Source organism: Bidens hawaiensis, unplaced genomic scaffold (assembly GCF_021521415.1).
Source record: "Bidens hawaiensis isolate Kalapana, Puna unplaced genomic scaffold, B.hawaiensis_p1.1 tig00026411_1, whole genome shotgun sequence".
Lineage (NCBI taxonomy): Eukaryota > Viridiplantae > Streptophyta > Magnoliopsida > Asterales > Asteraceae > Bidens > Bidens hawaiensis.
In genome coordinates this window covers 145,609-217,697 of record NW_027494249.1, presented here as the reverse complement: position 1 = coordinate 217,697, position 72,089 = coordinate 145,609, and the positions used below count along the sequence as shown (strand labels likewise).

Genomic DNA, 72,089 nt, shown 5'->3' with positions numbered 1-72,089 from the left:
GTAAGCGGGAATATACCCCTTACCTCGGCAACCAAGTAACTATAAGACATGTGCGAGTACAGTGTTAAGGCAAAACCCTTCACATACTTAGCACCTGCAGGGAATTGAAGCCAAGAATACCTCGGCAACCAAGTAACCATAAGACGGGTGCGGGTACGGTGTCAAGGCAAAACCCTTCACATACTTAGCACCCGCAGGGAATTGAAGCCAGGAATACCTTGGAAGTAAAGTAACTATAAGACGAGTGCGGGTACAGTGTCAAGGCGAAACCCTTCACATACCTAGCACTCCGCAGGGAATTGAAACCAAGAAGGATCTTCTGGGCCATGCTTGCGGAAACGGGAATAACATCCCCGCATAGCGGGAACGTCGAGAACTAGATTGTTTGAAGCTCCAAGATGGAATTGGTTGTTTAAACATAATTGATCACTATGTTCAAAACTACAAAAACCTCATGGAGAATCTATGTGACAACTGCCCTATCCGACCCGAACCAGGTACCCGTTTTCGAATCCGATTCTTTTTATGATTTAAAATTTAATTATTTTTCTTTTTACAACTTAACATCTAAAATATATATTTTTACTTACTAATAATAATATTCTCTTTCTTGTCGCCATCTCGCCCTTTTCTCTTTCTTGTCGCCGTCCCGCCTCTTTCTCTTTCTTGTCGCCGTCCCGCCCTTTTTCTCTCTTGTCGCCGTCCCGCCCCTCTGCTTAACCCTTGCGCCTTGAACCCTTTTTTTTCTCTTAACTCTTTGCTTGTCCTTTGGTTCTTCCCGCCTAAGGATGTCTGCGCAGCTCCACGCGCCAGACTCCTTACAAGGAAGCCTGCGTGAAAACCAGTTGTTCCTGCGATACGCGAGGCGAACTGTTCTCGCAGCGCGCTAAGGATTTGTAGTTCTTCTCGCGGCGCGCTAAGAATGGTAGTTCTTCCCGCGGCGCGCTAAGGATTGTTCTCTGTCTGCCTTCGCCCTCGCGCGTGCGCTCGAATCTTCTCGCGCTAGACCTTAAGTTTTTTCTTCTGTTTTATCCAGCCTGTTTGCTTTGTGATATCTTATCTTCTGTGCTGTTGACCTAACCTGCCTTATGTCTGAAAAGCCACTTTCGGCGCAGCATGCGCACCAACCCTACTGGTTGGCAGAAAAAGTGACTGACATTATCTTTTGAGATCTGCTTTTCCAGAACCTTTACCTGACACCTCCTTTGCTTTATTCTGTTCCTGTCAGCCTTTTTCCCTTGTCCCCTGCAGCTACCATATCTTTTGATATCTTTTACTTTTCTGATCTTTTGCTTTTTGATATCTTTTGCTTGATTCTGTAGAAGTTCTTTTTCCTCTTTTTAAGGGATTGTGTTCCCTAGGGTTTTACTATAAATAATACTATTTTCTTGTTATTTAACACTACACACACAAACACTTAAACTCTCTCTGCTCTCTTCTCCTTGCCCTCTGCCGTTGTTCCTCAGCCGCCTCCTCTCTTTGCCTCCGTTTTCTCCTCTGTCCTCCCTGCATTTCCGGTAATATATATATATATAATAATTTGTTTAAGATACATATTACTAATGGTTACATATATTCAAGACTTAAAACCAATCGATAAACCAATAAACTCTTATTTATAGGTTAACTTGTGCTTGTTTAAAAGTTGGTTCTTGCTTTAGCTTTCAACGCACCGTTTACATGTGAGTAATCTCATACCTAATCCCTTTTTATTTTTAACGTTTTGGGATGTTCATGTGTTCGTACAAACTTGAGTCTTAAACTTGTTTATGAACTTTAGTCGCGCAGTATCCCATGTGTAGGGACGTTTACTTGGCTGTTTATTTGTATGTGTGAATCATTAACCGCTTTGTTCGGCCTATTCCGAAGTTTTCATGGATCCATTAGATGAACACGGGAGACCTATCGTTTACGGTTTTCTTTTGTTTACACGTGCACAGATGATTTCTTGTTTTTGTGCTCAATTGGGAGCACGGATTGAACTATGAGCTATGATCTATTTAGGCTTGATCACAATCTGATTACACCCTTGTTAAACACCAGATTTACACATGTTGCGCGCAGATTATTATTATCTATTTATATCTATTAAACTTGATCTCTCACCGACACGCAAGTGTTGACGTTTTATTTTAACACATGTTCAGGTTTGCTGTAGCTGTTTCTGGAAGCTTGAGGACACATAGGATGTTTTCTTTTCTTTTGGACCTAGTTTAAAATGTAACAAGACAAGTTTATGTTATTTGAATATTTTAAGTTATGATATGATTTATGTTACTTTATGTCATGTTCTGCGCGTGCGCAATGAAATGTATTTATTAAATATTGACACCCAAATAGTGTCGCGAGTAATGAAACAATACGTGGCGCCCCGATGTATAATCCGCCATCGGTCGGGGTGTTACAGATTGGTATCAGAGCTCCGTGACTTTAGGATAAGTGGTTAGACGTAACGACCTAGAATACCTAAGAGTCCCTTCTCGCGCATGAGAAATATCTCATGTTTGCGCGCTAATTGTTAATTTACTCGATATTTATAAAATATGCTTGCGCTTACGCAGCACATGATTTCATGTTTTATTCGCGATCTTTCGATGTTATTGTTAAATTTCAATTTATTTCTTTACTTGCATATTCGTTTGTTGTGGGGATTGAAAATCCGAGAAGTCATGGTGGTACATGAATAGTTGATTTTCAATTACCATTAACTTTATGTTTTAAATTGAAGATTTGAAAAGTCATGGTGATACATGAATTGTCAATCTCCAATATTCATTTGCTCGATATTTTAAATTGAAGATTTGAAAAGTCATGGTGATACATGAATTGTCAACCTTCAATGCTCGTGTACTCGATATTTTAAATTGAGAACTCGGAAAGTCATGGTGATGCATGAATTGTCGATTTCCAATTCGAATTCTTTACCTGTATTAAGTTTGCATTTAAATTCATATTTTACTTCAAAATTTGATAGCATTTAACTCCGCGAAACAAGCTTTACGACGATATACTTTGCGATAAAACGATTTCCTATACCAAGATGTTAACAAAAATTAAAACTTTCATAGAATGCCTCCGCTATCCCGCCGTCATCAGAGGAGAGAAGCCGCTCGCAGACGTAGGCAGCAACGTTCCCAGGAAATGGCCGCCGCAATAGCCCAAGCCTTAAACCAAAACAATACCAACCCCTCCGGATACAATATTAAATCCTTCAATGCGGGTAACCCTCCGAAATTCACCGGACTTGAAGGAGCCACCGTAATGCTCCAGTGGCTCGAGAAAATTGAAAACACTTTCCTCCATACCCAATGCCCTCCAGACAAACAAACCTTATATGCCTCTAGTGTCCTGGAATCAAGGGCGCTTACTTGGTGGAACGGAGTAGCTCATGCGCGTGGCGCAGAGGCTGCTTCTAGCATGCTTTGGGAGGAATTCAAGGAAATCTTGACGCGAGAGTTCTGCCCTCCCAACGAAGTAAAGCGCCTGGAGGAAGAGTTTTGGAACCTGAAACAGTACAGTGGCGAAGCGCGCGAGTACGCGACGCGCTTCCATGAATTAAGCTTGCTTGTCCCACACCTAGTTACCCCTTCCCGCCGAGCCATCGAGAAGTTCCTTGGGGGTCTCCCCATGGAATTTCAAGACTCTGTATGGGCCAGAAACCCAGTAACCCTCTCTGAGGCCATCGAGTTGGCCGCTGTGCTCAGCGACAACCATGTCAGAGCAGGAACCCTGTTCCTGCGGGGATCTGAGAAGACCAAACCCACCAAGACTGTCCCAGAACCAACAGAAACCAAACCAGAACCCTCAAACCGTAACAACCTCAAGCGCAGGCGCAAAGCCTATGCGCTTACCAGCCCGCCCATTGTCCAGCAACCCACCTACCAACCCCTAGTACACGCTCCTAACCCACTATCAACCTACCCCACACCCCCTGTAGTCCATAACTATGCCTTAACCAATCCCGCACTCCCTGCCCCGCCAACTAAGAAACCCTACACAGGAAACCAACCGTTTTGCCCAATCTGTAGACTTCATCACCCAACTCACACCCCGTGTCGACAATGTAACCGATGTGGCCGCGTTGGCCACTCTGCTGAGTACTGTAGAGTCCCTTCCGCCAACCCAACTGCGCAAACACCACCAGCCTACCTGCAGAACCCACAACCAACATACCCTAATCCACGACCTAGGTCGTGCTATAACTGCGGTGATCCCAGTCATTTCCGGAACGCGTGCCCGAGACTGCAAGTTCAGATTACGCAAGCGAATAATGACGTGGTTAATGGTACATTTTTACTTAACGGACATTATGCATCTATACTTTTTGATACTGGCGCCGATAGAAGTTTTATTTCTAGCGCATTTGAGCAGAAACTTGCGCGACCGCGCATAAACTTAAGCGAAAACTTTTCAGTTGAATTGGCTAATGGTGAAACTATTTTAATAAACTCCGTAATCAAAGATTGCACGCTTAACCTTAACGAAAACGATTTTCTAATCGACCTCATTCCTATGCCGCTTGGAAGCTTTGATGTTATTATCGGTATGGACTGGCTCTCGCAAAACCGCGCTGAAGTTATTTGCGCCAAGAAGTTGATTCGCATCCCTCGAGAAAATGGTGATCTTCATATCTACGGCGAGAAACCGTCTAACGGTCTTAAACTTATGTGTTGCGCTGAAACCCGAAGACTCTTGCGGAAGAAATGTATCGCATTCTTAGCTCATGTGGTCAAACCCGATGAAGGAAAGAAGAAACTTTGTGAAATCCCTATCGTGCGTGACTTTCCTGAAGTCTTTCCCGATGATCTTTCTGGTTTACCTCCCGTTCGGGAAGTCGAGTTTCGTATTGATCTTGTCCCTGGTGCTTCCCCCGTAGCCAAATCTCCTTATCGTCTTGCACCCGCTGAAATGCAAGAATTAGCAAGTCAACTCCAAGAATTGACCGCTAAAGGATTCATTCGCCCTAGCTCTTCGCCCTGGGGTGCTCCGGTGTTGTTCGTTAAAAAGAAAGATGGTACGTTTCGCATGTGTATTGATTACCGCGAGCTGAACAAGCTCACCATTAAGAACCGGTATCCCTTACCGCGTATTGACGACCTCTTTGATCAACTCCAAGGTGCCTCTTGTTTTTCCAAGATCGATCTCCGTTCTGGCTATCACCAGTTGCGTATCCGCGAAGAGGATATTCCTAAAACTGCCTTTCGAACTCGCTATGGCCATTTTGAATTCTTGGTCATGTCCTTCGGTTTAACCAACGTACCCGCTGTTTTCATGGATCTAATGAATCGGGTGTGTAGGCCTTTCTTGGATAAATTCGTGATTGTGTTTATCGATGACGTTCTGATTTATTCCAAAACCAAGGCCGAGCATGAGCAACATCTTCAGTTGGTGTTGCAAAAGCTTCGAACCGAGCAACTCTTTGCCAAACTCTCCAAGTGTGAATTTTGGTCGGATGAAGTACAGTTTCTTGGCCATGTTGTTAACAAGATGGGTATCCATGTCGACCCATCCAAGATTGAAGCAATCAAGAACTGGATTACGCCATCCACTCCTACCGAAATCCGTTCCTTTTTGGGTTTAGCTGGCTACTACCGGCGATTTATTTCGAACTTCTCAAAGATCGCTTTGCCTTTAACAGCTTTAACGCACAAAGGCAAACCGTATATTTGGGGCACGAAGCAAGAAGAAGCCTTCCAAACGCTCAAGCGATTGTTGTGCGAAGCTCCTGTTCTAGCGCTACCTGAGGGTAATGACGATTTTGTCGTGTATTGCGATGCATCCAACCAAGGTCTTGGTTGTGTACTTATGCAACGAGGCAAGGTTATCGCTTACGCGTCAAGGCAACTTAAAATTCATGAAAAGAATTATACGACTCACGACCTCGAACTTGGTGCAGTTGTATTTGCCTTAAAAATCTGGAGACACTACCTCTATGGGACTAAGTGTATCATTTACACAGACCATAAAAGCCTTCAGCATATTTTTGATCAAAAGGAACTTAACATGAGACAACGCCGATGGAATGAACTCATCAGCGATTACGATTGTGAGATCCGATATCACCCTGGAAAGGCTAATGTGGTAGCTGATGCGCTCAGCCGCAAACCCATCACACCCAAAGATATCACAAGTGGAACTCAACGCTCCTGACTTGCGAGGAGGTTACAGACCTACCCGCATCACACCCAAAGATCAAGCAGAAAAGTCGGGAATTTCTGCACGTGACATTAGGACTTCCGCGGGAAGAATCCCCATGGAAAACCTTAAAACTAAACCCTTTTCAAAACCCTTTGCTTAAGTCCAAAAGTTCACCTCACTTATTAACAATTCATGAGAAGAACATTGGACTGGGGGGACTTGAAGAGGTAGGTCCCAGCAGAGCCCAGTTGGACCCGCAAGACTCACCTCAAAGAGGGAAGCCTGCGTAGTTGAACCCGCAAGACTCACCTTCAACAGGGACGTCTGCGCAAAGGCTAAACTCGCAGAACTCACCTTGAAGAGGGACGTCTGCGCAGAAACCAACTGGATCCGCAGGACCCACCATGCTCAGAGACGTGACGTCCTTACGCGCAGTACGCAAGCTGTTCCCGCAGGAAAAGCCTCCCAATGGTGAAGTACCCCGCCTGTTCCCGCAGCTACGGATACAAGCCATCAGGGAAGGCTACCCGCGCAGCAAGGCTACACGCACAAGGCACTTAACTCTTAAATAATTCAGTAATGTCACCTGAAGGAGTGAGCAAGCCGGGAACACTCCCGCACAAATCCAGGAAAACTCCCGCCCAAATGAGCCAGTCCGTACGATACCGAAGGATCTTTTGTACTGTACCTGACGAGGTATGGACAAAAGATCTGACCAAGGATACGACAGCTCACTGACAACAGTATGACGAGCAGCACGCTCTTATACTGTATGTCACTATTAGCCGCTGCCTACTCACCAACCTGTCGGGGGACGTGAATAGCCTGCAGTTGGTGGAACAGGAATAGTACACAGCCGGCCTGGTCACTATCAGCCGCTGCCTACCTACCAACCACCAGCATGGCATGTGCGTAGCCCACAGTTGGCAGAACAGGAACACTATTCAGCCGGCTGTACATGCTTGGAAACCTACCTTCGGCTATAAATACTACAACATCTTGGAATGGTATTATCTTATCTCATATCTCATATCTTGATATATTACCTGATATCTGCTCTAGTCATTCTCTTAATATACACTTATATTCAAGAGCAATCTAGTCTGATTCTCACGCCGGAGGGTGGTCACAAGGAGGTACCCCCCCCTTCTCAGTGACGAGCTCACGGTGTCTGTTTTGCAGGTTATCAGAAGAACCATCTTCGCCGGATCTAACCCCTCGTGGGAAACATCTATTTAACCCCCAGATTGTCCATAATCTGCCCGGGGTCGATTAGTGTTTCTTCATATAGTATTGAGAATAGTTATTAGTTACCCTAATTTAATACTCATAATAATAACACTTGTATTGTTTTGTTATTTAAGAAACCTAAAGTAATTTAATAACTTGTGGTATTTGTTGGTAACACCGCAAATACTAACGTAGTATAGTAAAAACAAAAAATAAAATAGAAAATATATAAAATAAAATAGACGTTAGTAGCCTGTCACCTACTACTGACAGATACAATAACTTGGAGAAAACGTTCATCACCGACGACACCCAATTCAAGTATGGATATGATCATATTTTGTGGAAATTGTGTATACGGAAGATCCATCGGCGACCATTGCTAATTTAAAGATGCGATTTATAATAAAGTTCATACTGAGAGCTTTTAGTCGATAATACTGGTATGTTACTTTCATTTTAAGTCATTTGAATCCTCTAATTTACGCAGCACATATAAAAAAAATTAAAGTATACTAACGACAACATGAGTAAACGAACAAAAGATAACATATATCTTTAATCATCTCCGTATATGATATTCCTTATATTTCAAAAAATAACATTTACTAAAACCACATAATTACCGAATTAGATTATAGCATGGTTATATTGACTCAACTTATTAATATGATCGGGTTTACTATTCAAAAGGAGGTTGTGGCACAGCTTGTTGTCCATTTATTTACCATTATACTGTATTCGTTTGAATAGTTATTTTTAAATCATATTAGTATTAATTAAACAACTTAATACATAATAATTCTTACATTTATTGCGTATAACTCAATGATATTTTTCTACGAAATATATGAATATAACAATAAGTTCTACCATAAATTTTCATTTTGTACCACGTTCATTTATGAGATAGCTTATGTATTATAGTTTTTTTTGAATTTTAATTCTTTATTAAAGTTGGTTTTGTTTGTACCACGTTCATTTATGAGATAGCTTATGTATTATCATTTTTTTTACTTCTTTATCAAACTTGGTTTTGATGGTTATGACTTACGAGAATATAATGCTTCCAAGTTCCAACACATTTGTAAACTTTGACATGTTTTAAATTAGTGAACCCGGATTAAAGATGATGAGAATATATAAAAACTGAGTTTAAATAAAATATCCAAGATATTTTAAATCGTGTGGCCACGGTTTCGGTACTACGTATAACCAATAATAAAGAAGTCTATTTTACCCTCTTTTTTTTCTTCAAATGGAAATGCTCCTAGAGTCCTGGAAACCAAGTGTGTGCAAATTTGGACTTGGAAACGACTTGTTATAAACGTTTTATTATTATATTAATATTATTATACCAATATGTGTACCATGTTAGATTTAAAAATAACTCATTCTCTGGATTGAATTTTTTAAGGTATGTGAAGTGGTATCGTTTGGGAAGTGCGGGAACATCGTCCCGTCCTACCTGGTACCGTCAAAAAAATCACCAATTTGGTGAGTGTTTGCCTATGTCATTCTCGATGCTAATGGTCATATGACGACCGTTTGAAATGGTCAAATTTAAATAAATAAATAAATAAACATTTTAGTTTTACATTATAAATATTTAACCCTTCCTAGCATTTTTTAAATCACTAATTCATCTTAAACCCCATTCATCCAAATTTATTCTTTATCAAATCTCACAACCCCAAAGAAATTGTCTCCCAGAGTGGGCCATCGTCGCGGAACTATGAAGACAAGTTTGCTTTGTCGAACGCTTGGATGTACCCAATTGACAACGTTAGATTGCAAGCCCAATTTTATCCATCCGGGTGAAGCGTTGTATGTTCAGTCTGGAGGTACCGGAGATTGTGTAGTCCGTCAACTCAACTCAAAGTGGCGGGATCTTAAAAGAAAATGGCCGATTCCACCGATTCCACCTACGGGCGCTTAGTGAGATGCTTGGACAAGATGTGTATGCACAAGCGCATCGTGATTACCGAATCTTTGTCAATCACAAAGTGTTTTAAACCTCGAGGCGTGGGATGTTTTAACATCCCTGGTTTGTGTGGGAAGTTGCTCCGGCTCCTGATCCTGCTAAACATAACTTTGATTCCAGCGTATCCAAAGTCGAGGATTAATTTCATGTTTTATTTATTTAGTATTGTAATATTAAATTCATGTTTTTTAGATTATAAATAATTTAGTTAATTAAATTAAATGAAAAGGTGGTTGAAAAATGGAGTGAGATGGTTGTGGGTAGGCATGTAAACGAACCGAACGAACACGAACAACGGCATGTTCGTGTTCGTTCATTTAACTTCAAGTTAACATGAACACAAACACTTAATCGAACACGTATTTTGTATACATGTTCATTTATTTAAAAAATAAACATCTTCGTGCTTGTTTATGTTCGTTTGTTTAACATCTAAACGAACAGTTCACCAACATAAAGGAACATAAATAAATATAATTGAACAAAGATAAACAAACATAAATTAACATATATAAACAAATGTAAATGAACAAAAACAAACTTAAATGAACAAATATAAAATTATTAAGTAGATGGCTTATCCAGATAATATTTAATTATTTTCTATTAATATGTAAACGTACATAAATAAACATAACTAAACGAACGAAACATGTGCTCATGTTCATTTGTTTATTAAATAAACGAATATAAATGAACTTCTCATAAAATGTTCACGAACATGTCACTAAACGTTCAGTTCATTTACATGCCTAGTTATGAGAGAATTCCATGGGTTGTGGGATGGATTGGAATGGTTGTTGAATTTTGTGATTTTACGCTCAAGTAAATGAGAAAGAGTATGAAAAGATTTGTGTGGGATTTGGGAAGGTAGTGGGATGGCTCTCACCACCCTAATAAATAAATATAGCTCTATTAGTAAAAGTAGACCATATCAAGCACAATCTCATCCATAGTCATGTTATAAGTAGGGTACGTGAACGGTTAAATATACGTAAATTATAACTCTATTTAAGTTGATAGAGAAGTTGCTTTAAAAAAGATTTTCGGCTCCAAAGACCATTCATAGACTTAAGAAAATAAAAGAAGCATGGTGTGCTTTAATAAAAGTATAATAGTAGCAAATTAATATCATAGAGAGACCACAAAAAAATGGAACATGTACGAGCCACTAAAAGTAAAGAATAAACCAAGTCTTTAAGATAAAGCTAAGTCAAAAAACTATACCCTCAACCTAAAAGTTATTAAACATACATCTTCACGAGGTCATATCCTCGACCACATATTTCAATGTTTAATAGAGATGCAATTCTAGCAAAACCTTTCTAAGCATGCACCCCAAGTTAGTTGCGGTCTATCGCTACTCCGTTTCTCCTCCGCATGTCATCAGAGCTCTAACCGACGCTGTCATGTGTCTGCTCTTCACATGCCCAAACAATGTCAGTCTACATTCCCTTATCTTATTCGATATATTGTTTTATTTTCAACAAACCTAAAATTTTCGGTCGTGGATGAACATGGATTACAATGTGATATTTGGAACAAATATTGTTTGTTTCAGTCTCATACCATGTTGTATAAGTGCAAACTCGACCAATACTCGCCAGGTACCGAGTATACATGTTACTTTCTTATCCACTACATGTTAGGATTTTCGAATACATTTAAGAAAGAGGACTAATTTGCTATCATGTGCAAAACACGTGACTTCATTTAACAACCAAAATCAAAGGTGTTCGGGTCAAAAGGCAGACGTGTAATATTTGAAAACATTAAATATAAATCTCGTTGCAGAAAATATGATACCAAAATCAGTACACCAAACACAAATGACATATGATACAAACAAAACACGAATGACAAAATTTCTCTCTTTCTTGTACACCAAAATCTGTTGCAGAAAAATAAAAGCCATGGGAGGGGAGTTGGACCACTGCATAAAAAACCTAGCTGACACGTGTATCTATATTTTAAGAGCTACCTATAATTTATTAAATATGATACCTATAAAAGGACACACAATCAACACCTCAATTTTGAAAAGTGACATATAGTTAAAATCAAATTAGAGCATTCACATCCCGTTCTTCATCCTTATCTCTATAATTACACTAAAAAACACTACATTTCTCTTTACTGTTAAATTAAATAATACTTTTATCATTACAGTTTTCTCTCTCCTCTACTCACAACCAATCCAACAAATATTAAAAAATAAATAGGGCAAACAATTTTCCCCAAATGTTTCCCCAAATTTACAAAAAAACACTACATATTTCTTTCCACCCTATAATTTACACTCACATTCATTCAAAACCTCACCCTATAATTTACCAATCCCCCTCACATAATTATGGGGGATGGGATGGGAATGCTCTTAGTTACATTGTGTGAATAGTTTTACTTCATATATATTATGCAGGGTAAAGTTAAAATACAAAGGACAATAAAAATGAGAAGAGTAAGAAGGAATTTAGTCCATTGATCTTAGATTTGAATGACTGAGATTAATTTAATAAATAAAAATTGATGGAAATGACACGAAGATAATAACCCACATTTGTTGACTTTCTCTCTCCACATGCAAGTCACATGTCAATTCCCCAATCATTTTAAAATTTCCATAACTTTTTCATACGACATTATTTTTTAAAAAAAAATTCACCATAATAATAAGCGTTTTTTATCTTTAATATGAGTATCATATTGTTATATAAAAATAAAAAAAAAATTAATGGATTTTTAATTGTGTTTTTTGTTGTTCATTGTGTAATATGTTGTTTCCATTGTGTTATATATATTCACCATTGTGTCTTACGTTTAGGTCATTGTGTTATACGTATGCACCATTGTGTCTTACGTTTTAGATCATTGTGTAACATATATTAATCATTGTGTTTTATGTATTAGATAATTTGTTGTTATTTTATCGTTATTTTTTACATATTATTATTACACAACGGTGTTATTAGTATTTAAAAAACATAATGATGAGTTGAAAGACACAATGACGAAAAAACACAATGACAAAAAAAGACACAATGATAAGCGAAAAGACACAATGGCGAAAAAAGACACAATGATAAACGAAAAGACACAATGGTGTGCGAAAAGACACAATGATAAGCGAAAAGACAAAATGGTGTGAAAAAGACACAATGATAAGCGAAAAGTCACAATGGTGTGCGAATAGACACAATGATAAGCGAAAAGACAAAATGGTGTGAAAAAAAACACAATGACGAATAAAGACACAATGATAAACGAAAAGACACAATGGTATGCGAAAAGACACAATGATAAGCGAAAAGACAAAATAGTGTGAAAAAGACACAATGACGAATAAAGACACAATGATAAACGAAAAGACACAATGGTGTGCGAAAAGACACAATGACGAAAAAAGACACAATGGTGTGCGAAAAGACACAATGATAAGCGAAAAGACACAATGGTGTGCGAAAAGACACAATGATGAAAAAAGACACAATGATAAGCGAAAAGACACAATAATGTGCGAAAAGACACAATGGTGTGCGAAAAGACACAATGATAAGCGAAAAGACACAACGGTGTGCGAAAAGACACAATGACGTAATTTTTGTTTTAAATTTTATATAACAAAATCATACTCGTATTAAAGATAAAAAAACGCTTGTTATTATGTTGATTTTTTAAAAAAAAATATCATACGAAAAAGTTATAGACGTTCTAAAATGATGGGGGTATTAACATGTGCCTTGCATGTGAAGAGAGAAAATGTGTACAATTACCTCTATACCCTTTTCCTTTTGGTCCACACTTGACACATGTCAATTATTTATGGCTTCTCACACTTCTCATTTTTGTAACCTTTTGTAGAATAACTTGGCCCACATTATGCAGTATATTATTTTATACACATACTAGTTTTAGAGCTCGTGTAACACACGGAATGATCCAAATTATCAAATTAGATAACATATGTGGAAAAATGTATTACATCTATATTATATGCAAATAATTGACTTTATTTATATCATCAAATGATTTTTTTTAATGAACTTAATAAAAAAATGCACGTGCAAAAACGTACCCGAGAACGCTCCTTCTATTGAAAGTTTCATTCTCAATATCATATATGTATAATTGAAAGAATTTTGGTTATGAACTAATTTCGGGAAGAATACTTCTCATACAATAGTAGTTACTTTTATTGATATATTTATCAATTTACCACCCGTATAAGGGAAAGAGAAAGTTAAATTGTAATGACGGATGTTCTTCAAGAACTAAGTTTTTATTAGCTACACCATGAAAAAGATTTTGATATGTTTCAAGGGGCTTATATACTTTGCCATAATGATAAAATAAAAAAATAACATGTTAACCCTTTTAATTTTGTGACTATTTTGCTTCACCTGAGCATAGTTTTGCATGGCATGCTTCTCATACAACGTTCTGATCACCATTAAAGAAAAAGTTAACGCTGACACAGAGGTTTCAAATATGATAAAAGTTTGAATCATTGATAGGCCTGGGGTTGGCATGTCGGAAGTGTTCGCTATTTTTCTTAAAGTTTAATAGTAGAGGGAAAAATAGTCAAATTGCCAAATCCTGAACATTTTGATTATTTCCAAAAATTCCTGTTTAGTGAAAACATAAGCGACATTTTTCAGACGAACAAATGAACGCACTAACGAACAAATGATGACCACGGCAAGTAAATAAAAACTTGAATGGGAAACTCAACCCCTTAATCATCCCACGAGACCATAATATCTCTGTTTAGTGAAAACAAAGGCCCACGAGTCGTTGTGAGCCCCGTTCAGTGAAAACAGAAGCGACACTTTTCAAACGAACAAATGAATGCCCTAACGAACAAATGAAGCGACACTTTACAAACGAACAAATGAAGAGACATGACATTTACTTATGAACCAAGGATCTCTCTTGTCCACGGACGATGTGGGACGATGTTGTATTTGTCAAGGGTGTTACACACGAGTCGTTGCGAGCCCCGTTCAGTGAAAACAGAAACAACACTTTTTAAACGAACAAATGAATGCCCTAACGAACAAATGATGACCACGAAAAGTAAATGAAGAACTGAATGGGGAACTCAACCCCTTAAATATTCCACGAGACCATAATATCCACGTTCAGTGAAAACAAAGGCCCACGAGTCTTTGCGAGCCTCGTTCAATGAAAACAGAAGCGACACATTTCAAACGAACAAATGAAGGCCCTAACAAACAAATGATGACCACGACGAGTAAATGAATACTTGAATGGGAACTCAACCCCTTAATCATCCTACGAGATCATAATATCCCCGTTTAGTGAAATAAAAGGCCCACGAGTCGTTGCGAGTCCCGTTCAGTGAAAAATGAAACGACACTTTTGAAACGAACAAATGATGACCGCGACGAGTAAATAAAGACTTGAATGGGGAACTCAACCCCTTAATCATCCCATGAGACCATAATATCCCGTTCAATGATAAAAAAAGGCCCACGAGTCGTTGTGAGCCCCGTTCAGTGAAAGCAGAAACAACAGTTTTCAAACGAACAAATGAATGCCCTAACGCAAAAAAAATGACCGTGATGAGTAAATGAAGACTTGAATGGGGAAATCAACCCCTTAATCATCCCACGAGACCACAATATCCCCGTTTAGTGAAAACAAAGGCCACGAGTCGTTGCAAGCCCCGTTCAGTGAAAACAGAAACGACACTTTTCTAACGAACAAATGAATGTCCTAACGAACAAATGATGACCATGGCGAGTAAGTGAAGAATTTAATGGGGAAATCAACCTCTTAATCATCCCACGAGACCATAATATCCACGTTCGGTGAAAGCAAAGGCCCACGAGTCGTTTCGAGCCCCGTTAAATGAAAACAGAAGCGACACTTTTCAAACAAACAAATGAATGCTATAACGAACAAATGATGACCACGGCGAGTAAATGAAGAATTGAATGGGGAAATTAACCCCTTAATCATCCCACGAGTCCATAATATAACCGTTCAGTGAAAACAAAAGCTTACGAGTCGTTGCAAAAAATAAACTTTTTGGACTAAATTCTCATTATATACCAAACCACAAGGGCAAAATGACACTTTATTCTAAAAAAACATAGAAAATTAATTATGATAAAGTTTGTTATATATGATAGTGATTGGTATATACTATTCTTACAATTTAACATATATATAGTTTACTAAATTAACTGAAAAAATTAGATAAATTAATTTAAAGCATATATTGCAATTTATAAATTTATATGACAATTTACAATAATAATAATAATAATAACAATAATAGATAAATTGATTGATTTAATAAAAATGAATCGACTTTTAAACATATATTTATAATTTAATGATTTAAAAATGTTTTGTAAAATAAATCATATTCGAGTTTTTTTGTTTTTTTTACCATATTTAACAATATAGTATAACATGTTAATGATAACATTTAAAATTATATTTTTTTCAATCTTTAACAAACATGGTTTGTTGTTAAGTTTTTTAGATTTCACCAAGTATATTGGAATATATAGTAACATACATAATATGTTAATATTTATTTTTATAAAAAAAATGTATAAACATAATATAATTATGGTGTAAAAGAAAAGTAAATAATTATTGATTTAAGACATATATTATGGTCAATTAATATTTTAGTTTAGGAGGAAAAAGAGATATGAGGTTTAATCACAAAGCGACACGTGTCACAATGATTTTCTTTTATTAGAATAGTAGGATTAGTATTTCGAATCTTAGGATGGTATTCGTGTTGGATTTTACGAACGGGTTCGGTTAGGTTGTTTCGGCCGATCGAGTTATGACCCGTGAGAGTTACACATTGGGCAACAAACATAAAATTCACTTTAGTTAGTTAACAGGTATCGACTAATAATTATATAACAAGATGATGTTAATTATGGACTTGGCTAGAGATGGGCTTGGGACCCCGATTAGAATTAAATGAGAGTTTCAAATGAGAGTCTTAAGAAAACCCTAGCCACCAAAAAGGCTCTCAATCCTCTCTTTCTCTCTACTCCACCGTCGCCGGCCACCTTGCCAGTCGGAAACAAGTAGCCGCCGCCATGATGTGCCTCCACCACTGTTTACTCTCGTCCAACCACTGCGCCGCCGCTGCCCACCCTGTGGTCGGCTGCCTCCAAGCACCTCCATCACCGGGTCTCGTTTAACATTGTCACCTAGCGAAGTTTGTTATTCCTCGGTGTATCAACCGATTATTCATTAACCGAGGTAAAATAAATATTGTTTTTTGATTTATACTTAATTGGTTGCTTGGATTTGTACTCAGGCTCGACTTCGAGAAGGTAAAAAATTTTTGGGCCGAAAGCGAAAAATATTTAGGGCCTCAAGTAAAATAGGTATCTAAATGGACATATTTGGTTATGATTAGGGTTGTGTAAAAACTTTGGTATAAAAATAGACTTAAACATGTCTCAAATAAAAATTACGCTTAAACATGTCTCAAATGAGACTAGAACCCACAACTTTTTTTTGTTGTTGGGAGTTATACCTTTTTGTCATTATGTCAAACTAGTTGTTATGTAATTAAGTTTAAACATTAAATATACATATTGTTTTTCATAAAAATGCATATATTTAAAAAAAAATCGGCCATAACGGGGTGTCGGGCCGGGGGCCGTCGACCATCAAGCCCTCCCTAAAGGCCGGCTCTGTTTGTACTTGTATTGTTTGTAACTGGATCCTTTCAGTTTCCATAAAAGTGATGATTACTCGTTTTATATATTCACATGTGTTGATAATAATTATGAAATCATTATTAAAACAGGGTTTAACTGTTAAACTGTTGACTGGTCAACGGTGGATCCCAACAATTCTTTCCGGACATAGTTGGGTGGGTTCACGCCTATTTTGAATTTGTCATTTTTTTAACTATAAAAAGAAAATATCCTAATCATGTGAGCGACTCCTCACACACCTCACTTGTATACTTACTATACATGTATAGGGACGCAATTCATATACCTTTTCCGTATACATTTACTAGTTAACTTGATCGTGGAAGTGTCCACGGGTTTCGGTTGATCGCATGGATGTTCTAATGGGTTATCTCGTGTTGGGCCCTTTTAAAAATCGTGTCGTGTAAAAGTCATATTTTGTGTCGACTCATTTAATGTTTATTTGTGAATGTAAGTTATACATACCACTTAACGAGTAAGTAACAAGTTATACAGTTACCTACTACGACTTAAATGAAACATGTTGTAATTGATGTCCTTTTAATTACTTTCCTCTTCCCATTAAAAGTGTCCATATATCTTTTTTTATTTTTCACATTATAAATGTATATTTCCAAAATTTATTAGTCAATTTTCAAATTTACCCTTAAACGCACAACTAACATTAATAAACAATATTGATGGACCCAATTTCCACGGGTATTATTATCATTAGGTAAGCAAAAAAAATAATCATTAAATTTACCTTGAAATTTGTGTTTTTCAAACCATGACACTTCTAATGAGACGGATGAGTAATTTTGTTTCTTTATTTGTTCAGTTAACAAATTGGTTTTACATATTTATCTTGAGATTAGAAAAAACAAATGGAGGTTATAGAAAAATTATAAACTAGTAAAATTGAGAGCCTTGGTATAATAAAGTTTTTTAAGGCTATTACTTTGAGCATTTATATAGCCACTTTCAAGATTTATTCAAATTATTGAGTTGGTCTGATGGTTAAAGAATTGCTTTCTAACTCTTGAGATACTAATTACTAATTATTCCAAGTTTGAGTCCTCATGCTAGCAGTTTTTTTAGCTTTGTTTAGTGTCTATCTACGTATTGACTGTTGTGTAAGGTTTTTTAAAGTAAGTTTTATTTGTTTTTTTATAATATAACATTTAAAATATGACAAAATTATTAGTTAGGTTTAAATAGGTTCTCATTAGCAGTTAAAACTGAAAGAAGAGAATTTTTAGGAATAAAGAGACGATAAAAAATTTCATGTGGAAACTAATTGTGTTTGAGTGAGCTTCTAAAATTTGCTTGGGGGGGGGGGGTAGGGGTGGTGGTGGTGGTGATGTAATTTCTCATCACAAATCTCACCCAATCAAATGATGCCACATCACCAACCCCAAATCCATCACATTTTGATGGAATTTGGTAGGGGTGGTGGTGTGGTGTGATGGATCTTTTTCCGGCCACCTTCATCCCACCTTCATCGATTTCACTCAAATCCAACCAAAACCCACTTCCTAAACACCCTCAAAACCCCAAATCCACCTTCACCCCATATCGTCGGACCTTTTTTCCGGCCAAACACCAACCAATCAACCACCATATTCGTACCCGACGACACCACCAACCACCAGATCCGCTCATCACGAACCAGATCCGTTTATTACCGGAGCTCCGACAAGAAAAAATCACCGGAACAGACCTTTTTCCGGCCAAACACCAACCAACAATTTTTTCGGCCAAACACTCTCCCCTCCAACGGCTCCCTCTCCTCGATAAACACCCATCACTTAGGTGATGGTTATCACGCACACCACCCCCATCACGCGTGATGGGGGACCGGCGGCGGTGTTCTAAGAGCCACCACGCGTGATGGCTCCCTCCTCACGCAGTGCCCCGTCCGCCCTTATTTGCTATTTATTTATTAAAAAGCAAAAGATGTTTGGTAAAGAAACTCCAAAAACTTCAAAATGGATTTTTTCAAAAGTTACTTTTGTTTTTCAAAAAACAAATAAAACAAAAAAACAATTTTAAAAGCTCCCCAAACACCCCATGTTAAAAGTAAATAAATAGAAGGAAAATGACCAATAAAAACCTAAAAATTTGTCGTTCATTAAATAGTTCACTCTACAACCTAAATACAAACTCTATTAAAAAAAAGCCTTAAAACAAGTTAATATGTTAGCTCAATCATTAAACAAGTTAATAAGTTAATTCATTTACTACACGACGCGTTCATGTTAAATCATTAACTAAACTTGTCGTACTTTGATTGACATGTTTAATAAGACAAGTTATATTAACTAGTCCAAAACCAATTAATTTTCATGCCATGTTTAATATTATATCAGGTTAGAGAGGTGGACAAATAAACCAGTTAACTGAACCGACTCGAAAACCGAACTGGTTTGAAACCGAGTATGTATAAACCGTTTTGTAACCAATTGAAACCATAAGTTTGAAATCGGTTTGTAATTTTCTCCATCAAAACCGGTTCCAAACCAGTTAACCAAACCGAAACCGGGCAAAAACCAGTCAAAGCCTTAACCGAAACGAGCAAAACCTTAACCGAACCCAACTGTAACCTAATCAAAAAATCGGTTTTAGCCCGAACTAAAACCGATCATAAACCAGTTTTAACTTTTGTTGACATAACCTAACCGATTGCAACCAAAGGTTTTGAGTTTTAAACTTGTTTATGCACCAGTATCATCAATCTGTCTCCATATATAGTTGCAACTCAAAAAGGATAGAAATGCCACAATAGCACCAATAAGATCACTTCGAATAGAAGACATCTCACCCTCTAACAATATGATAACATTTAAATATAATAGAGTGAAACTTCTCTTAGCAAAAATACTAATTAAAATGAAAAATCCAAAATATGCTCATTAACTTGTACCACTTAATACAATTTCTCAAAAGTTAAACTAAAATAAAAAATAATCATTCCTTTAATTTTGTAAAAAAGAAAAGTGTTTGAAAGAAGATACTAAACTAAAAAGGAAGTGAAGAAGTTAATTTATATTTCAAGACATGAATGTTGGCTTTCTTTAAAGGTAAATAAAACTTGAGTGGGACCCACTTTTGTTGACTTGGCATTTCGTATTTCTCACCACCTTCAAGGTTGTACTATGTGGTCCCCGCTCAACCAGACAACAACCACGCAAAATTGTACTCCGACCAATCATACATCGACAACGTTTTTGGCAAAACCACCCTGGTTTTCAAAACCACTCCGGTTTTCCATGTCTTTTATCAGATTTAATCATCAAACATTTTCTCAAAAATATGAATATATACTAGATTTCCAAAAATAGCATACATTTAAACAATTTGTTACTTACCTTTTCATATTTGGTTATGATTAGGGTTGTGTAAAAACTTTGGTATAAAAATAGACTTAAACATGTCTCAAATAAAAATTACGCTTAAACATGTCTCAAATGAGATTAAAACCCACAACTTTTTTTTGTTGTTGGGAGTTATACCTTTTTGTCATTATGCCAAACTAGTTGTTATGTAATTAAGTTTTAACATTAAATATACATATTGTTTTTCATAAAAATACATATATTTAAAAAAAAAAACGGCCATAACGGGGTGTCGGGCCGGGGGCCGTCGACCATCAAGCCCTCCCTAAAGGCCGGCTCTGTTTGTACTTGTATTGTTTGTAACTGGATCCTTTCAGTTTCCATAAAAGTGATGATTACTCGTTTTATATATTCACATGTGTTGATAATAATTATGAAATCATTATTAAAACTGGGTTTAACTGTTAAACTGTTGACTGGTCAACGGTGGATCCCAACAATTCGTTCCGAACATAGTTGGGTGGGTTCACGCCTATTTTGAATTTGTCTTTTTTTTAATTATAAAAAGAGAATATCCTAATCATGTGAGCGACTCCTCACTCACCTCACTTGTATACTTACTATACATGTATAGGGACGCAATTCATATACCTTTTCCGTATACATTTACTAGTTAACTTGATCGTGGAAGTGTCCACGGGTTTCGGTTGATCGCATGGATGTTCTAATGGGTTATATCGTGTTGGGCCCTTTTAAAAATCGTGTCGTGTAAAGTCATATTTTGTGTCGACTCATTTAATGTTTATTTGTGAATGTAAGTTATACATACCACTTAACGAGTAAGTAACAAGTTATACAGTTACCTACTACGACTTAAATGAAACATGTTGTAATTGATGTCCTTTTAATTACTTTCCTCTTCCTATTAAAAGTGTCCATATATCTTTTTTTTATCTTTCACATTATAAATGTCTATTTCCAAAATTTATTAGTCAATTTTCAAATTTACCCTTAAACACACAACTAACATTAATAAACAATATTGATGGACCCAATTTCCACGGGTATTATTATCATTAGGTAAAGCAAAAAAAATAATCATTAAATTTACCTTGAAATTTGTGTTTTTCAAACCATGACACTTCTAATGAGACGGATGAGTAATTTTGTTTCTTTATTTGTTCAGTTAACAAATTGGTTTTACATATTTATCTTGAGATTAGAAAAAACAAATGGAGGTTATAGAAAAATTATAAACTAGTAAAATTGAGAGCCTTGGTATAATAAAGTTTTTTAAGGCTATTACTTTGAGCATATATATAGCCACTTTCAAGATTTATTCAAATTATTGAGTTGGTCTGATGGTTAAAGAATTGCTTTCTAACTCTTGAGATACTAATTACTAATTATTCCAAGTTTGAGTCCTCATGCTAGCAGTTTTTTTAGCTTTGTTTAGTGTCTATCTACGTATTGACTGTTGTGTAAGGTTTTTTAAAGTAAGTTTTATTTGTTTTTTTATAATATAACATTTAAATATGACAAAATTATTAGTTAGGTTTAAATAGGTTCTCATTAGCAGTTAAAACTGAATGAAGAGAATTTTTAGGAATAAAGAGACGATAAAAAATTTCATGTGGAAACTAATGGTGTTTGAGTGAGCTTCTAAAATTTGCTTAGGGGGGGGGGGGGTAGGGGTGGTGGTGGTGATGTAATTTCTCATCACAAATCTCACCCAATCAAATGATGCCACATCACCAACCCCAAATCCATCACATTTTGATGGAATTTGGTAGGGGTGGTGGTGTTGTGTGATGGATCTTTTTCCGGCCACCTTCATCCCACCTTCATCGATTTCACTCAAATCCAACCAAAACCCACTTCCTAAACACCCTCAAAACCCCAAATCCACCTTCATCCCATATCGTTGGACCTTTTTTTCCGGCCAAACACCAACCAATCAACCACCATATTCGTACCCGACGACACCACCAACCACCAGATCCGCTCATCACGAACCAGATCCGTTTATTACCGGAGCTCCGACAAGAAAAAATCACCGGAACAGACCTTTTTCCGGCCAAACACCAACCAACAATTTTTTCGGCCAAACACTCTCCCCTCCAACGGCTCCCTCTCCTCGATAAACACCCATCACTTGGGTGATGGTTATCACGCACACCACCCCCATCACGCGTGATGGGGGACCGGCGGCGGTGTTCTAAGAGCCACCACGCGTGATGGCTCCCTCCTCACGCAGTGCCCCGTCCGCCCTTATTTGCTATTTATTTATTAAAAAGCAAAAGATGTTTGGTAAAGAAACTCCAAAAACTTCAAAATGGATTTTTTCAAAAGTTACTTTTGTTTTTCAAAAAACAAATAAAACAAAAAAACAATTTTAAAAGCTCCCCAAACACCCCATGTTAAAAGTAAATAAATAGAAGGAAAATGACCAATAAAAACCTAAAAATTTGTCGTTCATTAAATAGTTCACTCTACAACCTAAATACAAACTCTATTAAAAAAAAGCCTTAAAACAAGTTAATATGTTAGCTCACTCATTAAACAAGTTAATAAGTTAATTCATTTACTACACGACGCGTTCATGTTAAATCATTAACTAAACTTGTCGTACTTTGATTGACATGTTTAATAAGACAAGTTATATTAACTAGTCCAAAACCAATTAATTTTCATGCCATGTTTAATATTATATCAGGTTAGAGAGGTGGACAAATAAACCAGTTAACTGAACCGACTCGAAAACCGAACTGGTTTGAAACCGAGTATGTATAAACCGTTTTGTAACCAATTGAAACCATAAGTTTGAAATCGGTTTGTAATTTTCTCCATCAAAACCGGTTCCAAACCAGTTAACCAAACCGAAACCGGGCAAAAACCAGTCAAAGCCTTAACCGAAACGAGCAAAACCTTAACCGAACCCAACTGTAACCTAATCAAAAAATCGGTTTTAGCCCGAACTAAAACCGATCATAAACCAGTTTTAACTTTTGTTGACATAACCGAACCGATTGCAACCAAAGGTTTTGAGTTTTAAACTTGTTTATGCACCTGTATCATCAATCTGTCTCCATATATAGTTGCAACTCAAAAAGGATAGAAATGCCACAATAGCACCAATAAGATCACTTCGAATAGAAGACATCTCACCCTCTAACAATGTGATAACATTTAAATATAATAGAGTGAAACTTCTCTTAGCAAAAATACTAATTAAAATGAAAAATCCAAAATATGCTCATTAACTTGTACCACTTAATACAATTTCTCAAAAGTTAAACTAAAATAAAAAATAATCATTCCTTTAATTTTGTAAAAAAGAAAAGTGTTTGAAAGAAGATACTAAACTAAAAAGGAAGTGAAGAAGTTAATTTATATTTCAAGACATGAATGTTGGCTTTCTTTAAAGGTAAATAAAACTTGAGTGGGACCCACTTCATGCTGTTGTTGACTTGGCATTTAGTATTTCTCACCACCTTCAAGGTTGTACTATGTGGTCCCCGCTCAACCAGACAACAACCACGCAAAATTGTACTCCGACCAATCATACATCGACAACGTTTTTGACAAAACCACCCTGGTTTTCAAAACCACTCCGGTTTTCCATGTCTTTTATCAGATTTAATCATCAAACATTTTCTCAAAAATATGAATATATACTAGATTTCCAAAAATAGCATTCCTTTAAACAATTTGTTACTTACCTTTTCATATTCTTTCATCATTGTGAAATTAAAACCAAACACACCATAAATTCATAGATTTTTTTCTCTCTACTTATGTTACTTGTTGAATAAGTCACATTTATCATTTAGAAATAACACAAGTATTTAGTATTTACCAATTGAAAAACAATTAAATTTTATCTGACACACTTACTGCTAAATTTCTGTTTTTACAATATTTCCGATATTGTTTAGGGAAAATATCTTGATACTCAGGGGTGAAGGTTAGTGAGGGCCGGGTCCCCTCCCACGGTTTTTTTGCGTAATAGTGTAAATTTATCTGTTTTCGTCCGAAATTTTTTATACGTAGTGTAAATTTAGCCGTTTTCGGCCGAAAATTTGAGCCTGGCTCCCTCCGTTTTTGAAATTCTTTATACATTTTGAGTCCCCCCGGTGTTTTAGTCAAAGCTTCGCCACTTTTGATACTTCACCAAATCTTATATAAGATAAAGGTTTCGGGTATATGATCATAAGATCTTGACACGATATGATCTCGTCATAACATAAACACGCGTTATAGTTTTAATAATAATAATAATAATAATAATAATAATAATAATAATAATAATAATAATAATAAAATGATAATAATAATAATACATGAACTAACAAATTAAAGTATCGTATATGAGTACATATGAAATGATTAAAAAAATTACAATTTTTTTTCATGGGAATTAATAACAAAACTATTATTGTTTTTTATATTTGTCTATATATATTTATAACCCACCCCAAAGTTAGAAGGAAAGTAAAAGCATCTACTAGCTGAAAACAGTTATAACTTGTGGAAGGAAGACCAAAGTCTTAACAACTGTGAGAGAGAGAGATAAAGATAAAAAGAGAGAGAGAGTGATAATAATAATAATAATAATAATAATCGTTTGCCGGAAAATGGGTCGAGGAAAGGTGACGTTGAAGAGGATAGAGAACAAGATCAACCGGCAAGTGACTTTCTGTAAACGGAGATCAGGTTTGTTGAAGAAAGCACATGAGATCTCGGTTCTTTGTGATGCTGATGTTGCTCTTATCATCTTCTCCACCAAAGGCAAGCTCTGCGAGTACGCTACTTACTCATCGTATGTTATTCTTTCATCTTCTCATGTATTTTGTGTTAGTTGAAATTAAAGTTTTTTTTTTTTACTTAGAAAAAAATATTATTTTGAAAGTTTGTGTGTGTGTAACACTACATGAAATCTAGATAACTCATGCACGGTTTATTTTCGGATTATTTGATTTGTTAGTGGATTTGGTACAAGTGATATAGAGACATGTGTTTTTATATGAGGAAAATAAGTGTTAAAAATTGGAAATAACACAATCAGTACATGCTAATTAAGCTTTAGTTTTTATTTACATCAAATTAAATGTACTACTATGCTTTCATTATAACTTCTTCAATTAGCTGACACAGGTTATGTGAGCATGTGTGTGTGTCCATGTGAAACAATATACACCAACAACAATATCTTTTCCTACATGAGTTGTTGATTATTTAAAAGAAGTATGAAAGGTTATAAATAGACAACAAATGTTAATATTCCGTACAATGAATTTAACATAAGCAAGAATGACAAGTGCTACATCAAAATATTACATGAAATTGTATCTATGCAATATATCCAACAATGAATTACACCTTCATATATACCAAAAAACTATACACTGCAAAAATTACATTACATAAATTAAGCGATGACTTTTACGGATGTAAAGATATAAAGGGTGTCTCCTTGGTAATGTGTTACTTGTCCGAAAACATGCCAAGGGTAATTCATTTACCGAGGTCACATATTGTTCTTGCAATATCACCAACGGATCAATGGTGGGAGTTTCAACCATATGGATTAGCAACGGAGCTTGGCAACATATTAGCATTAATATCCATGGAAACGCCTCTTGCAACATATTCTTACTAACAAACGATTGAAAAATCTTAGGCTAGCTAGGTATCACTGACGTTGCTAAACAGTCCTCATAATCGACTACCAATGCTTGGTTTTGCCCGCGTTGGTGTTCGTAGGTGATTACCGTCTATAATTACATTCTTGGTTAAAATAATTATTCACATAACAAAATTGCAAATTTAAGTATATAACCGAAAGAAAAGCAAAATAGAATTACATTTATATCTGCCTCTTGCTTTCCTAAGCATACAAACATTAATTAGGTACCAAAGCTCAGTTGGAACAAATAAGCAATGACATAGTCTTTCAAGTCTCATTTAGGCTTCTTACCACAATCATTATGGGTTTTTCCCCAAAAATATGAACCAAATATTATGAAGATCCTCACTTGTGCTCATCAAACATTTTATTAATTAGTTAGCTCAAACAATTTATAAAAGTATTGGAATCATGCAACTATGTGACCTAGATTCACATAGCCATGTGTGCGCATGCCCATATGCTTTCAAATGTGAGTAAATCATAATATCATATAACATGGTTGTGTACCCTTGTGTTTCCAAGACCCCATTTTCTTACATAAGATCACAAGGAATCAAGGATACGTGATATGAAAATACATAGTCGTGTATTTTAGATCCAAAAATCATCTAAAACGCTACACAACCGTGTGAATAGTTTCACATTATCGTGTCTAGCATTTCCCAAAATTTTTATGTTTTTCACAAAATGTAGCACGGCTATGTACATATAAGACATACTCGTGTTTTTTCGTTTTCTCAAAATTCCATTTTTTCGCAAGGTGACATGGCTATGTAGATAGAAAATGTATAGTCATGTCCTGCATTTCAACTCAATTCAGTTTTTTTTTTACCCAAATCAAAGTTAATTAGAATTCTAAATCCAACCTTTCAAATCTAAATCTGTTATTAATATATATGATTTGAACGAGTTCATAATTGACCCGTGACTAATTTCGTCAAAATTCTAACATATCGATTAAATATGCTAACGCAACTCAATAAACCAAGATTAGTTCATTAAGATATTATATCTCAATTCTGACACTTAATTAAGATTTAATCATATAACCATATATGTTTCACAAATCCTAGAGCAAATATGTATTGGCCTCTCTACTTATAATGCTACGGATTCCAAGGTTCACACATTTAACTAAGATATATATCACCATTAATCATAACATGCTCATAAGTGTTTCACGAGTCTTGGGCATATGGGATGAGTCCGCCTACTTTTCTAATTATCAACATACGCACAGTGCACTTTCACATGCATATTATAACTAACTAATCTAATCAGCATGTAATATAAATCCTTTATTCTCAAACCATCTTATTTCCGATTTTTCATTATCCTTCACCCCCCCCCCCCCCTCTTTTTTTTTTCAAGAATGGCAACTTAAACATATATAATTTCGTCAATGATATTTATATGCCCTTGGCTACTTAACAAGTAATTTGCACAACTTGCCAAGTGGTGTGTGTGGTGCAATTCGTTGCGATTTTGGGCTAAAACTGAAACTTCGGTTTTTGGATTTTTGAAATCGTTCTGTTTTGATTTTTGTGGTTTCCGTTTTGTGGTTTTCATTGTGGTTTTGGTTCTGTTTGAGTTTCTTGCCATTTGAGCTTGAAAATCTTAATAATAAAAAAAAAAATTAGACCGAAAATAATGAATTTATGTATAAATAATTTTGTTGATTATAACTAAGTGACTATTATGCATTTGGCCAAAAATATTTGTGTTACATATTTATTAAATTCTTGTAAATTACTAAAAATAAAAAAGTAAAAATCTTGAAATTTGGTTCGATTTTTATTACATGCAAAACCAAAACCGAACCAAAAGTTCGGTTTTACAAAAGCATAAAACCAAACCATCAGTTTTTGTTTCGGTTTGAATTTTTCAATTTTTTAGATTCTGGATCGGTTTTTTCGATTTCTTACTCACCCCTAGTTTAACCAATCTACTTAACAACAAACAATCCATCTACATCCCACCACAAAACTTATTTAGATATGTAGGTGCCAATTATCAGTAAATAACCCATACATATTTCATCACCAAACTGTCCAAACACATCTAATTATATTATGGCCAACAGTATATAATTGTACCATTAAACTTATCCAGCTTTGTATGCTTTAGCCTTTAGATTTAAAGTTAATAATAGTATAAAAAATGGGTCTCAATCCTCACTAAAGATAATGGGTTTAGACATCATGTCAAATCTCTTTTTTTATTAACTAAATCATAGTTTTAACTTCAATCCAAACTAAACGAATATTTATTTAATTGTCTAATTGATTATATCATTTATCTCCATTTCAAACTAAACATACCGTCAACAGTACCCTTGAGTCCCAATTCATCATAAAATATTATCGAACCATAGCAAATGTTTATGTGAAATATATCTAAAAACATAATTAATAGTAAACAAAAGATATATTAATAATTGTATGTGAACATGATAATCCCGTATCTATGTATATGATATACTAGTTTTTATCATCCGTATTACGGGGTTGTTTAAAATTTTCGTTTCTAATATTGTGAATTTAGTTAATTTATTGTAATAAGTTAATAAAATACTTGAACATATTTTGATTAATTTTTGTTGGGTTACATTCATTTTATAGTGAAATGTTAACTGAATTATCTAATTAATTTTTATATTTATTTGTTTATGTTCATTTGTTATTATGTGGATATTATTTTGTGAAACTTTTCATTTAAGTTAAACTTAAAAGAAAAACGAATTCCTAATGTAACTAAATCCATATTGAAAAATTAAATTAGGATTTGATTATGGGGTTTGTTTTACATTTTATGTTTCCAATATTCATATATTTTAATTTTATTTATTGTAAGAAAATTAATAATATATTTAGGGTTTGATGATGACAGAGTTTCACAAATAAATGAGATGTTATAACCCGTTTAAAAGCTATCTGGGTTTGATGAGACCCATTACCAGCTTATTTTTTTTACCATAAAATTTTATCATAATTATAAATAATATCTTTTTTAAAAAATCGGATATTAATTTTTAGGATATCCCTATTTTATAAGATTTTCATATCAAATATTTATTGAGATTAATTTTTAATATAATAAGATGTTATAACTCGTTTAATGACTATATGGGTTTGGTGAGACCCATACCCATGAGTTCGGGTTAAATGCATGAGAAACCACCATTTACAAATAAAACAATTTTAATATCATGCAGATTTTATATACATAACAATTTAAACTAACAATTTAGTATACTCGCCTACTATTAATAAGTTAACCTTTTGCAACTTACGAAACACTACCAATTATAGCAAGTAAGAACTGATTAAGACTTAAAAAGATATCATAAAAAGCTGATATCGGGAAAATCGATGATATATAGGTCAATATCGCTGATATTATCGGTACCGATATTCTGCTAGAGGTCCGATAACTGCTATAGCACCGATATTGACTACATATAGTCTTGTTCAGCCTTTCAGACTGTATCAGATTTACACACGATTCCCTAGGACTCATCGAGATGCCTACTTCAGAAATCCGCTTCTATTCAAGAGGAAGATCCACCCGGTAGAGATAATGTATATGTTAGCTTTCTGCCTTCATAACCTTCAATACATGAAATGATAAAATAGATGCTTTCATGTACGTGTTATGCATGCACATGATCTCAAAGTAAGTCACATTAGACTCACCTTAGTTTGCTTCATCATGATAAACCTTAGCACATAAGCCCACTTGATTATACACATAATATGTTGTGGCTCAAAATAGTTTTATGGTTATTATTTATATTTAAGTTCTTATATGATATGCTTGTATTATTTGCATGAATAACCTTGGATGTCTTATTGAGAATAGGGAGCTAGCATAATTGTAAGTTTAAAAGCTACCTTTCTGAAACACATGTATATTGCCAGATTTAAGTCACTGTAATTTATGGTACATATAACTTAATTGGTTCATAATGCAATCAGTTAATATTATGATAATGAGTAGTAATGATATTTGGATTAGAATTGTACATTATTACTTACTAAGATATATTTCCTCTTCTAATTATACTAACTTGTTATCTATCTAAGATTCTAAGGTTCATCATCGACATCATTTATTTTTCGGTTTTATTATGAAAAAAATCTAAGCACTTCAATGATATAGGTTTATATCCATAGTTCCATACCAGGTTTTGAACTTTTGATGGTAAATTGATGCAAGTCAACACATTAGTACTAAACCTATTTTAAGAACTAATAAGTTTCTGATAAGTGCATTAGTACTAGTTCAACCCATAATGAATTTTTCTGTACTTAAGTCTACCTTCATAAGTTCATATCATGCTAAAAAAACAAACATTAAAGCAAAATTTAATCCTATATGGAAGCGTTTCAAGAGTATATTTGAATTGTTCCGTGAGTACTCCTTGTGGGCGAAGTGGACAATATTGGTTAGTATGAGATACTGGATGTTACATGTTACATTTCTAGTGCAACTGTTGTAGCACATGCATGCATCTTATTATAGCAAATGTACAAGAATTGAGTATGTCACTAACTATATGACAAATTTTAGGCTTGTTTCTTTCAATAATATATTAATTCACTTACACAATGCTGCTTTATATAATCTTGGTTTCATTTGATCTATTTTATTATTCTAATGACACCATCTTTTTGACAACAGAATGGAAAGAATCCTTGAGAGGTACGAGCGACACTCTTCTGAGACGCAACATACTTCAATAACTAACGATCCACAAGTAAGTCGGCTGTGTAATCCTCAGACATCTTGCATGACTTTCATTTTCTTTTTTATAAAATAAAAGACTGAATTTTATAAATTCTTCTAGGGAATCTGGACTCTGGGAAATGTGAAGCTTAAAGCTAAACTTGAGCTTTTGCAGAAAACACAAAGGTACTTGCAAATTGCAATAATAATAATATAAAGGTCATGTTTGTTTAATGTTTATATAGTTAAAAAAAAGTGGTCAAACATGATGTATTGATTTTGTTTTTTAGGCATTTAATGGGAGAAGAACTTGATTCCTTGAGTCTCAAAGAGCTTCACAGTTATGAGCAGCAAATTGATACAGCTCTTAGACATATTAGGTTAACAAAGGTATGACATTTTATCTTCCATATTATTGTTATATTATATATATGGCTATATATGCTAGTTCTTGTTATATGGATGTGTAGCATCTTCATTTCTTTTCATGTCAGTTATTAAATTGAATCTATAGATAAAAAGAAAATATTAGGTGGTTAAATTTTAACCAAGCTTCTATTATTTGCAGAATCAGTTGATGCTCAAATCGATTTCTCAGCTCCAAAAAAAGGTACATACATTTCTCATATTCAGTAAAGTTTTTAAGATAAGATAAAGTGTATCCTATATGAAAGCTAATAAAACACAAAGATAATGCTATGATCCAATATCAAATGTATCAACAGGACAAGGATATGCAGGATCAAAACACCTTGCTGTCTAAGCAGGTAAACTATATAAAATGATAAATAATTTCCCATGTTTTATTCTGAAAAATGAAAAACGCTTCGACATTTATGATTAAAATTTAAAATCATGCAGATCAAAGAACAGGAGAAAAAGTTGGAACAACATGAGATGACGCCTTCAGTTCGTTTGGGCTTGTTAAGCAACTGGTAATGTTAACTCTTTTCGTTATAATTTATATTTTTATAAAAGTTACGAATATATGTTCGATTGGAATACAGTGACAGGTATGAGTTAGGAGGTGCTGGTGGTGGTGAAGCGGAGGAGAACCCAACAGAAGGTCAACCGTCAACAGTAATGCCGCCTTGGATGGTTCAACACCTGAATAAGTGAAGACGTGGATGCGGATACAGTAACGTCTCAGCACCGTCTATGTTGCTCGTTTTTAAATAGCATACCAGATGTTAAAGGGTATATGTATGGTTTTTGGTTCGTTCATCTCGAAAATCCGTGGAAACATCGTCATGGATCAGGTCAGATTCATTTCATGCTTCGACAGTTAGTTTGTTTGCCACCAAATTATTATAAATGGTTATGAAAGCCCATTTTCTGACCTGTTTTAAGGCATGGAAATGGATAGCTTCATGACTAATTTTGGTTGTATGTTTTACGTTTGGTGGTTTCATGTTAATTTATGCTATTACTTGAAATTATTACAAGACTTGTATAAAACATACATTATTATCAATATTCTAAAACAATGAAAATGTATTGGCATTTCAATATAATGTGTAATTTTCCATCTTTCAAAACAAAATTTCAACAAACTACAAAAGACCAGAAATCAAGATAAATCTTCAAGACCCATATGTTAAACGATACAGTTTATCGTACCCTGAAAGAACGCCCGCCCCTGCTACACCGACAAGCACGTTTGCAGTAGCCCCTCGGTATAATGCCCAGAAACCCTCGGTGGTTATAATCTCACGCAATGCGTGTACACCGTTACGATACTTTATCGGTTCACCAGAAGTCATCATCATTCTTCGCCTCAGTGTGTCAAACGGGTACGCACAAAACCCTGATAACGTTGTCACGCTCCAACCCAAGAAAAAACTAGCAACAAAATTGTCCTGCAAGTTGTTGCCACGTGTCAGAAAGACAAAATAATAATAATAACAATAAAAACGGTTAATAATAATAACAATAAAAACGGTTATGAAACGCACCTGGAACGGTCCAACTAAGACAACGGGTTTCAAGCTGTCATATAACCCGAAATACATCCCTCTGTACAATGTAATCCCCACAATTGAAACCGTGAACCCACGGTACAACCCTCTAATGCCATCGGTCTCAAGGGTCTTACGGTAGACGTCGAAAAGCCCGTTAAACTGTCGTTTTCTATTAACAGAAATACCCGTTGAGTCCGTTGCTAAACGGGTCCGTGCATAATCCATATGATATAGAAACAATGAAGTGGTAGCACCAGCAGCACTCCCGGAAGCAACATTGCCGATGAACCACTTGGCGTACCCGTCTCTCTCCTTTGACCGTCCAAATAGACTTTTGAAATAACCTTTGAAAGCAAAGTTGAAAGCCTACAACACTTCTAAAACGTTTAACAATTAGATATTAATTAATTCTCAAGTTCTTGAAATTGATATTATTGTTATGAGGTGAATTAGTGAAGGGGTTACCTGAGTCGGGAAATATCTAATGATGGTTACTTGATTACCGCGCCAAAACGAGAAAAAGCCTTCTTCTTTAAAGACCCTTTTGAAGCAACTGCTGACCCCTGTATATGGTTTTATGAGTTGACCTCTTTTTAACAATTCGCCTTGATTTTGGAGTAAAAGCTTTACTCTGTCAAGTGGTGCTGCTGCGCTTTTTGATATTATCGCAGCGGTACCTCCCATCACGAAATCTGAAGAAAATCTCTTTGATTTTGTTGTCATCCTGAACCTTTTTATGTTGGATGGTTGCAGAAGGTAAAAAGAAAGGCGGTAATTAGTTATTTTGTTGCTCAAAGACTAAGAAATGTAACATCAAATATTATCACACATGTTCATTACTCATCTGCAAGCTTAGTATCACACATGTTCCTAATTAACAAAACCAGAGAATTTGAGTACCATCATTCATTACACGTCTGCAACATATAGTAGTATTATGAACACGAAACGAATACCTTATCAGACTTCATAGGTTCTACATCATTAGAAGTGAGATAAAAAGGTACAAGTAAAAGTGAAAGAATTTAAATGACAAGAAGTATCGGTATGAGTTATTAGGTTAAGTGTACAGAACCTCATATTGTGACCGAATTTGAGACGGTATATAGCATCCCTAATTTTCTGTTATTGTGGATTGTCATTGTAACCTCATGCATCTCTAAAGTCAATATCATTATCAAACGGATACAACGGAAAATTTGATGTTTAATGTCATCTCATCATCATCATCATCATCATCATCATCATCATCATCATCGTACTCAGTATATTCCACCAATAGCAAAGCTATGGTAGGGTCTGAGGAGGGTAAGATGTAGACAGCCTTACTTCTACACTTTAGGAATAGAGAGGCTGGTTACGTTGAAACCCCCGGCTCGATAGTAGTTTTGCATCAAGCCTTGGACATAAGGCACATAACAATCAACCATCGGGACACCGCTGATTGGTGCATGTACCCTTGTCTTTCGGCTATCAACGCCACCACATGATGCCTGATTAACCTTCCGTTATTTTCACGAGATTAGTAAAATAACGTCAAAATTAGTGAAATTTCACTTTTGCCCACCCGAGGGTTCACACATATATACATTACCGCAGGCAAGGCGAACAGGGGAGAAGCAATAATATTAACACAAGCAATAGCTCTGATTGAGGTGTGAAATATGAATCTAGCATACTTATAATTAGTGAAATCAAGACATGTGATTAAACCAAGTTTTAAAATCACAATCAATGAACATGCAATAAATAAATCAATGGAAATGAAATCAAGAATTAATGAAATTAGAGTTCGCCATCCATTCAAGAACCAAATACATCACTCACTAACAAACAATACAGAAACCAACCATATGAAATAATAATAATAATAATAATAATAATAATAATAATAATAAAATTAGCAAAATTGACAAGAATGAAACAAACCTGATGAAAGAAAGAGAATAAGATTTGAAGGGTTTACAGAATCAGCAGCAATGGAGAATCAGAATCAGAATCATGGGTGGGTTGTGTTGTGTTGAGAGAAGAGAATGAATCTTGAAGACAATGGAATGGAGGAGCACCAGATTGGAAAATAAAATGGGGATGAAATTGAAATCAAAGGTGTCAAAATTATTGTGCTCAAAAGATATATGTAAAATGTTTATATCTATATTTATTATTTATATTATATTTAGTGGAGTGTATTGATTTTAATATGAAAGGATAATTGTCCCCATTTATGGTTGGTAACCTTGGGGTGAAGTCTTAAAAGTTGGTGATATAGTCCATTATAAACCATTAGACTGAAGTTACTAAACCCACCCTTTAAGCCCATTAATCAATAGTCCATTAACCAAATAACCTTTAGCCTAAGTACACCCATTTAAACACAAAAGCATACACATCTAAAACACAAAAATGTTTTTTCAATTATATACACCTTCACCTACGCATACAAAAATACATACGTATAATAATTTTTAAGCTCATTCATATGTATAAACTACACACCAATCAAAGACTTTAGGGGTTTGGTATAGTTTTTTTATTAAAAATATGTGCTATGGTTGTAACTTATCGTACTTAGAATTCTTTATTATTATTATTATCTATTTTTTTATTTGTATTATTATTTTAATTTTATTTATTTATTTGTTTGTTTTACTTTTATTTTTACTTATATATTTCTTATTATTCTTTTAGCAATAACTATTACACATTTTAAAATTTCTACTTTATAGTTTATTTATTTTACTGGTATGTTGTTTGCTTTGGAGTTGAGGTTTAGTTGAAAGCAGCCTCTCTATTTTTGGAGCTCATTCATGGCATGAAATGTTTGTTTACATCCCACCCTTCCCATACCCTACTGATAGTTTAATTATTTGTGGGATTTACTGAGTATAGTTGTTGTATTTTACAATCGGCCATACTTAATTGCCCGTTTCAAGTATGTTGGGTCTGTTTGTTGGGTTCAGGTTCTTTTGCCATCCTACTTATCAGTATTTCTGTAACACCGTTGGCTCTTAGACCGAATCAATCGACCAAAGATTCTAGAAGAGCAATAGAGCAATTTTTATCATGACAATGAGAAAGAAAGTTGGAGATCATTTAGGGTATAAATTGAGTGAGTTGAGTACACACGTATCTAATAGCATGTAATCATATATAATACTTACACTGAACACAATTATTTTCATGCCTACAAATAGAAAAATAAATGTCACATTGTTCACCTACATGTATGATAAATTCATTAGTCGGATTCAGGTGACGAGTCGAGCTTACCCCAAGCTCGACCAGGCTCCAGATTGCCTCATTTTCGCTTACGATGGCTCAAGCTCAACTTGTTTTATGCTCTTTTGCTAATAAATAGAAGTCCTATACTCCTATCTAGGTAAAACTTAAAAATACACTAGGCTCGTTAAATCTCAACAAGCCTAAACAAGCTTTCTATACAAAGCTAGAGCTCGGGCTAAATTATGATTTTTTAGGGGAGTTAACGTAGTATATACAAAACGTGATCTGGCTAGCAGCTTTGTGGTTCCACAAACATCACACTTCTGTTTTTGATTCATCGTATTATTCAAATGAGCAAAAACCATTACACGTGCTTGCTTTCATGTGTATGGCCCCTCAATTCCCACAAATTAATAATAATAATAATAATAATAATAATAATAATAATAATAAATCCCCAAATCAACTCATACTCAATTCAACTTATTAATAACCTCATCATCTACTTATTCGATCGGATATTAATAATAACGTGTGTTGCTGATTCATTTGGATGGATAATATGATCAGTGGCTATTGCTGATCCGGTGAATTTGGGATCGTGAGATGCGGCGGCGGGCGGCGGAGTACCGGCGGCCGGGTCGACGGCGGGTTTCGATATGGATCTGGGTGGGACTAATTGGGTTATTCTGTATTGGTGGGTTTATTCTCTTGGCAGTTAAACAGAATCAAGAATATCATCAAGATCAGCAACATCCCATACTGGTATTATTATTATTATTCTTTACTTTCCCATTCTTTATATAATTATTATTACTACTATTATGATTATTATATAATTATATATGCATCTGAATCAATGCATAGTATTTTGATTCCATTGTTATGAAAAACCCTTGCTTTAGGTAGGCAGCTGTAATGTTTTAGATGGGGGTGTTCACTATTCGAATCAGACTCGAAAAACTTGAAATTCGAATTTATTAAGTGAACTTTGAATCGAATGCCAACCTTTTGTTTTCGATTCGAAATTCGAATTCATCATCATCATCATCGTACTCAGTAAAATCCCACCAATAGCAAAGCTATGGTAGGGTCTGAGGAGGGTAAGATGTAGACAGTCTTACCTCTACCCATAGGGATAGAGAGGTTGCTTTCGGTGAGACCCCCGGCTCGATAGTAGTTTTGCATCAAGCCTTGGATATAAGGCACATAACACTCAACCATTGAGACACCCGCCGATAGGTGCATGTACCTTTGTCTTTCGGCCATCAACGCCACCACGTGATGCCTGATTAACCTTCCGCCACTTTTAACATTATTTTCTCGAATTAGTAAAATAACGTCAAAGTTAGTGCAATTTCACTTTTGCCCACCTGAGGGCCCACATATATACATTATATGCGCGCACCGCAACCAGGGCGAGAAATTCGAATTAAGTAATCAAATAAAATTTAAAGTCCATAATCAAGTAATTGGCTTTAAGTTTCCGCATCCAAATTTGGAAAGTTGGATTTTATTGATCCCACCTTTTAAAGGCTGGCCGATAATAATCCCACCTCACAAAATTGTTGCCACCGGCTCACTGGTCCCACCTTTCACACTATTTTTTGAGGTGAGATTATTATCGGTCAACATAAAAAAAAGAGGGATTTATAAAATCCGATTTTTCTTTGAATTCTAGTTCATTTAGTTTTTCACTTCGTTTGCCGTTTTTCCTTTCTTTTGATTTCTAGAGCACTTTGCCAACTAGGGGTGCTCGGTGTTCAAATGGGACTCGAAAAACTTAAAATTTGATTCGAGTTAAATAATCGAATTCGAATCCAGCTTCAAAATTTCGAAATTCGAAAATTCGATTTGATTAATTCGAGTATTCGAATTCGATTCGTTAAACACAACTAGTTTGGACCCCTAGATCTTTTTAGCTTTCTCTTACCATATAGATGCTTTTATTATTAGTGTTTATATCATATGGATTAAACAATTAAGCCGATTTCGAACCAATTTCAGGTAAGAAATGATGGAACATTGCAATATTCTCATGACAACCTAAATATAACCAAAGAGACAACAACTGCTAATTCATATGCCAGACAGTTATTAGATCAAATGACACTTGCAAAAGCATATATAGTTATTGCAAAAGAACACAACAACCATCATCCTGCTTGGGAGTTAACTTCAAAGATCCGAAGCTGTCAGTTTCTTCTTTCAAAAGCCGCCATGAGAGACACCCCGATGACACAAAACAAAGCAGAACCGCTTATAAAAAGCTTATCAACTCTCATTTTCAAAGCACAAGATGCACATTACGACATTGCCACCACGATTATGACCATGAAGTCCCACATTCAAGCCCTTGAAGAACGAGCAAACGCAGCCACCGTTCAAAGCACGTATTTTGGACAGCTGGGAGTCGAATCCGTCCCCAAGAATCTTCATTGTGTTAATGTTAAACTTTTGTCCAGTTGGCTCACGGTCAAGAACCTACACGAGGTTACAAATGAGATCAAGAATTCACCGAGATTGGTAGACAATAATTTTTATCATTTCTGCATATTTTCAGATAATTTACTAGCGGTTTCAGCTGTGGTCAACTCGACCGTTTCAAACACCGACCACCCGAAACAGCTCGTGTTTCACATAGTCACAAACGAACCCAACTATGGAGCCATGCAAGCTTGGTTTGTTAGTAATGACTTTAAAGGATCAATAATAGAAGTGCAAAAAGTTGAAGACTTTACTTGGTTAAACGCTTCATATTCACCCATTGTTAAAAAACTAACAGAAACCGGCATTCAAGAATATGATCTTGAACAGTCTCGAGATTCAAACAACGAGCCAAAGTTTTTGAACCCAAAGTATCAATCTTTATTAAACCATCTTCGGTTTTACATCCCGGAAATCTACCCTCACCTTGAAAAGATTGTCTTTCTTGACGATGATGTCGTCGTGCAAAAAGATTTGACTCCTTTGTTCTCGTTGGACCTTCACGGGAATGTAAATGGGGCTGTTGAAACGTGTCTCGAAGCGTTTCACCGGTTTTATAAATATTTCAACTTTAAAAATCCGATTTTGAGCTCCAAGTTTGACCCGCAGGCATGCGGGTGGGCATTTGGTTTGAATGTTTTTGACCTTGTAGCTTGGAGGAATGCTAAAGTGACAGATGTGTACCATTACTGGCAAGAACAGAACAGCGATGGAAGTTTGTTGAAGTTAGGGACCCTGCCGGTGGGTCTATTGGCGTTTTATGGAAGGACCGAGCCGCTTGACAGGAGGTGGCATGTGTTAGGGTTGGGTTACGATGTGAACATTGATAACCGGCTCATAGAGAGTGCAGCCGTGGTTCACTATAACGGGAACCTGAAGCCATGGTTAAAGTTTGGGATTGGACGGTACAGGTCGTTATGGGAACGTTACGTGAACCAAACGCACCCTTATATTATTGATTGTGTTACAAATTGAGAGGGGGTTAGAAGGGTCAAAAAGTGTAGAAAAGTTTTGTATTATTTAGATGTTATATTTTTTGAAGAGAGACTTCAATATTTAAGAAAGTTTATTGTTTATGCATTTTGTAAGCCATACAAACAAATTTTGTGAGATAATTAATTTCCCATAGTTTTTCCCTTTTTATAAAATGCTAATCTTGTACTCTAATGAGGCTAATGATGGTCTTTTTGTCCAATAGCATTAAAGTGATGGTTAGGTTGAAAATTCAACACGAGAGAATTTTTCCATAGTGATGAGTTTCCTTGTTGATGGTGTTTCTAAGGTGAGTCACGTTTTGAGCGTCAAAATCAGTATGAATTATTGACATTAGAAAGACTCATTTGGTTATTGGGGATAGTTCCAACTTCCAAACATTATTAAAAAAAATATTAAAAAATAGTTTAATTTAATTTGAGTTAAATCTTATTGAATCAAGTTTGTTTGGGTTATAATTAACTTCCAAACATAACTTTTTTTATTAAAAAATTGTTGGGCTATTAGTTTGTGCCGTCTGGTTAGAGGTGAAAAAAAAGGGTTTTTCTAATTATTGACATTAGAAAGACTCATTTGGTTATTGGGGATAGTTCCAACTTCCAAACATTGTTAAAAAAATATTAAAAATTAGTTTAATTTAATTTGAGTTAAATCTTATTGAATCAAGTTTGTTTGGGTTATAATTAACTTCCAAACATAACTTTTTTTATTAAAAAATTGTTGGGCTATTAGTTTGTGCCGTCTGGTTAGAGGTGAAAAAAAAAGGTTTTTCTAATACCCGGTTTTTGGTATGAAACCGGATTCAGGTATACTTAGGTATTAGAAAATTAGTACTGGTCATGCTTGGGTTGGGTTCATGTTCAGTTATTGGCTTAAAAGGTCATACCTGGTGTCACCGGTTCCAGGTAGGGTATGGAACCGGGCACACTATACGGCTATACCAGGTAAGTTAATACCCTACTTTCAAGTATGAAAAACCCTATTTTCGAGTACAAATCAGGCGTTTTAAGAGGTTGCATTTTATTTTGTTCCGAGTCCATTTTTTTGCATAAAATTTTCAAATTCCATATGGTATATATAAATAAATAACACAAAAATATTAGAAAGTTAAAATATTATAAAGATATAAAATTCAAAATATATAAAAACACACATTTATATATCGGTTATTGGAAAACCCTGGTTTCGAGTAGGGGCCCAGAACCGGGTTTCGAGTATAGATCGGGTCCAGGTTTTTGGATTGAAATGCATACTCTATGCGTACCCTACGATAGCGTCGGGTATGGGTTCAGATCCTAACAACCCAATTCCAAGTATTTTTTTTCTTTTCGGGTTTGGGTCCGGGTTTTTTGTGCATCGGTACTAGAGTTGGCAAATGGGTTGGGTTGAGTCGAACGAGTCATGGGTTGAAATGAGTCATGGGTCAAAACGAGTTTGGGTCGTAATGAGTTTGGGTCAGAAAAGGTCAATTAAAAAAATGGTTGTTTTCGGTGAAAATACGGACAAAAACGAATCCGAGTCGACCAAAAAGAAACCAAAACCCAACCCGTCACGGGTGAAAACTTGTGTTGGCTTGAAACCTGAACCGAACCAATTCCAATCTAAAACCTGTTTCGATCCGAAATTTGTCTTGTACGAAAACCATTTCCAATCTGAAATCTGTCACATTTCCTTATGACACTAACCTACATCGACCCATTTCTTTGAACTTGTTGACCCATTTTGACCCGAAAATAAAATGATAGAATTTCAAATGACTCATTTTGACCCATTTAATTAAAACCTCTTACCCAAATCAACTCATTTAATTTTTAAAAACAACTCAAATTGACTCATTTGAAATGGTTTGGGTCAAGATTGTCACCCCCAATCGGTACCCATTGTTGAAGAAATATATTTTTGGCGCCAATTAATCTCCAATTAATCATTAGTTGGTACCCCGTCGATTAGTTGCCGATAAATCACTTTGGCCAATGTCGGTCCAAATTGAAATTTTTATATATAAAATTTGGTATATTATCTATACTATATATAATATAGGAGTCATGGGCAAATTAAGACGGTAGATTTTAAGAGTTTTACAATTTGTAATGCATGAAGTACAAGTGTAATAAAGGATAAAATAGTCTTTTAAACACAATCTACACACGTTCATATGATTTCAACAAATATAATTACAAGTTTGGTACCTCAACTTTAGTTAATTTTTGTTAATTTAAGAAATAATTACAACTTTCATCTCTAATGTTTACCCAATTTTTACTCTTAACTTTATTCTTTTTGGTTTTCTTGTTATACATTTTTTACAAAAATATGATTAAAACTAAATCTGAACATACCCATTTAACGAGCTTATTTTATTGACGTGTCAATATAGTTTTGTCAAAAAACAGATAAACGATTCAAATTGTACAAGTTATTAATGCAAGGATATGTGCATGAATGTGCAAGTTAGTTTTATAACTAAAAATTAATTACAACTATAGTACATCAACTTACTCAAAATTTTGCTATTTTAAGGATTATTTACAACTTTGTCCCCTCATTTTTATGTAAATATTATTATCTTTTGATATGTATTACAAAAATATGATTAAAAGTACTCAAATAATATAAATATCAAAATAATCAAGGCGAACTTGAGTTTAAGATTTTATATTTAATTTCGAGTTGAGCTGAGTTGGCTCGGTATGATGTTCGACTCGAGCTAGACTTGGTTTGCTAACAACCTATTAAATATTGTTTCCCGCTACATCGTGCGGGCATCTGTAAAATACTTAGTCGTTTAAAAAACATAATAAACCCAACAAGTTGAGTCACTCTAAAATACTTTTGATCAAGTTTTCGGTTTTATGGCGCACAAGATCAAATAAGTACTTATACATGGTATTACATAACATACATATATATTTATGCAACCTATTTTTATAACTAAACTTCTTATGCTTGTAACAACCCACATGTATATTGCAAGTATGCACAATACTATGGGGAATAATTGTGTGTAATTTATATAGATAACTGTGTAATTATAAACATCCACATAATTATTTTATGTGTTGCGTGATTATTATATAAGTTGGATAGTTATTTCTATGCGTTGCATAATTATTGTATTGATCTATATCGCACATTTATCTTCGACCAAAGACATCAGTTACTTTATACGCTTGGGTTGTTAAAAACACCTTGTACAATTACTTTCTAGTTTCTATACATATATATACCCATTTTATACATATATACCCATTTTATATAGAATTAACTTTAAGTATATAAGTCATATTTACATATCATTTAAATTGTTTTAAAATAATAAATGCGTGTGAATGTTTATTATTTCTTGTGTCTCTTTCCTTCAAAAAAATTACGATGAAGTAATTTGACCAAATCTAGCCTAGATTTTGTATTAGATTGAGCGATCAAATAAAGTCGGTCATCATTTTAATTAAAATATATATTTTGTTTTTTTATTAGCGTGGAAAGAATGAATAGAGATATGATTAGCAGCAACACATCACAAATAAAATATATATTTAATTTTCAATTCTAATAAAGTCTTATGCTAAATTATATAAATCGGGGTAAATTATATGTTGTGTTTTATGTTCGGTGATACTTGCAAACTTTATTCTTTAATTTTGATATGTGAAAAGATCGGCTGTCAAACTTTTCACCCTTTACACTAATAAAGTAGATTTTTCTGTCGCTTTAATCTTTTTCTTTTGATTGTATTTTATTTGTTTGGTTCTGGTTAATCGGGTTTTTTATTTGAAATTATAACGGTTAACCGACCCAAATTACAATTGTTTATTTGGTTATTGAGTTGTTTGTTTATCAGGATTTTCGGGTATGGTTGTTCGGGTTTGTCAATATAGTCAACTATATTAATTCTTGTTGTTGAGTTGTACATTTAGAACGAGAGTTAAGCCAGAAAATGGGTTAATCAAAACTATAATCAAATTTGTTTTGTGTAAACCAGCCATAGGAAACTAGATATTAAAATTCGTACAATATACATTCAGATAAAATGAATAAGCACATGAATATTTAAAAAGGGAAAATTGCCGGGGAAAAGTACTTAAAAGGTTTATTATTGGTTACGTGTTGATAAAAAAATGTTTTATAATATGTATATGACGTGTAGGCGTGCAGCAAACACATACTTTTTCAACCAACAAGAGTATAAATTACTTCCTATGTAAATAATTATAAGCTCATCTAGATTTGATCGAGCTGGCATGAGTTTAATAAGTAAAGTTTAAGCTCGTTTATTAAATAAGTTTAACTTTAGACTTGAGCTTCTTTAAGCTTGGCTCGATCTCCTTTTTAGAAGCCGATCTGCTTGACTTATTTACACCCCTAGATTGTTTAGTCACCAACTCTTCCTTCAGCATGCAAGAATCCTCCGCTCTAACTACTAGGTGTGTTAGGCTATCTATAGTGGGCGACAAAATGGACAAATTGTGGGCAACTTTTTTGATGGTGATATATATATATATATATATATATATATATATATATATATATATTATAATGGTGTGATAGGCTATCCCATTTTGTCTTTGTTTTATTATTATTTTAATGGTGTGATATATATATATATATATAGAGAGAGAGAGAGAGAGAGAGAGAAAGGATCAAATAAGAAGTTTGATTATCCTAAGAAGGCTAGGAAGAAGGGTATTTTTGTCTAATACCTTAATATTGAAAACCCACTTAATTTAATTTCAAAAACCCTCTTAATTAAAATCCATTTAAATTTTCACTTATCTCCTACAATCACCACCGCCCACCGCCACCACCTTGCCGGAAAAGTCTTCGGAAATTTCGTCGGAAAAAAAAACACTATGAAAAACACAATGAAAAAGACACAATGTAAAAAACACAATGGAATAAACACTATGAAAATAAAAACACAATGAAAACACAATTAAATTACACAATGTAAAAAACACAATGCAAAAAACACCATGAAAAAATAAAACACACTTGTATAACACAATTTTGTAAAACACAATTTTGATAAAACACACATTGTAAAAAACCCACAATTTTTTTTATTTCTATATAACAATATGGTACTCATATAAAAGATAAAAAAACACTAGTTATTATGGTGAAATTATTTTGAAAAAAAATGTCGTATAAAAAAGTTATGAATGTTTTAAAATGATAGGGGTATTTGACATGTGCCTTGCATGTGGAGAGAGAAAGTCAACAAATGTGTTATTCCTATTAAACCCTTACCCTTGTTTTACACTTTTTGATCTCTCTAATCTAATCTCAACCATTCAATTTTAAAATGAATGGACAAGATTATTTCATATTCTTCTTAGAAAAACTAATCTTCTTATTATAACTCAACCCTATATATATATATATATATATATATATATATATATATATATATATATATACAAAATGGTTCAAATAAAAAACAATTGTTTTGTGAGAAGTGTGAGTAGACTTTAAAATAAAGTACTCCACATAAATAGGACACTATAACATGTAAATAGAAAACTATACAACTTTTAAAAACTACTAATGACAACCACTAAATCTTAGATCCAATGATGTACATCTATTATTATGTTTCTCACAAAACTATTGTTTTTTTTACATTAAACATACCATATATATATATATATGTATGTTTAAGTTCATGAGAGAAATCAAGTTATTGCAAGAAATGATTATGATCAATCACATCATTATCCTTTCAATTCATAATTATTTAATTAGGACATATTAGTAAAATTATTGATTTTCTTATTTTGGTAACTATTTATAATTAATAGTAAGTTACAATTCAATATATTATTTAATTTACTTTTTATTTAGCCTAACATTATGATTGTTTTATTAGTTCGTAAATTCATATCACTTTTATTCCTACACAACAATTTATGGATACTACATAGCAACAACGTACATGGCATCCTACACAACCTCTATATATCATAAACTAGGTTAGTTACCCGTGTAGCACACATGTTATAATACGTATTTTTTTTAAATAATAATATAATGTCAAATACAAAAAAAACGTATCACATATATAAAGATATATTATATAGTAAAAAAATTACATAATATGCAACTTGGAAATAAAAAGTTGTTAGAAAATTCATAAATCATAAATTATTTCTTTGTTATTTTCTATATAAAAATTTAGTTGTAAATGACAACTTTTTTAAAGTAACTCGTGGACCAAAACTCATTCTAATTTTAAACTGTTTAGACATGAACAATGTATGATACTATAATCGATTAAAGAAACCCACCCGTTTTGTATTGGTTACTTATAAAAATCTAATATTAATAACTAATGCAATACATTTTATATTAAACAAATTAAAATATTTATGATGGTATTAATTCTTTTAAATTATGATGGAATAATTAAAAATTGAAAATGAAATATTAAAAAGAGAAATGTAGTTAATGTGAGAGAGATTAGGGAAAACTATTGGATTAAAACCGCATATTTTGACAAACAATAGGGACGAAAACCGCAGTTCTCTCAATAATAATAGATTGAAAAGAAAAAAAAAAGATAAAATATAAAACTATTAATAAGAAAAAAATATATATATTTAACATGAGAGAAATGGGAAAATGTTGTAAGGATCACTCATGTGTAATGGCATATGACATTAAGACCAGTGTAGAACACGAGTTAGAATAAATAATTTTGTTTAGATAATAACACAATGTAATATGTCAAATGATATAAAGATATAATATATGGTAAAATAAATTACATATTACATGATACGAAAATAAAAAGTTGTTGAAAATTAATAAATCTCTAAATATTTTTTTGTATACAATATTTGTAATTTTAACCTACATATTAGTAGTTTCGTTTTATTTTTTATTTCAACTTTAGATAATGAAACACATCACTTACCATGCGTTAAAAAAGGTTGTCTAAAAGCCAAATCAAACCATCTATAGTGATTGACTTTAGCTTTTATTAATCTTCATTGCAAAACAAACATAAAGTTAAAATTTCTTTATTTGAAATTAATTATTTTATCTAAATCAACGTGAAAATTTGTTACTTATAAAAAATATTAATAACTAATACAACATATTTATTTAAAACTAAATAATATATCTATGTTTGTATAAATTAACAAATAATTATTAAAAAGAGAAAATAATTGATTAAGAAGGAAAAAAATAGTTAAATATAAAACTATTAATAAAATGGGAAATGCATGTAATAAGAGAAAGTGGTGGGAAACTATTTTATGTGATGTCATGTGACATTAAAAACCTTAATTTATTGTATCGTATAGATAAGATATGATCATTTATTGCTACACACCAATTATGTATACTACACAGACAAAAATTGTCTTTCATTCCTACACAACAATTTATGAATCCTACATAAATTGTTATATAACAAACAATGTACATATATGTTTCCGACACAAACCCTATATATCACAAAGAAAATAATGCATTTCATTGCTACACACCAACTATGTATACTACGCAAATAAAAGTTGTCTTTCATTCCTACACAACAATTTATGCAATCTACACAAATTGTTATATAACAATTGTGGTACATGTCCATTTTCTACACAAACCCTACATATCACAAAGAAAATATTGTCTTTCATTGCTACATACCAACTACGTATACTACACAAACAAAAATTGCCTTTCATTCCTACACAACAATTTATGAATCCTACACAAATTGTTATATCACAAAACAAAGCACATATATGTATCCTACACAAACCCTATATAAAACAAAAATACTAGACACAAATTACATACTTTTAGGTATACTACACAAACATCAAGCATGTATATATCCTACACAAACTATTATATATATAGTATAAAGTGTTAACTTTTAACAATAAAATACATGGTCTAAAAATTGTCACGTATATAGAAACCAACAAAACATGTAAAATGAATCCTAAATATACAAAACTAGTATGAAAAAAATATATATAAAGCATGGAAATAGACTACAATAATGAATGAATAATAGACGAAACAATAGGAAATCATAAGCATTAAAGAAAATCTATTTAAATGCAATATGATTTTGTCAGCGAAGATGATTAATTAATTAATATGGAATAAAGCTTGAAATAAGGAAACTACTAGAGTTATAATAATCTCTTTCTATTAACTAAAATACTAAGGGTCTGTTTGGTATGGGGTAATGGAATGGACGACGGAATGGAATGGACGTGGTAATGGAATGGACAAAGGAATTGAATGGATTATTACCATTCCAATGAAATGTTTGGTTACCACATGAGAATGAAATGAATCATTACTTTGTATTGTTAGTAGGTAAGAAAAATATAAAAAAAATAAAATTAAAATGATAGTGAGTGGTGGTGGTGGTGGTGGGAGCGGTGGCGGTAACGGTGGAGGTGGTGGTGGCGGTAACAGTGGAGGTGGTGGTGGGCAACGATGACGGTGGGCGGCGTGGGTGATGGTGGGGCGATGATTGATGGATGCGGCGGGTGGCTGGAGGTGGTGGGTGGCTGGCACTGATGGCGATGGTTTGTGGAGGTGAGTGGTGGTGGCGGAGGACGCCGATGGTGGTGATTGATGGCAGTGGCGGCGGTGGTGGGCAGCGATGACGGTGGGCGGCATGTGTGATGGTTGATATATGTGGCGGGCGGCTGGCGGTGTTGAGTGGCCGCCACCGATGGCGATGGTTGGTGGCGGCGGTGGATGGCGATGGTGGTGGCTGGTGGCAGTGGCGGCGGTGGTTGGTGGCGGTGGTGGGTGTTGATGTTAGGTGGTGGTGTTGTTGGGAGGGTGGTGGAGGTTATGTAGGGTGAATGAGGAGGGAATGGAATGAAAAAAAAACATGGGGTATGAATGGAATGAAATTGGGGTATTTTAGAAGGAATGGATTGGACTAGGTAATGTGTCATTCCATTCCTTTGATCAACCAAACACACTATTTTACATTCCCTCACAATGGGTCATTCCATTCCGTCATCCATTGCTGCATACCAAACGCTACCTAAGGGTGCTGCTAAACGTACCTCACCCCCATCCATTATTACCAAACATACCCCCTCCATTAGGTTTTACATTAATACAATTTAGACCTTTTTGTTGTGTTTTGTTATTTTGTTATCTTTTATAATCATTATTATTTTTATAAAAGCATTTTTATTCTATTTTTATTTAACAACTTTTTTTTCTATTTATCTTTTTTATGTATATTTAAAAGCCTTTAATAAAAACATATTTTTTCTTACTTAGAAAAACGTTTTTTCTCTTATCTAATAAACATTGTTTTTCTTGTTTAAAAAATGTTTTTTTTTCTATACTTGTTTTAATCTTTTTGAAGAGCGTTCTTTTTAAATTAAGAGAGTTTACATTCTTTTATAAAAAAATCATATTAGTTTTTATAAATACAAAGGTTAAATAACATACAACTTAATAAACAAATTTGGCTCTTTTCTCAAGTAACATTAACTCATGTATCTAGACCTAACAAAAAAAAAACAAATTGTTTTGAATACATTTTATAAAAAAAAATAATAAAAAACTAGCTAGAGAAAACATACAAAACTTTTTAATACATGTAAAAAAAATAAACAAACTTTTTATAAGATCTTAATGAAATAAAATAAAAAAATCAATAACAAAAATATAAAAAAATTGTAAAACAAAAATAAAAACTTAAGAGTTTTTTATTTGATATTTTGAGAGAATTATAAAATAAAATAAGAGGGACTAGAATGTCAATTATAAATGTTAAGGGTAAATGAAAGTTCAGGGGGGGTGTATGATTAGCAAGGGAGGGGGGTACGTTTAGCCTGACCCAATACTAAGATACCATTTTTTCATTAAAACACATTTAAAATAGGAACTCAATAATTACATTAATATCATAATCAATGTAGGTCATTGATCAATCTTAATCAAGGGTAAGAAATCATTTCTTACATTTATCGCAATAAACTGACTTCTCTCTTGAACCATCCCCTATGTATGTGTATATATATATATATATATAGCGTTGGTAGCACTTAAGAACTCTAAAAAAGTTAAGAACTCTTAGGAACTCCAAACAACCAAATATTTTTTTAATTTTTTTATATATTAACATTATTTAAGAGTAGTTTTATCATATTTTATATAAAAAATTTTGATTACATATATTAATCAAAGGTTACATATGTGTAAAAATTATGTACCAACAAATTTACATATGTGTAAAATAAAACATAGATATGTATAAAAAACTAATTTTTAAAACTGTAATCGTAAATATAGATATACAAAATGATAAAACTACACTCGAATAACATTAACATATAAAGAATTTTCTAAAGAACGTTAGTTTTTAATGGTTCATTCAAGTTCTTAAATAAATTTAACAGTTCTGTAACGATACTCATCATATATATATATATATATGAGTTATGTGCCATTTTAGTACCTGTGGTTTGGACAACTTCGCAACTTTAGTACCTAATCTTTATTTTATGCAAATAGCTACCTCAGTTTCCAAAGTCTTGCATTTTTAGTACTTTTTTTTAACCCCATTAACTTTATCCGTTAAGTCAGTGGTATTTGTGTAATTCTATTATTTAAATGAAGGATATTTGGGTAATTTTACTATTATATTTTTATTTTTATTTTTCTTTTTTTGTTTTCTCTCTCCCCGATTATAAACCATGTCCCCCATATCTTTCCCCAAATCATCATATGAACTCTAATTCTCCAAAATCACATAGACCTCAAAATTGATCATGGTTATGTACTCTTGTGGTTCGCCAACCATCATTCAAAACCTCATCGAATTCAGTCTTCTTCAAAGGATCCGATAAAACGCGCCACGCGTGACGAACAACATCCAATAGTCCGGCGAGTAAGGCGAGTAAGGCGTAAGGTGTATTTCCGGCAGGTGTCGAAATGGCGGGGAGAGAGAAAGGCGTATTTCCTGCAGGCGTCAAAATGGCAAATGGCGGGGAGAGAGAAAACAGTCCGGCGAGAGGGTTTAACAGTCCGGCTAGTAAGACGGCGGCGACGACGATGACCTCGTTGACGTCTGGGTGGTCAGGGTTGAGGTGGTGAGCTTGGAGGGCGTATTTCCGACAGGCGTCGAAATGGCGGCGACGGGGATGTCAGTTTATTGACAACTGATGAGTGAAGTCGGGGATTCAGTTTGGTTTATCAATTTGGTGTTTAGAGAATTAGGGTTATTAGGAATGAGTTAGAATATGATAATAATAAATGGGGAAGGAATAAATAAAAGAAATAAACAAATAATAATAAAATTACACAAATACCCCTGACTTAACGGATAAAGTTAACGGGGTTAAAAAAAGTACTAAAAATGCAAGACTTTGGAAACTGAGGTAGTTATTTGCATAAAATAAAGATTAGGTACTAAAGTTGCGTAGTTGTCCAAACCACAGATACTAAAATGACACTTAACTCTCTCTCTCTCTCTCTCTCTCTCTATATATATATATATATATATATATATGGTTGGTATCATTTAAGAACTCTAAAAAAGTTAAAAACTTTTAGGAACTCTAAACAACCAAACATTTTTTTAATTTTTTTTTATATATTAACATTATTTAAGAGTAGTTTTACCATATTTTATATAAAAATTTTTGATTACATGCATTAATCACAAGCTTACATATATGTAAAATTTATGTACCAACAAATTTACATAGGTGTAAAACAAAACATATTATATGTATAAAAACTAATTTTCAAAATTTTAATCGTAAATATAGATATAAACAATGATAAAGTTACACTCAAATAACATCAACATACAAAAAGTTTTATAAAAAACGTTAGTTTTCAAAGGTTTCTTTAAGTTCTTAAGTTATTTAACAGTTCTGTAATGATACTCATATATATATATATATATATATATATATGAGGCTACAACACAATTACACTCCTAAAACAAAAACCTCTTATTTGCTGACTATGCGCCACATGACACAAAAACGTCATATTTTGTAGCACACTCACTACACATAGTCTTAGATAATTAATAAGAAGTATGGCCGGTTGTATTATAATATACTGTAGCATATACTCTATAATAAAGAAATGCCACTTTTGCCACTTGTCACTAAAAAAATGCTCCTCACCCTATTTCAACCCATTTTCATATTGTGAGTCTTATTTAGGGTCCCGACTCGATTAAAACCCGACCCGCTAGATTGTTGTCGGACCTATATATCTTTATAACCCTTTTTGTTTATAATCGCCATGTTGTAAAACCTTAGTGAATCCAAACCCTTAGTTCGTTTCTTCTGTCCAAACCTCTCCGGATTTCAAAGGTAAATATGTGAATAACTCATTATTGATTGCTTTTGTTTGTTGATTTTCATCAACTACATAAATGTTGGAATCGAACTATTCCTGATGGTGATTACATATATATGGGGTACTAAGGAACCCCTAATACAAAAGATAAGTCTATCTGACTGCTTCATGTTGATTAACTAATTACCGATTTTAGTTCCTTAACTTTTATATTCAAATATTACTTTTTAAATTGATTTGAATTTATTATTCTTTAAGTACCATAAATCCTAGATATATTTGTTTATTGATTCTTCATTCACCAAAAGTCAAATCTAAATCTAAATCTAAATCTTTTTATTACAACCCCTCTTAATGTATTTTGTTTTATTTTTATAGGGTGGACTTCAAATTATATCATCAGTTATTTAATGTCTAGACTATCATATGGCAAAGTTTAACATATAAATAATAGGATTCAAAGTCATAATACTAAATTGCGCGCACGCGTGTGTATCAATTGATTGAATGTGAAGATGATTATCTTAATATTCAAGACAAAAATCATTTAGTTGAAGATGATGATGTTTGTGCTTCAATTCTTGCAGTTGTCACTTTTAATTTAAAAATCCAACGTTGCTTTGTAAGTTTCAAAACATAATTTGTTTAAAGTTGTTTCTGCCCACCCTCTTATTAAATTCGAGCACTCATCGTGTTTAACTTTTAAACAAATAATTTTTATTTGTGGCTCCTACCTCCTCGCTTATTACAACTTTCTAATATTGATGAGAGTCCGGAGACCATGGTTCTTAACTTTGTCAATCTAGACGGTGACCATCGTTAAATGCTTATACGTGCTTAGAAGAATACAACTAGGTAAAATATATAAAACGTACAAAATATATATGATTTTAATTTGTATCTTGGCGGGGCCATCGTATTATTTATGTGAAAGGAACAACAATGTCTTTCATGTTGAAATTTGGATCTAAAGCCTTAAAACACCAATTTGAAATTTGGGAAAAACTTAACGGCAAGCCCTAAAACATCAATATGAAATTTGGAAAAAACTCAACGCCGTTAAGTATCTTTTAACGGAGGTTCAATGAAAACAAGTGTTGTGAAAGTTGGGACCGGTAACAACTATTTTCTAAGTTGGGATTATTATAGGCCAAATGCATTAAGTTGAGATTATTAAAATCTAATTCGCCATTTTGTTATTAAAATTTAAGATTCACAGCTTAAATATAACCAAAATTTAAATGTTTTAAATTTATGACATTTGTAAATATAATCATTATTAATTTTAGCTAAAATGACGGTTAAATTTTAAAGATGACAATTTTTCCATGTAGTACGTTTCACGATTACCATAAACAAAAAACCAATGTCAATCATATGTGGTCTTATCAACAGTTATAGGTAGACATAAACTAAAGATTTTGATCCTTGATAAATAAAGTATGTTCGACCAATACAACCACAAATGTAGTGTACAATGTAATTTTACTTATTTGTAACATATTTGTATAATGTTTGTTTTGCAATTTACGTAATTTTAATATAATTTGTAATTGTATTAGCAATATATGATAATTGTGTTGTTTACTTTATTTCGTTTAATGGTTAAAGTTTAAAACTTTCAATAATTACCCGTGTAATACAACGAGGCTTAAACTAGTATTGAATAATATAAAATCTCTGTTAATGTAGTTATTTGTTTTCCCCTGTACTATACATTATATATCTATACTATATATAAAGCATGAGTGAGAGACCTCTTAATTTTTAAGAGATACCAAACTTGTTGCTTTTAATACAAACCATGATGCATAAAATTAAGACACTTTAGGGACAATTTTGTCTTTTAACAATTTTGTCTTTTAGCAAAAGGAAAACCAAAATGTTTCGATTTTTTAATTTATTCAAAAATAATAACAATTTTGGTCCTTTAACTTTAATCACATTTTATTAACTTATATAATACTTATATATATACCCCTTATTTTAAACCAACTACCCCGATGACGTTTAAACGTTTATAACTTTTCGCACGCTAATATATTATTTTTAAAAACATTATACCATAAAAACGAGTATTTTATTCTCTTTAATTTGAGTATAGTATTGTTATATTTTTTTTTTTCATTTTAAAAACTTAACATGTTTATATGATTACCATTAAAAAACGGCAACGAATCGGGTGAGTTCGGCCGATCGGGTCATGGGTCTAAAAAGTTAAGGTTGGAATGAGTCGATACAAAAAGGTTAATTTAGTTTGGGTCGGTCCGGGTTTGGGTTGAAAGGGGTCAAGTCATAACGAAGTTCGGTTAGAACATTGTCAAGTGGAACGGGTTGCGGGTCAAGACGAGTTCAATGTAGCATTACGTGCGCACCGACATCTGACTTAGCATGCACCGTCGTTGTGTGACGTGCTTACTAACACCGGTTAAGATTCCAATGCCGCAATATGAGCATACTATCGTCGGGTTATGCGCGTACTATTGTGAAATCATGCACATACAGAGATCGTAACACCGGTTACGCATCTGATGTCAAGTTTGCGTACATACCTCGCCGCATCGCGCGGGCACGCAGCTAGTTAGATATATACAATGAACTCGAATTAGGATTTCCACCACAATCAACACGTGCATCTTCTCATAGTAAATCATTTATATCACATTTAAAACTCACCGGTTTTCACTATAAAAGAAGCTACACATACACCAAGTTTTAGTTGCATCCATATATTATCCAATATGTCTACTTACCTTATTCCCGACCAAACTCCTTACAATAACCACCCCACGTCCAATAATATTATTAAGAACGAAAACCAAACACAAACAGATCAAGAACACAACAACCTTCTTGCAACTCTCCCCAAAGACAAAGCATGGAGAAGCAAACACGTGTTTCGCTACAAGGATTTCTGGTTAAGCTCCGACGTGATCAAAGGCCTACTATTGATTCACAAACACTTCAACCCGCAACCCACCGACATCTTTCTTGCCGCCTTCATGAAGTGTGGCACTACATGGCTCAAGGCCCTCATGTTCGCAACCACCAACCGCAAACGTTACAAGCTTTCTGACCACCCTCTCCTTCGAAACGGCCCCCAAAGTGCTTTCCCGTTTCTTGACACACATATATTACTTGATAACGCGGTGGCAAACTTTGAACTTCTACCGGCCCCTCGGCTATTTGCTACACACTTTGCTCATGGTTTGTTGCCTAGGTCAATGACGTCGCCTTTGTCGACATGCAAGTTTGTTTATGTGTGTAGGGATCCGAAAGATGCGTTGGTTTCGAAGTGGCATTTTATGAGTAAGCTTAGGTCTAAGGAATTGGCACCTGTTTCGTTTAATGAAGCTTATGAGTTGTTTTGCAATGGAGTTTCCGAGTATGGACCCTTTTGGGACCATGTATTAAGCTATTGGAAAGCAAGTCAGGTATATATATATATATACACGTGAAGTAAAAAAAATTGTGTTGTTTTGTATTAAAAATGGCGTTAGAGATTTTAATCAAGGGTCTAATCTGTTATCAGTAATCGATGATACATGTCATCCTATGATTGATGGAAATTACTGGAATATAAAATAAAAAGAAGTAACGAACTATTTTCGTAATTTAAAAGGCCAAGATAAACTTTTTTTAATATTTTTGTGAACTCGACAGCCTTTGGTTGTTTTGTCCTTGGCTGCTTAATTTTGTTCGGGAAGTACTAAAAAACATGAGTTTCATGGGTACGTGATATCATTTGGTTAGCTGCGTAGTTGACACTAAATTGCGTCGGTCATTACCAGAAAAACGGATTTTCTTCTCGTGCTATATTGTTTCTCTATACACCTTTTATTAAAAATCATTCCTTAAAGGATCACATGATTAGATTGTTTTCACAAATTAGATAAGGGCTTAAAAAGTTGTTTTTGGTTTAAGTTAGATGGCTTATGCTTATGCTTGTTTATTTATTTTATTAAGAGAGGCCATTTAACTTATTTTTTCTTGATATAATTGGTTGCATATTAGGAATCACCGGATAAGATATTGTTTTTGAAGTATGAGAATATGAAGAGGGAGCCGGCGGTGGAGCTGAAGAAGTTGGCGAAGTTCATGGGAATGCCATTTACTTTAGAGGAAGAGAACGGAGGGGTGGTGGAGGATATTGTGAAGCTGTGCAGTTTTGAGAATTTAAGTCGTCTAGAGATTAATAAAGATGGTGGTGGCGGCCAAAAGTTTACGGAGAAGGTAGTGGTGGAGAACCACGAGTTTTTCAGGAAAGGAAAGGTCGGAGATTGGAAAAATTACTTAACGGAAAAAATGAAAGAGCGGATTGATATGATCACTTGTGACAAGTTGAAGGATTCGGGTTTGTCGTTAGGCGTCACCAAATGAGCTTGTGTTGCTCAAATGTATTAAAACTTTGGTTGTTTTAATTATAATAAAGTTTGTATGCTTATTTAGAAATTATAGCTTTATAATAAAGTTTATATTTTTCACATGCATGCATGTTACCAACTTTAATAGAAGAGAAGGAATGTGGACAATCTGTATTAAGTCTGTGAGAATAGTAAAGGAACCGACATGTATTTGTCTCTCACTTGAACACGCTTAACTGTGAAGTTTTCCTTTTACCCACAATAAATTCGTCGAAAACGCTTTAGGGATATTTGAAGTTCAACATTTCTTATGCACCTAGTTAACCTCATGTTTACGAAGTGTTTTGTCTAAGGTGTTGCAACCCATCATCCTCGATATGGTTTGCCCCACAATCCCAATCATGGATGCGGGATTTGCCTAAGGCATCCCACTCAACACCCTCGACCCACCATCCTGAATGCATTCATAAGGAACACCGAACTGCAAATATCATCAGCGAGTTTTAGGCGCAGTGATTATGGGTGAGAGAACTTCACAGTTAAGCGTGGCCAAATGCTACAAAGTTTGCAATTTTAATCGAACAATATCTAATGTATAGTTGGATGTTAACAGTCGGCATCATCATGATTTAACAGAGCATTTAAATGCAGCGGTGGTCAGCATTAATTTGTGTGGGATCAGGGAAACAAGGACAAATATTTATATGATTCAACAGTTCTCTATTGAAAATTAATTATATATTGAATGACCCTGTTACTCACATTTATATGTAACATGGCATGGGTGTGCAATCAATTAATTGATGGACTACAAGGATCTCCGAAATTTGATTTCTCCAATTCTAAAACACCCTGCAAGAACATCACATGATTAGCAAATAGAACATATACATCTCTTGTATTTTATATTTTATATTCAGAACAACCTTAATGATCATCGCTGCTGCATCTTTGTGCAAAACTTCATTGTATTCGTGACAAGAAAGATTCTAGAATACAAGAAATTAATATTAAGTCTACACTTTTATAGAAAAAAAATGAAACAATTTAGCTACCAATGTCATTAAGTAGAACCAACCTGAACACAATTAGGGCAACCGGTGTCACCCGAGCAATAGCAAGATGTTACAAGTTCCAATGCAGCAGTTAAAAGTTCAGTGAAAATAGGTTGAACCTACATTTAGTTATACATATGCGATACGTCAATTCTCTTTTTGAAAACATATAATTTGTTTTTAAAAAACGGTTAAGTTCACCTGTGCTGAAATGCCTGTTCCTCCGGGATGTGAATCGTAAAGTAGAATTCTTTCGGGAATGTAACGAGTGTCATGAGGATTTAAACACTCTGAAGCTAAATCAGACGAGTTGCAAATTATATATCTGTGTTAAAATAAGCACCGTTAATTATATTCAATTAACAACTATGAAGTAATTAGACTTACAGAGGGACGATATGCAGAAGTGCATGACCAGCAGCATGCAAACCTCCACGAAACGAATAATTTTCTCTTTCCACGGCTGTTTTTATTGATTGTGGAACCCGAATCCAGACAGCCTAACTCAAATCAAAATCAGTTAGAATAATTAAACGATCAACACAGCTTGATTATGAACATGACTGATGGCAAAAACTGAAAATGTACCTGTGACTCGTATGTATAACTAGGAAGTGATAAATTAACCGTATCAAATACTCGGTTGCTTCCTTTCCATATACGTCTAAAACCGAACCATGTAGTAGTTACTTTACACGGGTTTGATTGGGCGTTCGTTTTCAATTTCTGGGAGTTACAAATCTTTACTGGGTAGGCCTATAAGATATTATGCGATTAGGATGTGGATAAGTGTTAATTAATGCTAATTTAATTATAAGATAATTTAGGATCAAACTTACAATGTGCCCGTTTACTACTTCAATATCAGTAAAATCACGAGTCTTGGTGTAATATTTCAAGTCGGCTTCCTGACACGAAGCAATTTTGGTAGATAAATCCAAATTCTTGACTAAATAGGTTTTCCCCTGCTGCATATATACAGCACCATCATACACCTGAAACAATAATTACTATAAGATAATATAAATCTATTTCATAAATCAAAAGAATATCATGCTAACGATAATTACCTGAAAGAAAGCCTTGCTCTCTTCTATTTCTTCTAGAAGTTTGTCATCTTTCATGTCAATTACCTGATATCTTTCTGACTCTATTGCGCGAATGCTAACATTATGAGAAGGCATTTTCTAATACGTAAAATGTAAAAACCATAAGTTATAGCAAAAAAATAAAATAAAAATTTAATAATCAATATTATATCAAATATTTTATACCTCATGCCCAATGTAGTTCCAAATTTCAGCAGCGGGACCCCTAGACGGGTCAGTAGTAACAAATCCCTTACTTTTAAGTGACAACATGGAAGTTTTCAAGGAAGGACCAAAGTATTTTTACACTTAGTGGGTGTTCAAAAGAGGCACATATCAAGTGTTGCTCAAGCACCTGCTAGTTGTTGGCATCCACATGGCAACATTCGATTGGGCCTCTGAATAGTTTATGAGGATATTTCATAAAATATTGGTCAAGAGGTCCTTCAAATGCAACATATATAGCAAGTGATTGTTGCTCCCTTCTTCCAGACCTCCCAGCTTGCTGCCATAAGCTAAAAATTCAAATAATTGGTCTCAGCGACAACAAATAAACAAATGGAATGATTAGAATAGATAATATATACGATATTAAAAATAAACTGAACCAAGTGGCATACCTAGCTATACTACCTGGAAACCCTAGATGTAGTGTGACATCAATATGTCCAACATCAATCCCCAACTCAAGTGCATTTGTAGCAGCAACACCACAAATTTTCCCACCAAAAAACTCACTCTCGATTCTTCTCCTATCCTGTTTAATTGTTTACTTAATCGTCATATCCTAAAATCACATCTCTGTTCATTTGGAAAACAAAATACAGAATGAATAATATTAGTATATACTAACCTGAGCAGTATAGCCAGCCCGATAAGAAAATACAGAATTTACAAGGCTGGGTGCAGTCTTCTGAAGAATTTCACGCTTATCACAGGCAATCATAACTCCTCAAATCAGATAAATGATGATTATTAATTTATCATAGAAAGAAAAATGTAATGTATAAATAGATACATACGTATAGCTCAATACAGTTCGGACAGTTTGCGTGTTTTGCAAAATGCAATGCAACGAAGTCCATGCTGAATAATTTCTGCAAAGAGACATGAAATTTCCAAGATTGGACTGCACGAACACATGTTTCAATTATTGATCGGTTATTTTAAGTGCCACGTGTATAATACAGATAGCCCTATACCTAGAACGACCAGCAAAAACTGTTCTGTCAAATTGGTCAGTATTTGTCCTACTTCTGGTTCTCTTAATTTCCTGTAGTCAGATAAAGAAGCAGTTGATACCCTGTATTCCTGTAATTAAATCACCCCCAAAACCACCACACAGAAAGAAGCATCGACAAATCTTACAGTTTTCATGCGTAAAGGAGGATTCCAGAGCACAAATAACTTGGGGCCAGAAGGGCTGCCATCTTTGTGAATTAGCTCCATTGTTGGTAGACTTGCAAGTTCCTGCCGGTTAAAGAAATTGATTACTATACTGCAACTGGCAATTCTGTTAATGTATAGAAAGAACTAAAAAAAACAAATTTCCAGACAAATTAGAATAGATGTTTACATTTCTATTATAACAGTCTTGTGTCTAATAAATCTTTTCTATCTTACCATTGCATGGTCACGGGGATTGGCAGATGTTGCAGTGCAAAATATAAATGATGGATCACTCCCATAAACTGCAAACATTAAAGCAGCCTGTGAATGTATATACACACATAGTACAACTTCTTAGCGTTAGACATTCGAATATTAGCACATTAATATAATTATAAATACTTTATATATGAGAAGGTAGATAAATCACAAACCATGAGCACAAAGGCGGCGAAACCTCCTTAAAATAAGAGCCGCATGGCATCCAAATGCTCCTTTATACATGTGAGCTTCATCAACTACCACATACCTGATGATACATAAGTTTTGTATTAAGTCCAAAATTAACAAAGAAAACTCAAGATTATTTTGCATAAAGACAATAAATAACTTCAAAGATAACCTGAGGTTTGACAAAAATCGCTCAAACTGCTTATGCGTTGGCAAGATTGACACATGGAGCATGTCGGGATTTGTGATCAACTACAAATAAGTTTGTAAGAACATTGTCAACAGAACCCATTTGCCATCTGAGATTTACTACATTGTCTAAAAAACACAAATTACAAAATTACCAGTCTAGAATTATCGCGCAGCCATAATCTATCTGCTTGAGAAGTATCACCATCATAGATTCCAATGTTCAAACCTACATCAAAACCTACTGTCATAGATAGTAATGCTCTTAGTTGATCTTGTGCTAAAGCCTGCACACATTTGAATGTAGATTAAATTCAAGAAGCCATATAAGTGAATGATGCTTGATAAAATTTAATGTATGCACCTTTGTTGGAAAGAGGTATAAAGCACAAGCTGAAAGATTTTGAGATAACACTTCAAGAACTGGTAGATTATAACAAAGTGACTTTCCACTAGATGTCATGGTTGAAATAACAACATTCTTTCCTGCTAAGGAAGCTTCAATTGACTCTGCCTATAAATACCCCAAGAGTGGAAACATAAATTGGACTTTCAAATGTAGAATTATATATATAGATGAAGGTGCCAAATTGTGAATACCTGATGGCTGTACAACTTTGAGACCCCTGAAGATTTAAGTGCAGATTGCATTCGTTCAGATAAATAAGATGGAATCTCCACAAATTTGGCTACCCGGGCGTTAATCTCTTCAACATGAACTATCTGTAAATTTCATCATAAAACATGCAGCTTCATATAATCATATTTATGAATTCAGAAATATAAGTAATGAAAAGAGTAGGAATAGAGATGACACCTGTCCTTGGAAACCAATGCCTGCTCTCAGATGCTCAACCAGTTCTGTAGGTAGCAAAGGATTTGTCGCCTGTAAGGGAATATATTAGTGAAACAGAAAAAATTACAAAACTGAAAATTCAAGAAAATGATGATATTTACATTACACAATGCTTCGGGTGAAAAAGCACTTGAGGATTCGGACAAACTTCTCTTTTTTTGCTTAGCCTCAGTTTTCGTTTCTTCGTGATTTTTCTCATTTATATGTAGCAAAAGGTCGTTCACTGAACATGATATGATTTTCTCATTGCCCATTTTTTCCTGAAAGACAACATTTTGCATATCAACTAACCAAAATTTTCTAAGATTAAATAAAATATAAAGGACTGAGAAAAAGAAGAGAAAATGTAACATCTACACATACCATAAATGATTTGACAATTGCAAATAAATCTGATTTAAATGAATCTTCTCCTTTTCTCATTGCATTGACAACTCTTGCTGTAGACATTTTTCTCTTGCCTATACCAGCACAGAAAAAGTTAACTTGGTTGTAAAGTATGCAATCATGATTGACATTTGGCAACAGTTTGGTTTACCTTTAACTGGGCACTCAGTATCTAATTTTGACTTGATGACAACAATCATGTTATTTACCTTTCTACACCCAGTTTCATCATCAGTAAACTGTATAACCTGCATGTTTACAGTGCAAATGTTGATGTTGTAGACTAGTCAAAATTCAAGATAATAAAGCCATGGTTCACCATTATTACTAGCATTTCAAAGTATAAAATGAAAATGTGTACAAGAACATAATGAAAGCATTGAATAAAACCAAAAATTTAACACGGTAACCATGTTAATATGTGTAAGACGGTAATTGGTTAGAGTTACATACAGTTCCATAACAAGACTATTTACCTTAGGGCAAAGCACAGAAAGATTCTGAAGATCAGCATACCCAAATCCCGGTCCGAATTTACTTAGCCTGTTCAGTCCTCCCTCCAAACTAAGCATAGTAACTGTTTTCTGCTGCAGTTGAAGAAAACTACAGTAAATGTTCAAAAAATAAAATGCCTTCAAAACAACCTTCAGCCATGAAGGACAACAGCATGAATAACCGTCCGTTTCACTGCATCGCATACTCGTATTCCTCAACATACAACTCTTGGACTTCGAATCATATACACAATTAACCAACTCCAAGACCTGCATAAACTTCTCCCAACCCGTTTCATCAAGCTCATTGTTATCACACAACTGCAACGCGTTCAAAACCAGTACCGCCTCATCACACAAACTCTCAAAATTAGAATACGCTTCGTTTCGTGCGTTCAAACACGTGCCTTCAGAGTCAATATTTGGACGACTTCCGTCTCCACCAATCTCTCGTTCACGGAGAGACGACAGATCTTGCATCATATCAGACCATGCCGATTCAGCAAAACTGGAAGTCGAACACTGATGAGTATTTTTATTGTTTGTTTCAGTTTCATTTGCAAATGAATCCACAGACTTCTGCTTGTCCTTCTTCACGAACGGAATAAGAACAATAAAATCGCCGTCCAAAATCATATTACTACTTATCCGACTCTGCAAACGTAGTTTCGACCCCTAGATCACAGTATTACAATGCAAACAATCAGATTACAGTATTTAATCATATATTAAACAAAATTCGAATATATCAGCCCTAATATTCTAATTTTACACTATGCATATGTAGTAAAAAATGCAAACAAACAGATTACAGTATTTAATCAAATATTAAACAGCAATCACATATATCAGCCCTAATATACTAATTTTACACTATGCATTATGCAATATGTAGTAAGCAATGTCAGCTTGCAGACAATCAATATTATAAAAATATTAAACAGCAATCACATATATCAGCCCTAATACTATGCATACGTAGTAAGCTATGCAGAGAGTCAGCCTGCAGTATTTAATCAATATTAAAAATATCAAACCGAAATCACACATATTAGCCCTAATATTAAAATTAACACTATATATGCCTATGTAGTAAAATGCAGACGGTCAATTTGCAGTATTTAATCAAATATTAAACATATATTAGCCCTAAAATTGTAATTAAATGCATACGATTGAAAAATTGAGATACCTTGAGTAACAAGTGGAAGTTCGGAAATGATGTAGCCGAAGGAAACACTTGCTTGAGAAGAAGCTTGAGGTCCTGAACCGTCCGGTTCGAACAAATTGAAACTGTAATTGTTTCACCGGTTAGCGTTCGAACCTCAATTTCAGTCTCGGTTTCGGCCATCGGTTCGTTTGTTCGAGTTCAACGGATTTGAATTGAATTGATTTGATTCGATTAGTGGTTTTAGGGTTTGCCAGTGGGACGTTGTGGCATGATGAACAAATTATACAGTATATTGTTCCCGGTCATCAAAACTGCCATTATTCACCCTGGATCAAGCTGAGAAGAGATCTAGACCGTTTAAAGTCTTAGAAAACGGGAGGTTGAGGACGGTTTATGTTTTCCCCAATTTATATTACGTTAAAACCCTAATTTTTGTGTATGTTTTGAGAAATAGGCTAGCTATCAGGGAAGATGGTGCTGAAATAGGCCCAATTAAGGCGAATAAAACTTACTGCATGAATTTCAAAGTTTGTCTCTTTGCTTTAATAAATATATTCTAACTATTATTAGTGTTTTAACTTGGTGGTGCATGGAAGGTGTTCGACGAATTGTCTGTGAGATGCTTCCATACCATAGCTTTTACTTCGCAATACTCAAATTGATGTTTAGTAAGTAAATACCCAAATTTTCCCAGTATTTGAACTTTAATATTTTTATTTCTTATTTACTAATAATTTTTTTGTTTATATATAAAATCTTGAAATTTTGATGTTTTTATGAAATGTGAAGATGTGCATGGAAGCTTTGATGACTTCTGAGATCAGGTTTTAGCATCAATACATTGTGTGGTTATATTATTTATATTGCGTGATGATAGTTTGCCCGCTGTCACAAAGAGACGTCTTCGATCTTAAAGGTAGTTAATCCACTTACTTACTTATATATCATATGCAAATTTCCATAATCAATCTAATAATTGTCTTCATAGGGATCTAAATACTCTGGTTTTAGTTTTTTTCATTGCCAGATCGCTATTGCTTCTCATGTTGAATGCAAAGTCAACTTTGATCGTAATGATCCAGTTCATGAAAAATGGATGTGTTGTGGCTGATAAAGAAACAAACACATCTTAAGACATGAATCAGGATGACAACGATTGTGATGGTCTGCATCATTTCACCCAACATAAACCTGGTCATGTCCTTGAGGAGTCTGTAGCTTAACTGTTTCATTAAGGTATTTCCTAATTCGGAGAGAAAAAAATTAAGCTACATTATGAAAATCTGCAAAACTGCATTGTGTTATTTTATTTCCTGTTCTCATTAACAATATTTTGTTGGGAAGATTTGTGTGACCAAATGTTTCATCTCTGTGCCAAAGTAAAGGAAAGATTGAGTACTCCAAAAGATTATCGGGCATTTCTGGAAAGCGTTGAACAGTGTGCACATAAACTATTACTCGACCACAACTGCAATCACCGGTAAGTTTATGTACATAGTATTCAGTACCTAAAGCTAGGGGTTAGCAATAACCGAAATTGAACTAAAATTAAGTGAAAAACTGAATTGACCAAAAACCGAGTAATCGAAAATCGGTTATCAGCTTTTTTTTTGTAACATCGGGTAACCAAATAAACCGAACTGAAGTGAATCAATCGTATTTTCATATAATGCTAGCCTTTTACTTTGTTGGCTGTATATCTTCACTACTTCAGTTAGTATGTGTTCAATGTAGATGGTCGTCGCCTTTAGTAGAATTTAGACTATTGGTTTTATTTTGGACACAAGTGTTAGTTTTATTGATTTGAGATTTTGAGTGGCATGCTTATATTTGATGGTATAACAAGTTTGGTAATTAGCTTAAATAATTTTTAATTTTTTTAGGTAAATACGTAATTACGTATATATCTTATTCTCCATAAGTATATGCGTGTCTTTTTTGTATATCTCGATGCTGAGTCTACATGAACGCCCCTTTATTTATTTATTTATTTATTTTTGTGACTCTAGCATGACTTTACTATATTCATATTATCGTCACAAATGTATTGATAATGTGGTAATATTATTTTTGTGCTTATAACTAATTTTGGCAGGATCTGGATCCAAACCATCTTCAATTTCTAGCAAGGAGAAGTATATGATTCAAGCAAAATGACCTTTCTGACTATGAATGTTGCACTCCAAGTTACCAACTTATGCCAAAAGATGTAGGGAATTTTACGTCAAAGGTGTTTGGTTATAGGTTTTTATTTGAAAGCGGGTGTTGCTGTATACAGTACCCAATTTCTTCATCAAGTCAAAGAACGAAGATAGGTTTCGAGGTGTTTATCATTGGGTGTTTGTTACATCTGGAAGTCAGGATTAATCTTTCAAACGCATGCATTTATTTTGATGTCAAGATGACATGTTGGGAGTTTCTTTGAAATATATCTATTTGTGTGTAGTCATTTTACTCTACCAAGGGTTTTTTGCACTTTTTTGTATCTTCTATAAAACTTATGCAGGGGATATTTCTCAGAAAGTAGATGGTTATTAGTTTCATGGTTTTGTGCATTTCAAGCTTCAACTAGACATGTTCCCCTGTCTACACCTACCATACATGAATGTTACTTGACATTTTTCTTTTAAGCAACACTTCACGCCCTCACGTTTTAGACGTTCAACATTTACTGTTTTTCACTGGTTTGTGATTTCTTTAGTGTAGTCGAACGCTTTTGCTCATTAGTAAACGAGTTGCACATTGATCTTAAAAAAAACTTATATGTTTCCGTTTAAAATGAAAAAAAGATACTTATGCCATTATAACATTATACTACTCGTCCACCGGACGGGTATAAAACTAGTTCTAGGGTATTGGCGGGGAATAATTAGTAGGACAGTTATGGTTTTTTTTGTATTATTTCGTTTAACCGCCAACAAACGGATAATTGTCTAAACTACTTTGGACGCCGTCTGGCCGAACATAGCCGTACGAAGCTCTTAAACGTCTCTTAGTTATCTCTAGTTAGGGGTATGCGTGGTGCGGTTCGCTGCGTTTTTGGCTAAAACCAAACCGAAAACCAAAACTTCGGTTTTTGGTGTTTTTGAAACCGTTCGGTTTCGGTTTTTTCAGTTTTCGTTTGGTTTCGGCTTTTTCGGTTTTTACCATTTGAGCTTGAAAATTTTAGGCCGAGAAAATAGTTTACAAAAAATAATGAATTTAAATATAAATAATTTTGTTAATTATAAATTAGTAGACTACTAAACATTTGATCAAAAATATTGGAGTTAATATTTATTAAATTCTTATAAATTACTTAATATAAATATAAAAAAAATAAAAATTATCCAGTTCGGTTTTTTTACATGCAAAACCAAAACCGAACCGAACCGTTAGTGCGGTTTTTACAAAAACATAAAACCAAACCGTCGGTTTTTTGTTTCGGTTTGGATTTTTTGGTTTTTTCAGTTTCTTCCACACCCCTATCTCCAGTTCGGAAGAAAACCCACCCGGCCCATTTGAGGTAAAAACCGGACGCCATCAGGATTGAACTTTAGATTACAAAGATTACAGTCTTTCTTAACTAAGTCACCCATACCAACTCCAAAGTATTGTTTGTCGGGATTGAATATGAGTCTATGTTGAGAAAGTGGGAAACCGTTTTCTATCACTATGTCACGTTGGAAAGGATAAGATTATATTTTTTTTAAAACTAAAATAAAATATCATGATATAATATTTGGGTGTAAACGAAACGGATAACTCAAATCATTATCAAGTTTGTAATACTTTGATATCAGATTATATTGTTGGGATTATACGATACATGCATGCATTTATGCAACATAATTAATTCAACCAAACTTTTGGTTTTTCACTTTTCCTTTATGAGTATTTTCTTATTATTTCTTTCTTTGAGGAATGTCGGTTTTATTTATATCAGTTAAAAACAAGTAAGGACTTTTTGATAGTTTTTTAATTGGTGACGAATCTAGAATAAAATCTCGGGGGTAATGTTTAAAAATATAATTACAATAATAAATAAATAAATTTAAACACATGAGGTTCAGATTTCTCCTATTCGATTTTTGAATGCTTGAAATCGAGCCATTACAATATCTTCATTTAATTTATCAAATGTTTCTCTTTCGATTGCACAAGAGCATTGTAAAATACTCACCTATTCGATTGTGCAAATCCGTCTTAATAAACTTCATTTTAGAAAAATATATTTTAACGGTTGCGGTTGTAACCGGTAAAACCAACGCTAGCTTCAATGTACGGTAAACGGAAAGCACACCACTTTTCATTTGATTTATTGAATATTGAAGCTAGAGTTGGTTTTATCGGTTGCAACCGCAACCGTTGAAACGTGTTTTTCTAAAATGAAGCTTGTCAAGACGGATTTGCGCAATCGAATAAGTGACGTGTATTTGAACAATGCTCTAACTTGTGCAATTGAAATAGAAACGTTTTGTAAGGCCCCGTTATCGGTAGCCCTACTTTCGTGTTGGATTTACTCATAAACGCAGTTCTAAATATCAGAGTTAATTAAAACATTCGCGGAACATTAAAAACTTTCATAAAACATTTCGTAACAATCGAAAACTTGTCTTAAACAAACAACTTGTCTTTCAAAAACAAAGTAATTAAAACATATCACGTCTTGAGCCTTCTGATGCCAGCCTCTTATTCAATGCCACGTGTCTCCTCAAGCGAGCTGCCTCATCCTACTCACCTGCGTGCATACTAAAAGTCAGCTACGCTGAGTGAGTTCTAGTTAATCATACATTATACAATACACACAAACTTATATTCTTTCATTCATACTTTCATACTTTCTTTTGTACTAACTTGCTTTCATATCTTACGTTATAAAGAGCATTACGCCCTACATTCCTCGAGTATTATTAGGGCTCGGTACCCTCCTTCCTCGAGTATTATTAGGGCTCGGTACCCTCTTTCCTCGAATATTAGTAGGGTTTGGTTCCCTAGTTCTCGAATATTAGTAGGGTTCGATTCCCTCTTCGTTACCATACAACCATACATCATACCTCGAGTATTATTAGGGCTCGGTACCCTTTTCGTAACCATACAACCATACAACCATCCTTTCCTTCTTTTATTAACTTTATCACGTTCATACACATAAGCATACATATCATACTTACCTTATACATATCGTTACAACTTGACAGTACGTGCAATCTCCGAAGATCGTTCACGTACCATCAAGCAATCATTCATACATTTCACATTATTCACATAAGGCATACATTTATCTCTTAGGATAAGCATATTAACAAACATATTGAGTATGCACACAGCCCCGAAAACATAACACATCAATGGGGCTAGAAACTCACCTGAACATGGTTACGTTCACCATTAATTGTTATTCCCTTCTTGAGCTGTGCACGGCTAACTGTATAACAATACACGTATCAATCATCTATCGCTATCTATATTGCGCTTCTAGTTTAATTATAACCCACAACGAACGGGGGTCCGGGGGCAGCGCCCCTGGCATCGGGGTTCTAGGGGCGGCAGCCCCTAGCAGCGTCCAAGGGGCAGAGCCCCTGGCTGGGGTCGAGCTGCCAGGTCAGCTTGGAAAAATTTTATTCCATTAACTGTCTTAACACATTTTTTATTAGGTTTTTAATTTATTTCTAATTTGCTAACTCCAGCGAACTTATCATTAATCGAACTTAACAATAAGTGAACTTAACATTAAGCGAACTTACTGTAAGCGAACTTAACGTCATGCGAACTTAGTGTTCGGCGAAGTTAACCCTAAGCGAACATATGCCAGGCGAAGTTAAGCATTAGCGAAATTATCCTTAGGCGAAGTTATCATGGGCGAACTTGGTAACAGACGAACTTATGCCTTAGCGAACTTAAGGTGGCGAAGTTTAGCAGTGGATAACTTAGCTTGAAGGCGAAGTTGCTCAGTAGGGGTTACTGTTCGCTCTAAAACCCCTTAATCATAATCGTTTCATCGCGAAATCCTTGAATGCGAGTTTAACCAAACCCGTAAACATTCCCATGTTCATTTTCGGATAAAACTTGACCCGTAATAGCATAAAGCATGAAACTTTAACGCTTAAACGTTTAATACTAGATCTAGGATTCATTTTACACGAGCCGCACATATTCGCAGGTCTAACGAGTTCGTTTTAGCATCAAGTTCGCAATTTTACGTTTCATTTATATCCGATCTATACTCGTTCTAAGTTTCAAGACTAAACGTTTATAAAAACGTAATATTTAGGATCAAAACATACCTTTTATACGTTCGATTGGTCGCGTTTTGCTTGGTTATCTTGTATCTAGCTAGTATATGAGAGATCTATTGCTATTCGATGTTCGTTGGTCGTTTCACCCTCTTCATCTCTCTCGGCCGTAAATAGTAATAAGGAAGTGTGTGTGTGTGTGTTTTTGAGTGTGTAGAGATTAGGATGGATATAGATGAGGGTTTAGGGTTTTAGGTTGGTTTAAGAGGGTATTTATACCTCTTGAAGCCCATGGACCTAAAACCCATTACCACTTAATCCACCTTAATTAATCTAAGTCCATGATCCGTTCTTTACTCGATATTAATTAATTAATAACGCGAAATTACTAAACGTAACTTTCTTTATTTAACATTATAATATTTAGGATGTTACACGTTTGATAAAATAAAATAAGATGTTAATGGCTCGATTTCAAGCTTTCAAAAACCGAATAGAAGAAATCTACACTCTATGTATTTAAATATATTTATTATCGTATTTTTATTTTTGTTTCGTATACATTGTATGAAATACGGTAAAAAATAAATTTTAAACTTTAAACTAAATAACGAACATAAAACAAATATGGTTAATGGGTTATTGGGTTTTAAACTATGGTTAGACTTAAATTTCTTTGAACTTTTAAACTGGTTGAACTTTAAACAAATAAATGTAACATTATATTTTTCTGTGGTATCGAAAATACAAAACCCTAAAAAAAACAAATTGTTTTTTTACACTACCGAGGAAAATTGAGAGGTAACGGAGGCTACCCTGCTAAGTCTACAGATCCGCACCTACTCTTAATGATTCCATTAAGAGACTACCTTTAATTTAGTCAGAGGAATATTGTGTTGACCCATGGTCTCTCTTGATGATTAAGTTTCAGAAACATGTTAAATGATTCAAAGACAACCTCTTATCATTTAAAACAGATTTCTTATTGATTCAGCAAAATATTGTCAAACAACTCCTAAGTTGGGTATGATGGGGTAATGGGTCAGAACAAGCCTATTTAGAACTTATTTATTTTCGTGTGGACAAAACAAACTTCATTGAAAATATATTCGGCTTAAATACGCGGTTTTGAAATAAACATGCAAAATGTATCAAAATATCATTAGAATTAATTTCTAGGTTTGATAGATTGTAATTTATTTTTTGAACTCAACAAAAGATCTAATACCGTCTTTATCTCATTGATTTTAATTTTATTCACACGAACTTCCTTCGCAGGGATACCTTTTCAAACTCAGTTATAATTAAGCTGGCAACCACCCAATTGCCAATCTTTCGTCTTCGTGCATCCTCCTCGTCTTCTCAAAATGATAATAATATTGTCAACAAATTGCGTCCCGAATTCCACATTTTAAAAATACAACTAGGTATCAATGTAAGGAAACCCTAAAAATTAAAGAAAAACCTTATCATATTGCCAAAGACTCGTACTCTCTTCATACAATCTGATGGTAGAACGGTCAATCTTTGTTTTTTTGTTTCGCCACATTTTTACCCGTGAGTATTTTCGGTAACAATTCTCATGGTCACAATTGCCGCCCATCATTAGAATCCAAAATTTCACGCATTTAACAACAAAAAAAATGTATTATAATCCGTTTGAAACTTTATTTCCATCAAACTTCAAATTTATATTAAATACGACTAAATCCAAACCAAGTCATAAAAAATAAACTCAACGATCAATTTACATTTTTATAATTCCTGTAACTCTATTATCGTCCAAATACCGATAAAAACCGAAACAACGAACCAAACCAACATAATACTAAAATTTTAAACCCTAAAAACTTCAAAAGTTCGTATCTAGTTATTGTATTTTAAAGGGTCATTTGGTAAATCAATAAGATGTCTGATTGATTAAAAGATAGCATCTGAATTATTCAGCATGCCTATGAAACTTAACTATTAAGAATCTTCATGAGTCATTAAGAGGTAGCATGTTAATAAAATCATTAAGAGACTACCAAACAACCACTTACTTTTCAGTTAATCAAAACATTATCTCAAAAAGTTGTTACTCCATACTAATATACAAACATGTTGTTACTCCATACTAGGAAAAAGCCATGTGTCCAATACGTGTTTAATGTTTTTACTAAACAATACCCAGCATTAAAACACCAACCTTTTTTGTCTTGATTTTTATTTAATTCCGGAGGGAATATGAATGAACATGATTTGAAAAAGTGCAAAGGTTACTATTTACTAGACTAGCATCATGGAGCAGTTTCCTTGTATTCTGCTAACTAGTTTCTTAAGTTTTAAAAAACTCAACATTTAAAACCCTAAAATCTCTCTTCTCTCTCTCATCATTTTCACTCTCTCATATATCAAACATGAGCACACCCTATACGATAGTTAGAAACCGTGTTAAAGATCTGATTTCATGTTTTAACTCATGTAAGCTTCCGGTGGAGAAAGATGATGATGATATTGATGTTGAATTGGATCGGATTAAGCGAGCTGAAAGAGGGAAGCAAGTGGTGAATGAAATGACGTCGGAGGAGGTGGTGGTGGTGGAGACTCAGACTACTACTGATCGTGAAGGAGGTGAAGAGACTCATG

The 72,089-nt window shown here is 34.1% G+C and overlaps 4 protein-coding genes, 1 long non-coding RNA gene and 1 pseudogene across 7 annotated transcripts; 4 read left to right on the top strand and 2 right to left on the bottom strand.

Annotated features, from left to right (window-relative positions):
* The first annotated feature begins 24,919 nt into the window (after positions 1-24,919).
* On the top strand, positions 24,920-32,027 carry LOC143573411 (agamous-like MADS-box protein FUL-L). Of its 2 annotated transcripts, none has more exons than XM_077058301.1 (8): positions 24,920-25,221; positions 30,784-30,850; positions 30,941-31,005; positions 31,110-31,209; positions 31,388-31,429; positions 31,545-31,586; positions 31,681-31,754; positions 31,827-32,027. In XM_077058301.1, exons 1-8 carry the CDS (start codon positions 25,037-25,039, stop codon positions 31,936-31,938), a joined length of 687 nt encoding a protein of 228 aa, XP_076914416.1. In that variant the 5' UTR covers positions 24,920-25,036; the 3' UTR covers positions 31,939-32,027. The 2 variants fall into 2 exon arrangements, with proteins under 2 accessions (XP_076914416.1, XP_076914415.1); XM_077058300.1 differs by having other exon boundaries at positions 30,775-30,850.
* Positions 32,028-32,402: 375 nt separating this feature from the next.
* LOC143573410 (ADP,ATP carrier protein ER-ANT1-like) lies at positions 32,403-34,740 on the bottom strand. The gene is made up of 4 exons (XM_077058299.1): positions 34,710-34,740; positions 33,246-33,510; positions 32,775-33,146; positions 32,403-32,678 (listed from the first exon to the last, which is right to left on the bottom strand). The coding sequence occupies exons 2-4, from the start codon at positions 33,501-33,503 to the stop codon at positions 32,403-32,405; spliced, it is 906 nt and encodes a 301-aa protein (XP_076914414.1). The 5' UTR covers positions 33,504-33,510; positions 34,710-34,740.
* A 1,813-nt stretch (positions 34,741-36,553) lies between these two features.
* Positions 36,554-39,615, top strand: LOC143573418 (hexosyltransferase GAUT11-like). Its single transcript, XM_077058307.1, has 2 exons — positions 36,554-36,767; positions 38,010-39,615. The coding sequence occupies exons 1-2, from the start codon at positions 36,609-36,611 to the stop codon at positions 39,462-39,464; spliced, it is 1,614 nt and encodes a 537-aa protein (XP_076914422.1). The 5' UTR covers positions 36,554-36,608; the 3' UTR covers positions 39,465-39,615.
* A 14,788-nt stretch (positions 39,616-54,403) lies between these two features.
* On the top strand, positions 54,404-56,240 carry LOC143573409 (cytosolic sulfotransferase 5-like). The gene is made up of 2 exons (XM_077058298.1): positions 54,404-55,237; positions 55,818-56,240. Exons 1-2 carry the CDS (start codon positions 54,545-54,547, stop codon positions 56,181-56,183), a joined length of 1,059 nt encoding a protein of 352 aa, XP_076914413.1. The 5' UTR covers positions 54,404-54,544; the 3' UTR covers positions 56,184-56,240.
* Positions 56,241-56,828: 588 nt separating this feature from the next.
* Positions 56,829-63,486, bottom strand: LOC143573417 (uncharacterized; annotated as a pseudogene). The gene is made up of 26 exons (XR_013142426.1): positions 63,268-63,486; positions 62,058-62,750; positions 61,733-61,829; positions 61,558-61,655; positions 61,296-61,454; positions 61,156-61,224; positions 60,939-61,061; positions 60,703-60,852; positions 60,494-60,625; positions 60,322-60,401; positions 60,134-60,228; positions 59,934-60,001; positions 59,679-59,780; positions 59,513-59,583; positions 59,340-59,439; positions 59,164-59,238; positions 58,931-59,067; positions 58,497-58,825; positions 58,293-58,409; positions 58,062-58,217; positions 57,811-57,978; positions 57,610-57,722; positions 57,424-57,547; positions 57,246-57,341; positions 57,094-57,156; positions 56,829-57,019 (listed from the first exon to the last, which is right to left on the bottom strand). The product of XR_013142426.1 is annotated as an uncharacterized LOC143573417 (transcript).
* A 399-nt stretch (positions 63,487-63,885) lies between these two features.
* On the top strand, positions 63,886-64,498 carry LOC143573408 (uncharacterized). The gene is made up of 3 exons (XR_013142425.1): positions 63,886-63,914; positions 64,036-64,162; positions 64,274-64,498. It is a non-coding gene; the product is annotated as an uncharacterized LOC143573408 (long non-coding RNA).
* The last annotated feature ends 7,591 nt before the right edge of the window (positions 64,499-72,089 follow it).

Coding starts and splice junctions, on each gene's coding strand:
- LOC143573411 (XM_077058300.1), top strand. CDS start 25,037: ATGGGTCGAGGAAAGGTGACGTTGAAGAGGATAGAGAACAAGATCAAC. Junction 31,430..31,544: donor TTTCTCAGCTCCAAAAAAAG/GTACATACATTT, acceptor ATGTATCAACAG/GACAAGGATATGCAGGATCA. Junction 31,587..31,680: donor ACACCTTGCTGTCTAAGCAG/GTAAACTATATA, acceptor AAAATCATGCAG/ATCAAAGAACAGGAGAAAAA.
- LOC143573410 (XM_077058299.1), bottom strand. CDS start 33,503: ATGACAACAAAATCAAAGAGATTTTCTTCAGATTTCGTGATGGGAGGT. Junction 33,147..33,245: donor TTAGATATTTCCCGACTCAG/GTAACCCCTTCA, acceptor GAAGTGTTGTAG/GCTTTCAACTTTGCTTTCAA. Junction 32,679..32,774: donor TCTTAGTTGGACCGTTCCAG/GTGCGTTTCATA, acceptor AACAACTTGCAG/GACAATTTTGTTGCTAGTTT.
- LOC143573418 (XM_077058307.1), top strand. CDS start 36,609: ATGCGGCGGCGGGCGGCGGAGTACCGGCGGCCGGGTCGACGGCGGGTT. Junction 36,768..38,009: donor ATCAGCAACATCCCATACTG/GTATTATTATTA, acceptor AACCAATTTCAG/GTAAGAAATGATGGAACATT.
- LOC143573409 (XM_077058298.1), top strand. CDS start 54,545: ATGTCTACTTACCTTATTCCCGACCAAACTCCTTACAATAACCACCCC. Junction 55,238..55,817: donor GCTATTGGAAAGCAAGTCAG/GTATATATATAT, acceptor GTTGCATATTAG/GAATCACCGGATAAGATATT.